The following is a 62,688-nucleotide window of genomic DNA, read 5'->3' on the forward strand; positions in this document are numbered from 1 at the left end:
AAGACAGATAGATGTCTGTTTAGCTGGTGATTTTTTTTTCCTCCTTATCATAAAATGCAGGCATTCTTATAAAAAAAAAAAAAGATAAAATACAAAGGTATGCAGAATCGCCTGTAATTCTACATGCTAGAAACACATTTGTAAAATATTTTGGTTTATTCTTCCAAATTAATATTTGTATCATAAATAGAGTGAATGAAGGGATTAAATCAATAGGTTGAAGTCCAGACCTTTCCTATATTTATGGTCAAACACAAGTAACAGCCCAGCCTCTACCCAACTCACCAGCTTCAGGTACAGCCACTACTGAGGGAACCTGCAATCCTGACTAATACCTGCTTAAAGTGTCTCAGCTCCATTAACTGTGATCCAGGGAGGGCAATCTGTAGTTAGATTGAAAATCCTCTCCCTGAACAGGAATAGTTGCTCTTCTGGGACTTCATGGCGTGACAGCACGAGAAACAAAGCATCAACAGGTTGTAACCACAAGTTTATGGGCACAAAAAACACATTTGCAAAGGAATCCCTTGGAATTTTCCAGTTTCTGCCGTGTGTCCCCAACTTATAAGAAGTTCTTACGCTCGAACTGCCCTATTATTTCTAATTACTCTCTTGCCATCAGATCCGCAGTAATGATATCTGAGGCACCCTGTAATTTCATATCTTGTTACCCAGGATTGTTATTTTCTCCAGTGACTTTGTTCAACAAATAACATTTACTTGATCTAGAAATCAGTTAAGCCATTGAATCATTATTGAAGATTAAACGTGTACTTAGATATGTCTTGTATACTTTAGTCTTTCCTCCAAAAGGCTTATATTCTAGTTGTAGAGATAATAGTAACTGTTTATGAATATGCAAAGAATTAGATGTTAAGTTGTATGTTGCTAGCTTCAGAGCTACAAAGATTCAGAGAAACGAGAAATCGCCTAGTCTTTCTAACTCAATTTCCTTTAGAAAAGAAAGGTTGAAGCTGAGACAATAAAAATTACAAAGTAAAATAGAAACAGATATTATTTGAGGACTCACAGAGAGATTCTATAGTGTGTCTAGACTGAAGAAATAAAGAATTGATGGAAGTTTGACTTTCTTCTAAAAAAACAAAAAGCAGCCCTAACAGCTGTTTGGTGGTGGCTGGTCATGCTGATAGCCACTTAGTGTAAGCAATTTCACAAAACATCAACATCAGAAAAGGTCACTTTGTGTCCATCATAGAGCGAGATGAAAATAAGACCCTCCTATATTTTTTTTATATAATTATGTCTGCCTTAGTCATCTAGTGCTGCTATAACAGAGATACCACAAGTGGATAGCTTTAACAAAGAGAAATTTATTTTCTCACAGTCTAATTGGCTAGAAGTCCAAATTCAGGGTGTCAGCACCAGAGGAAAGCTTTCTCTCTCTGTGGGCTTTGGAGGAAGGTCTTTCTTGTCAATTTTCCCCTGGGCTAGGAGCTTCTCTGCACAGGGACCACAGGTCTAAAGGACGAGCTCTATTCCCGGTGCTTCTTTTTTTGGTGGTATGAGGTCCCCAACTTTCTGCTTGCTTCTCTTTCTTTTTAACTCTTATAAATCAAAAAGTGGTGCAGGCCATACCCCAGGGAAACTACATTGGATCAGTGATATGACCTTAGTAAAGGTATTACAATCCCACTCCAATCCTCTTTAACATAAAATTACAATCACAAAATAAGGGCCACCACAGAATACTGGGAATCATGGCCTAACCAAGTTGATACATACGTTTTTGGGGGGATAATTCAATCCATGACAATGTCCGAACAGAGAAAAAAGAACAAAAATACCAAATGTCTCCTTCTCCCAGCTAGTATGAGTGACTAGAGCTATTTTATTAACCATAAAATATTTATACCCCTCCTGTGATGAGTACACAAAACACATGGAATGTCTGAAAGCTTCGCTCTGCTTTGCGGAGACTATCACTTACGATTTAATCTCTCACCTGTACAGGCCAGAATTAAGCAGATGATATCAGCAAATATCAGCTGTATGCTTGAGGCTTCCTAAATTCTCCAACAAAACTCTACTACTTCCTCTAGCACCAAGCCTCTTTTCCTTTCCTAGAATTGATACATTCTTCCATGTGAAGTGCAGTTGATAGATTCAGCTAATCTCCCCAATATGATCATCTCTCTGTGGAGTTTTTACTCTCTCCTGTTCTTTTTGCTTCAGCAGCTCTCTGCCTCTTTCAAATACAGTAGGTGATATCTAGATTATACGTAGATACCACCTTGTCATAAGTGGGAGCATTACACTGCTGCCAGTTACTCCCTCCCATCTGGAAGTGGAAGTACGAAATCTACATTTAGGATGAGGTTTTATACAATGGCCTTCTACAGCACTGGTATGATTTCGTCAATATTAGATCTACCACTAATTTTCTTGAATTTGATTCTGCCAATGCATTTTTCATTTATATGCACATTGTATTTCAGCCAGCTTTGTGTGAGTCTGTGTCATTACCTTAGCCAGTTCTCTCATGGTTCCTGCTGCTGTTTTACAGAATTCATTGCTATACTATCAGTCAGGATAGGCTAAGTCGTGCTGAGGTAACATGCTCCCACTCCTAAATCTCCGTGTGTTAAAGAATCAAAGGTTTACTTCTTGTTCAGACTATATAACTATGCAGGCTCTTGGGGTGAAGGGAGACTTTATTGCAGTCAATCAGGGGTCTATTCTAAAGAAGGCACTAGCATTTTATGACATGATAGCCTAACAAAAATCTTCAGGGTACAGAAAAGGAGGGAGAGAGAACATGGAGCAGCACTTAATCACTCTTATTTTCTCCCTTAATTGATGCAGGTCACGTCTACAAATATTAGACTTGCCAAAGCAGGTCGTATGGTCAAGTCTAACTGCACAAGACTGGACATTTGTGGTCCTTCCATATTCTTGGAAGAAAAAGAGAACTGGAAATATTGGTAAATGCCAGTAATTACTACCCCAAGTATATTAGGCAGATTTTTCTATTTCTCACCTTCTAATTACAGAAAAACATATTTTTGAGTTGTATGTTCTTCTTTTGAAAAATCTTCAGGAAAATTCTTTTTCTTCCTGTAATTACATTTCCAAAGATTCAACTTGCTATAGATGCCGTTATTAATTTTTGTATTTCTTTATATGTGAAAGGAATAATATTATTTTAGTTTCTTAACGTACAATAGTACCATCGGTTCCTGATCATATGCCACCTCTTGAAATGGTTGAATATTAACGAACTCTTTTTGGTATAATGACTGTGTATTCATTCCATTTTCTTTTGATGCTTCCTGCGTCTTTTAGTATTTCCCCCATGGAATTCTTCACTATTGCAACTCGAGGCTTGAATTTTTTCTTCAGTTCTTTCAGCTTGAGAAACGCCGAGCGTGTTCTCCTCTTTTGTTTTTCCATCTCCAGCTCTTTGCACATGTCATTATAATACTTTATCTTCTTGAGAGGCCCTTTGAAATCTTCTGTTCAGTTCTTTTACTTCATCAATTCTTCCTTTTGTTTTAGCTGCTCAGCGATCAAGAGCAACTTTCAGAGTCTCCTCTGGCATCCATCTTGGTCTTTTCTTTCTTTCCTGTCTTTTCGGTGACCTCTTGCTTTCTTCATCTATGATGTCCTTGATGTCATTCCACAATTCGTCTGGTCTTCAGTCACTAGTGTTCAATGCATCAAATCTGTTCTTGAGATGGTCTCTAAATTCAGGTGGGATATACTCAAGGTCATATTTTGGCTCTCGCGGACATGCTCTGATTTTCTTCAGTTTCAGCTTGAACTTGCATATGAGCAATTGATGGTCTGTTCCACAGTCGGCCCCTGGCCTTGTTCTGACTGATGATATTGAGCTTTCCCATCATCTCTTTCCACAGATGTATTCAATTTGATTTCTGTGTGTTCCATCTGGCCAGGTCCATGTGTATAGTTGCCGTTTATGTTGGTGAAAGAAGGTATTTGCAATGAAGAAGTCGTTGCTCTTGCAAAATTCTATCATTCGATCTCTGACATTGTTTCTATCACCAAGGCCATATTTTCCAACTACTGAGCCTTCTTCGTTTCCAACTTTTGCATTCCAATCGCCAGTAATTATCAATGTATCTTGATTGCATGTTCGATCAATTTCAGACTGAAGCAGATGATAAAATCTTCTATTTCTTCATCTTTGGCCCTAGTGGTTGGTACATAAATTTCAATAAGAGTCGTATTAACTGGTCTTCCTTGTAGGCATATGGATATTATCCTATCACTGACAGCGTTGTACTTCAGGATAGATCTTGAAATGTTCTTTTTGACAATGAATGCAACACCATTCCTCTTCAAGTTGTCATTCCCAGCATGGTATGCTATGTGATTGTCCTATTCAAAATGGCCAATACCAGTCCATTTCAGCTCAGCCTAGGATGTCGATGTTTAAGTGTTCCATTTCATTTTTGACAATTTCCAATTTCCTTAGATTCATACTTCGTAAATTCCAGGTTCTGATTATTAATGGATGTTTGCAGCTGTTTCTTCTCATTTTGAATAGTGCCACATCAGCAAATGAAGGTCCTGAAAGCTTTACACCATCCACATCCTTAAGGTTGACTCTACTTTGAGGAGGCAGCTCTTCCCCAGTAATTATACCAAAAAGAATTAGTCGATATTCAACCATTTCAAGAGGTGGCATATGATCAGAAACCAATGGTACTGAAGGAAGAAGTTCAAGCTGCTCTGAAGGCATTGGTGAAAAGCAAGACTCCAGGAATTGATGGAATATCAATTGAGATGTTTCAACAAACAGATGCAGCGCTGGAGGTGCTCACTCATCTATGAAAAGAAATATGGAAGACAGCTTCCTGGCCAACTGACTGGAAGAGATCCATATTTATGCCTATTCCCAAGAAAGGTGATCCAACCAAATGTGGAAATTATAGAACAATATTATTAATATCACATGCAAGCAAAATTTTGCTGAAGGTTGTTCAAAAATGGCTGCTGCAGTATATCGACAGGGAACTGCTAGAAATCAGGCTGGTTTCAGAAGAGGAAGTGGAACCAGGGATATCACTGCTGATGTCAGATGGATCCTGGCTGAAAGCAGAGAATACCAGAAGGTTGTCTACCTGTGTTTTATTGACTATTCAAAGGCATTCGACTGTGTGGATCATAACAAAATGTGGATGACACTGTGAAGAAGGGGAATTCCCAAACACTTAATTGTGCTAATGAGGAACCTGTACATAGATCAAAAGGCAGCTGTTTAGACAGAACAAGGGGATGCTGATTGGTTTAAAGTCAGGAAAGGTGTGGGTCAGGGTTGTATTCTTTCACCATACCTATTTAATCTGTAAGCCGAACAAATAATACGAGAGGCTGTACTATATGAAGAAGAACGGGGCATGAGGATTGGAGGAAGACTCATTAACAACCTGCATTCTGCAGATGACACAACCTTCCTTGCTGAAAGTGAAGAGGACTTGAAGCACTTACTAATAAAGATCAAAGACCACTGCCTTCGGTATGGATTACACCTCAACATAAAGAAAACAAAAATCCTCACAAGTGGACCAATGAGCAACATCATGAGAAACAGAGAAAAGATTGAAGTTGTCAAGGATTTCATTTTACTTGGATCCACAATCAACAGCCATGGAAGCAGCAGTCAAAAAATCAAAAGATACGTTGCATTGGGCAAATCTGCTGCAAAGGACCTCTTCAAAGTGTTGAAGAGCAAAGATGTCACTCTGAGGACTAAGGTGAGCCTGACCCAAGCCATGGTATTTTCAATCACATCATATGCATGTGAAAGCTGGACAATGAATAAGGAAGACCGAAGAAGAGTTGATGCCTTTGAATTGTGGTGTTGGTGAAGAATATTGAATACACCATTGGACTGCCAAAAGAACGAACAAATCTGTCTTGGAAGAAGTACAACCAGAATGCTCCTTAGAGGCCAGGATGGCAAGACTGCATCTTACATATTTTGGACATGTTGTCAGGAGGGATCAGTCCCTGGAGAAGGACATCATGCTTGGCAGAGTACAGGGTTAGTGGAAAAGAGGAAGACCCTCAACAGGTGGATTGACACAGTGGCTGCAACAATGAGCTCAAGCATAACAATGTAAGGATAGCGCAGGACTGGGCAGTGTTTCGTTCTCTTGTGCATAGGGTCACTATGACTCGGAACTGACTCGACGGCACCTAACAACAACAATGTACAATAGATAAGCTCCTGTTCTGTCTACCTGGGTAAATGTAGCTTTCTTATCTTTTCTAGGTCAGAAGGCTCTGAGTACACAGACTAGTTTGACTTGATTTTTCTTATGTCTGTTTATTCAACTGATCTGGGATAGTCTCTTAATCTATTTTCAAATTTCTAAAAAAAAAAAAAAAAAACTGTACCCTTTGGATATTCTTTTAAAAAATATGGTACATAAATATCTATTTTATCCTGTTTACAATATTTTTGTCAGAATCAACTATGAAATTTAGAAGCACATTCTGTATTTCTCTATGACCTATTTTGGTCATGCAGTAGAAGTTCTATACACATCAATTGATAATGAACCAGTTTTAACTAAAGTAAGAAAGAGACCATAACTCTGGCAGACTCACTTGAATGCATTTTTAAATGACTCCCTCCTTTACAGGTCAATATTTTGCCTTATGTTTATTACAAAAGTGGGAATAAGATGACTTCTTTCCACTCTTTTAATGAAGATATGGCAAAGTATTTTTGTGTGGCTGTCTTTAAAATCTTGTCCCAGCTTCTGGGATATTTATTATATATTATTCCAAAGTGCCTAACCCCCCATATGAATTAATATGTAACCCCTTAGAAACCCTGGTGGTGTAGTGGTTAAGTGCTATGTCTGCTAATCAAAGAGTTGGCAGTTCGAATCTGCCAGGAGCTCCTTGGAAACTCTATGGGGCAGTTCTACTCTGTCCTATAGGGTCGCTATGAGTCAGAATCGGCTCAACGGCACTGGGTTTTTTTTTTTTTTTTTTTTTTAGCATCATATTCTTAGCCTTAACAACCTGTATCACCAACCATGGGTTTCTCAGGACTTAGGGTTCTGTCCTTCCATTTTTCTGTAACTAAATAGCCATATACAACTAGACACATGTAGATGTTCATAAATATTTATTTTTGAAGTCTGGCACAATTACTGTCTGCTTTCTGTATTCCATGGCCTCTTCTCTTCCCCTGGGTTGTACGTTCTAAATTTTGAATCATGATCTGTTATGGGGAGCTTTCTGAATCGAAATTTACTCAAATGAAAATAGAAACAATAATAGTAACTACATCGTAGCATTCTGGTAAGAGATACATGTGTTAATATAAGTTCATTGTTTAGAACAGCAAATACTAAAAAGAGTAATATATTATCATTATTTTATTTCCAAAATCTTGTCTCCAAAACTGACTATAATCTCTGAGCAAATTTCATTCTGTTGTTTCCATATTCCCTCTGATGCCCCAGAAAATGCTACAATTTAAAAACGATCTGGCTTAATTACTTATCTCTGACTAACAGGGAAATTTTGAGATAAGTCGTTTAACAATTCTACATATCCAACTATTCATCTGAAAACTAGAAAAACTAGTCTCTGTAGGGCTACCTAGATGATTAAACAACGCACATGAGAGGATTTTGTAAACATGCAATACTTACAGAATCCAATACAGTAATTAATATCCTTAAACTCAAAGGCTTCACTTGTCATACTCACCTTTGCTCCACTGGCTTTTTCTAGATAGTAAACTCATTCTTATGAGTATATGGAGGAAATATGAATTCTAAGACAGACCCTCCATGATCTTGACTGGTTAGCTTCCTTTCTTGAAGAAAATCCTCAAAACTTGCTCCCTAATTTGCTTGGTCCTGACCCCATAGATTACAGGATTGAGGGCTGGGGGTACAACCACGTACAAATCGGCCAGGAAGATATGGATATATCGGGGGACATTGTGGCCAAAACGGTGTGTCAAAAAAGAGAAGAACGCTGGTGTGAAAAAAGCTAAGATAACACCAATGTGAGAGCCACAAGTGTTGAGAGCTTTGAGTCGGGCCTCCCAGGAGGGCAGGCGGAAAACAGCATGGAGGATCCTGACATAGGACAGAACAATAAGGAGCACATCTGATAATAAAATGGACATATCCCCAAGGCCGAAAGTTATGTTGACTTTGATGCTAGCACAGGCCAGGCGGGCAATGCCCATGTGCTCACAATAGCTATGAGGGATGATATAGTGCTCACAGAAGGGTAGCCTCAGGAGAAGAAACAGCAATGGAACAACCATACACAGGCTCCGCAGGATAGCTATGCCTGCAATGACGCCGATGATTTTGCTTGTGAGGATCATGGTGTAGCGAAGGGGTTTACAAATGGCAATGTAGCGGTCAAAGGCCATGGCCACAAGCACAACGCTCTCCATGGCAGTGAAGAAGTGGATGAAGAACATCTGGGAAAGGCAACATCCAAAAGATATATCCCTGAGGCTAAACCAGAAGATGCCCAGCATTTTGGGGATGGTGGCTGTGGAGAGGCCCAGGTCGATGGAGTCCAACATGGCCAGGAAGTAGTACATGGGCTCATGGAGACTGTTCTCAGTCTGGATCACAAACAGAACAACGGCATTCCCCAGGAGCGCAACAAGATACGCAAATAAAAATGGGAATCCAATCCAGATGTGCACATCTTCTAGCCCTGGGATCCCCACCAGGAGGAATGAAGAAGGATAAAACTGGGTGTCATTAAGCACTGACATTCTTCCTGCCCAAATTAGATGTTCTGGCATGCCAGAGACAGTTCTTGGCTTCCAATTAGTGATTCTTGCTCCACTTCCTTCTTTTTTCCGGATTCCTTTTAAAATGCAAAATAACCTTGTAATATTCCTTTTCTCCCATTCAATTGTTATCCAAACTTTTCTGCCATCTTTACTTGAGCATCGGATTGCTCCAGGAATAGAGCCAGCCTCACTCTTCCCAAGGTCATTTCCACCCATAAAAGGTTGAACAAGAGATGAATGGTAAGGAATCAAGAATAAAACAAATGAGCATAACAAAGGTCTCTGTTCTTTCCATCTGTTGTTGTTATATACAGTGTATTTAACATACATGAAGAATGCATGTAATCCAACCCATTCTCTTAGGGGACTACTTGAGGACCTTTAAAATATATATGTTCAAGTGTGTGTGTATGTGTGTTTGTGTGTGTGTATTCTTTGGACTATCTGATTCTGAACGCAGAGATCACCAATTCCCTTGTGTTTATTCATATACCTAAAATAATTCGTGACATATGCAAGCTCAAATAAAATGTTTGTCAAGTAAATGAGTGATGGAGGGAAGGCAGAAGAACAACCAGTCATGCCCCAGATGATTAGCAGCACAATTTCCATCTTAACTAGGTCTTCCAAAAGTCATCTTCATCTGGAATATTTTGGAACATGAAAAAAAAAAAAAAAAAAAAAGAAGCATTTTAAACAGGACTTTTAAAGTTAGGCTGAATTTGTGTTTATGAACTGTTTTAAATTGAGATGGTAATGGTCCCACAATTCATTGAATCCACAAAATCTCAAATTCATTTAAAAAACTGTCTTTGTAGGTATCAGTTAGGGATACTTAGAAAGTTTCCAAATTTCCTGAGCTACCCCCTGTAACCCCCACGTGTCTGTCAGTTTCTCATACTGTGGGGGCAAGGATGGTGAGACTGCATCTTACATACTTTGGACATGTTGTCAGGAGGGATCAGTCCCTGGAGAAGGGCATCATGCTTGGTAAAGTACAGGGTCAGTGGAAAAGAGGAAGCCCCTCATTGAGATGGATTGAAACAGTGGCTGCCACAATGAGCTCAAGCATAACAACGATTGTAAGCATGGGACAGGCCTGGGAAGTGTTTTGTTCTGTGGTACATAGGGTTGCTATAAGTCAGAACCTAATAACAACAACATACCCTGTTTAAAGCCTACCTAAACTAACGCTACTTATATATGGAAAAGGTGTATCATTTTGAGATTCTTTTAAGATTAGAGTCCAACAAAGTAGCCCTCTCGCCCAGATCTTTGTGTCTTTCTGGATATTCTCTCTTCAACACTAAATACATAGGAATTTATTAAGTGATTTTTTTATATGGCAACTAGCTTGAGTGTCAAATGTTGAATATATTTATTGTGAAGTAATATCTTGAGGCAATCAAGATACAAGTTCATTATTGGGTAGCTACACCTGAGTTGAAATAATTTTGCAAACTGTGTAGAAGTGATAGGCTTTGAAGATGCCTGGAAATTAGGGTAGTTCATATCTGAATGCCACCCATTGGAGATGGATACGTAGAAATGGCATCATACCTTTCTTTAACTCCAGATAAGATCAGCCTCTAGCAAAGAATGTGGTCTATCTGGGGCCTAAGAACCATGGTAGAAACGAGAAATAATTTGGGACAGTGTATCAAAAACAGTGAAGCAGTTGCTGAAGCAGAGAAAGAGATATTACAGGAAAAAGTGATTTCTCTTCTCAGTTCTGTACCAGAAAACTGTCAGATATAAAGGATCAATAAGAGAGGTGGGGAAGGACCATTCACAGTTCATTTTAGCAAGTATTTATTGACTTCCTGATATGTACTAGACCTTGGATTAAGGAATTTGAATAGAAAATTTGAATAAGACTTTGCTCATGCTCTCACAAGGTAATGAGGGAGGAATAAAAGAAACAATGATATTTGAATAAAATATTGTGTTATGATAGAAAAATAAAGAAAAAAATTGTGGGTATGGGTTAGGACAAAAACAAAAATCTTCATGGAGGAGGTAAAATGAATCAAAGATTTAACTATATTTTTTATAGAGAAAGAAGTACGGGAAGTTTATTCAAGGTAGAGAGAAGAGCACGTATGAATGGAGAATAGGAAGAAAAATTATCAGTGGTCCTCTTTTGCAGGGTAAGCTCATTGTTTTGCTGTCTAGGACCTGAACTCTATGGCCCTGTATACAACCTTGTCCAGATTCTGGATATTGAAGAGTATCTAGATCACTCTCAATACCTGCCTAGCACCTGAGGTCTTAGAAATATTATTTTTTCCAAAGTTCCAAAGCAAAGAAGACCATCCTATTCTTCCTGATGATTTTCTAGAAGGGGTCCCCAGAATTGGTTCCCTTCTGAGTATCAAAATAACCATATTTCCCACTTGATCAACAGTGAGCAAAGCAGCCAATCATTTATTCATTCCACAAGTACATACAGATCTATTCTAGCAACATATATTCATATATCCTCCAATCTTTGCCAGGTATAGTGATGAGCCTGAGACCTAGCTTCTTCTCAGTGAGGCCACAACTTCTAATGTTCTAATTTCCTGAAAATAACTTACTCCAAATAGTCATTTTTTTCAATTTTTCATCTTGTTACTCTACCATATTCTGCAGCGTCCCACCACACACACCCTTTGACCTAAGTACATAAACACCATCTTATGTGCTGTAACCGATGAAGATAAGGAGAAGAGACTCTCAACCAGGGCAATTTTCCCCCCAGGGGACATTGGACAATGCCTGGGGATATTTTTAGTTGTCACAAAGGGGGGGAAGTGCTGCTAGAATCTACTGGATAAAGGCCAGGGATGCTGCTAAACGTCCTACAATTCATAGGCTAGCCATCCAGGACAAAGAACTATCTGGCCAAAAATGTCCGTAGTGCCATGCCGAGGATGAAAAACCCTGCTATACACCTTTATATTTGACGTCTTTCTAATTCCTAGTCTCATAATAGATGCTGCTGTGAAACCATCTTAACTATTTGCACATTATTCCATTTCTCAGCTGCCTTCTCACCGGAGTGTTTGCTTCTTTTAAAAACAAGCAAAAACAAAAGCAAAAAAAAAAAACAAACAATACCAACATTCACGGCCGTGCTCCACAATTCATTCATTCATGAATTCCTTTTTTAAAAAACATACTTGTTGATCTCAAATATTAGGCCAGGCAATGTGATAAGTACAGAGAAAACATAGTCTTTGATCTCTTGATAGTCACATTTAGTCTCTAGTATATATAGGGTCACCATGAATCAGAATCGACTCAATGGCAGTGAGTGTGGTATAAGAAGAGAAAAAACAGCTGATTTATACATAATTTGCTTCTGCTCCTCACCTACGGCTGCATGTGTGGGATTATGGATACAAAGAAATACATACATAGCTAGGAACTTGTGTGTAGCTATGGTAGTCTGTGGGTATAAAATTTGCTATGCTCAAATCTTGCCTGGGCTCTTCCTTCCCCTCCCCAAATCTCAATTATACACTTACTTGTCCACCTTAACTCTTTTCTACCTTAATGTGAACTCATTCTCCTTCTCTCAAGCTATTTCCCACCACTCAACCGGAATAACACAGCCTTACCTTGATTTCCAAATTTCTCTGAAAGGATGGACTTTTAAAACATCATCTGAGATCTCTCTGGGATTACACTTTCTTTCTTAATCAAGGAATAGGCATTTATATTGGTCCTGTAGCCCTACAACCACTAGGATGGGGACTGTGTTCTCCCTGGGTTTCTGGCAAAGGCTAAGTGATATTCACTGGAGACTTCTCCTAAGAAACTTCCCTCCATACACTGGAACTAAAGGGCAAGAATCCTCTACTCTTTCCCATCCAAAGAAAGACTGCATTTTCTGCTTTCCAGGTTAAAAACCTAAGATCCTGGGTAACACCTGGACTGTTAAGATAATTCTCTGCCATCTTCTTCAATGGCCCACTCTATCAATCTTCCGTTGCTATTTTTTTTCTAAATCATCTCTATCATAGCTTAAATCTTGATATATCTATAATCCTTTTGCCCTATTCCTTTTGAACTATTTAGGTGAATGACTTGCTCAAGCAACAAAGATGGGAGGAGTCAACCTCCTACAGAGAAGGAAACTCACTAAGAGGAGCCTAACTTTATACTTAGCATTTTTCCTCCAGATATTTAATGATTATAGGAGCAGAGAAAAAAGCTGAGGAAGAGAGCAGTGTTAAATCATTCAGAAGCAAGGAAACTTGCAGCGTTTTGTCAAATTATCAGTGCTAGATGGAAAAAAAATTCATTTAGGGGCTTTTTTAGCCAGTACTTGAAGAACCAAGATCACAGAGTGAAAACAGGCACAAAGAAGTGAAGCCAAATATCTATACCACCTTTCTTCTAGAGCCATTTCCTGATTCCTAATCTGTGTAGGGCAAGTAGAGAAAGCAGACGAAAAGCAGAGCATAGTTATGGCTGTCTTAAGGTGCTAACAAGACAAAGATTAGTGTTCAGGACATACCAAGGAGGATGGAGCATAATAAAAATCCCTGGAAAGTTATGTAACAACAGATTTCTCATCAGAAACTATGGAGGCCAGAAAGGAGTGGGATGATATTTTTAAAGTGCTGGAAGAAAAAGAAAAAAAATCAACCCAGAATGCTATATCCAGCAAAACTATCTTTCAAAAATCAAGGAGAAGTTATGGTATTTCCAAATAAACAAAGGTAGAGAAGGTTCTTTGCTAATAGATATGCCTCTGTAAGAAATGCTAAGAAATGCTAAAGGGAGTAAAACGAGAGGATGAAATGAGAGGACATTACACAGTAACCGTAAGCCATATGAAGAAATAAAAAACTTCAGTAAAAGTGGATATATACATAAATATAAAAGTCAGTATTATTTTATTTTGTTTTCTAACTCTTTTTTCCCCACATAATTCAAAAGATGAATGCATACAACAAAGATTATAAATCTATGTTAATGGGTACACAATGTGTGTGTGTGTGTGTATACTTTGTGACAGGAACAACATAAAGGGGGAAATGGAGCTATGTAGGAGCAGAGATTTTATATGATATTGAAACTAAATTGGTATCAATTCCAACTAAATTGTTGTAGATTTAGGATGTTATTGTGAGTCCCAGGGTAACCACTAAGAAAATATCTTAAAACTGCATACGCAAAAGTTTAACTGTTTCCCCTTCCAGGGTAGAAGCAGACGATAAGTTTCTTTGCATGATGGTGACATATTGGAACCTCATCGTCTTTGGTGCTGGCAGGTAGCAAAACAAAGACCTCGATATTTAATGTCCCCTCTTGTAGGTCTATCCACATGACTCTTCCCCAGACAGCCTTGCCCAGATCTTGACTAATATTTCTCCTTTGAAGACTTTATCAATCAGGCAATTCTTTCCTGCACATGAGTTCATACGTATCATTAAATACACCCATATATCTTTCCACAATTGAAGTTATTCGGTTAGATTTTCAGAAGTCTTCTGTAACTGATCAATATCCGTTTAGACTTTTTAGGGTCAAACTGGTGAATTAAATGGGCATATGACAGGGACCACCATCCCTACAATGTAGTATTGCTTTGGTTTACTACTTTGAATGGGACAGGAGAAGGTGCACTGTCAGAGGCTTCTACCTGGTCTTGCTTAAGACAATCCACCACAATTCAGGAAATCATATGAAGGTTTCACCAGCTACCAATATATTTAACCCAATAATAAATTTGAAATGTCAAATTTGAAAATTATTATCAGACCTGTCCCCAGACCTATTGTATCCTCTCTGAGCTGAATCAGGGCCAGAACTTTGTGTATTTCCTAGGCCCCATCACTATAAATTGGAATCGACTCAATGGCAATGAGTTACATACCCCTAAAGGAGCCCTGGTCGCATAGTGGTTAAAGCACTTGGCTGCTAACCTAAAGTTGAGTGGTTCGAATCCACCAGCCACTCCATAAGAGAATGACGTGGCAGTTTGATCCTGTAAAGATTGCAGCCTCAGAAACTCAATGGGATAATTAATTCTACTCTGTCCTATAGGGTTGCTATGAGTCAGAATCATCTCACTAGCAATGGTTTTTTGATTTTATATACCCCTTGGTTCCTGAGTGGTGCTCTTGATTAGTAATTTTTGGTGGTTTGAACCCACCCAGAGGCACCATGAAAGAAAAGCCTGGAAATCTGCTTCCATAACAACTACAGCCAAGAAAACTCATGATGCAGTTCTTCTCTGTAACACACGGGACCACTATGAGTTGAAAATGGCTCGACAGCAATGAGTTTTGTTTTGTTTTGTTATATACCCTTTACTCTCATGTGGAAGAGAGAGAGTTAATACATTCAGTAGCAACATCAGTTTACACCTTGTGTCCAAAATTCTTCAAAAGTTCTTTCTATTCCTTGTTCCTTAATGCATGATTAACCAAAAAAATGGTGGTAGGTTTCTTTAGAGAAAGACTGGGAAAATCATTACTGAATATACTTGCCGTAGGGTGGCAGGGTCCGTTCACATAAGGATCCGGACTTTTCCTTAACCAATGGGTTTTAAAGCTAAAAACTGGCTTAGATAGAGAAACTGAGCAAGGAATCATGACATTTCATAGAGAGAGCAGAACTCATCTTCCTGATCATCTATCTTTAACAGTTTTATTGAGGTAAAATTCATATACCATAAAATTCAGCTATTTTAATGGTGCAATCCAATGATTTTTAGTAAAATTAAAGGTTTAGGAAATCATTGTCAAAATTGAATTTTAGAACAATTTAATCATCCCAAGGTATCTGTGGTCTCCACCAGCAGTCATTCTTAATTCCATCCACCCCAAGCCTCCGGCAACCACTGATTTACTATCTCTATAGATTTGCGTTTGGAAATATTTTATAAAAAGGAAAAGATACAACATGTGGTCTTTATGTTCAGCATCTTTCACGTGAATAATGCTTCTGGAGCACAATCATTTAGTAGCATGTAACGGTAGTTTATTCTTTTTTATTGCTGTAAATTATTCCATTATATGTCTATTTATTCACCAGTTGATGGACACTTGGATTGATTACACTTTTTGGCTGCTAAAAATAATGCTGTTATGACATTCATGACAAGTCTTTGGGTGGACATATATTTTCATTTCTTATAGGAAAATAGCTAGGAATGGGATTGTTGCCCATACAGTAATTTATGTTTGACTTTTGAAAAACTTCAAAAATGTTTCCAAAGCAGCACTGTATGAGGGTTCCAGATACTTCACATCCACACTAATACTTGTTCTATTTTGGTTATAGTATTCCTGTTGTTGTTGTTGGGTACTGTTGAGTTGATTCAGCACTTTACTGTTGCACTACCAGGGCTTCTAGTGGGTGTAAAAACGTTTCTTGTTGTGATTTTAATATACATTTCCCTAAAGACTAATTATGTGGAGTATAATTTTATGTGTTTTTCGACTAGATGTATATCCTGTTTGACGACATGAATATACAAATATTTTGTCCATTTTTCAGTCAGGTAATGTGTCACTTATAATTGAGTTGTAAGACTTTATATATTATGGATACAAGTCCTTTACCATTTAGAAGACTTGTGAATGTGTTCTCTCAGTCCGAATATTACTTTTTCCATTTTCTTAAAGGAGTGTTTTGAAACACGATAGTTTTTAATTTTGATAAAGTCTATGTTATGATTTCTCTTTAATTTCCTTGCAATTGTTATTGTATCTATGAAATCTTTGCCTGATCAAAGGTTATGAATATTTTTTCCCACGTTTTCCTTCAAAATTTTTTCTTATATTTAGGTCTCTGATACATTTGGAGTTAAATTTTCTATACAGAATGAGGTAAGGATTTAAATTTACCTTTTTAAATGTGGATATCTCACTATGCCAGCTCCCAAAAAGCAAGAAAAAATAATTTTATTAGTCTCAGTATTCTTCAGTGCTTTCCTGTTTTCCTTTGTGTTACAGAGTAGAAAACACCACTTTTAACATGTAGAAAAAAAAATCATGAATTTTAATACAGACCCACCCATGGCCTCTGACTGTTTATCTGTCTTTTTTTAAAAAAAACCCTCAACACTCGCTCTCGAATCTGCTTGGTCCTGACCCCATAGATTACAGGATTGAGGGCTGGGGGTACAACCACATACAAGTTGGCCAAGAAGATATGGATGTATCGGGGGACATTGTGGCCAAAACGGTGTGTCAAAAAAGAGAAAAATGCTGGTGTGAAAAACGCTAAGATAACACCAATGTGGGAGCCACAGGTGTTAAGAGCTTTGAGCCGAGACTCCCAGGATGGCAGGTGGAAAATAGTATGCAGAATCTTGACATAGGACAGAGCAATAAGGAACACATCCAATAATAGGATAGAAATGTTGCCAAGGCCAAATGCAATATTCACTTTGATGCTGGCACAGGCCAGACGGGCAATGCCCATGTGCTCACAGTAGCTGTGAGGGATGATATGGTGCCCACAGAAGGGCAACCTAAGGAGGAGAAACACTATTGGAAGCACCATGTACAGGCTCCTCAGGATAGCAACGCCTGCAATGATGCTGATGATTTTGCTGGTGAGGATCATGGTGTACCGAAGGGGTTTGCAAATGGCAATGTAGCGGTCAAAAGCCATAGCCACAAGAACAACACTCTCCATAACTGTAAAAAAGTGGATGAAGAACATCTGGGAAAGGCAGCCTGTAAAAGATATATCCCTGAGGCTAAACCAGAAGATGCCCAGCATTTTGGGGATGGTGGTCGTGGAAAGGCCCAGGTCGATGGAGTCCAACACGGCCAGGAAGTAGTACATGGGTTCATGAAGACTGTTCTCAGCCTGGATCACGAACAGAACAACGGCATTCCCCAGAAGCGCAACAAGATACACAAATAAAAAGGGGAACCCAATCCAGATGTGCACATCTTCTAGCCCTGGGATGCCCACTAGGATGAATGAAGAAGGATGGAACTGGGTGTCATTAGACATTGACATTCTTCCTGCTAAAATTAGAAGTTTTATGTGCCAGAGATAGTTACTGACTCCTCATTAGTAATTCTTGCTCCATTTTTCCCTTCATCCAGATTCCTGGTAAAATGAGAAATAACATTATAATCTTCCTTTGTTCCCATTCAGAAAAGAGTTAAAATAGTCTCCTTAAGTTCTGCTAGTCTTACCTAAGCTTCAAACGGTACCAGGGATAGAATCAGCCTCCGTCTGGTGTTTTCTCTTCTTGGAAAGATTGTACATGAAAAAAGGAGTGGAGACAAAGGTATGTCTTCCAGATTTAAATTCATAATCAGGAGTGTAACCAGAAATAAATGGGGAAAATAAATGTCTAGAATCTGTGTATCTAGTAACTTTGAAGTCATTTTTGCTAATGTGAATGGTGATATCTTGGACATTTACATTCACCTCTTTGAGTACCTGATAACCTTGAAATGTGATGTGTTTAACACTTTGTGTGTGTGTGCATGTGTGTATATTTTGAGTGTGTGTAACTGAATACTAGATAGTCTGATTCTAAGTGCAAAGATAGCTAAATCTTTGTTTATTCATATGCGTGAAAAGGGTCTACCACATAAATGTTCTCAATTTTTAAAAAGCTCATTAAATTAATATGTAGGAAGAGGCAGGACAGCAATTAATTTCAAAGTCAGGGTTCAGAAAAAAACAAGGCAAAAAAAAGCAAATTTATCAATTAGTTGTGAAAAATAGATAAAGACAAGGAGAATGAGACATTTGACAAAGAATATTTTAAAGTTATGAAGAGACAGGGGTTGAGAAATTAGTTTACTCTATACAAGCCTAGGTTTCAGATGCCCCATAAGGAAACACCTCTAGTAGAGAAATTGTCCAGGGATGGTCCAGCTAAGGAGGAGGGAAGTACTACATTTTCTGAGCTAGACAATTTTTAAATATTATCTCAGCCTCATATGATGGGTAGAAGGCAGAAGCACTTTAGATACTCTACAGTTTAGTTCTTACCAAGATTATTTCCTGGGTCTACTGGCACAGTGGTTAAGAGCTAAGACTGCTAACCAAAAGGTTGGCAGTTCCAATTCACCAGCCACTCCTTGGAAGACCTATGGGGCAGTTCTACTCTGTCCTATAGAGTGGCTATGAATTGAAATTGGTTTGTTGGCAATGGATTTTGAAATGGTATTTATGAATGTCTTTCATTCAGTAACACAGAAATAAGTATTGTTGAGGCGGAGCCAAGATGGCGGACTAGGCAGACGTTACCTCGGATCCCTCTTACAACAAAGACACGGAAAAACAAGTGAATCGATCACATACATAACAATCTACGAACCCTGAACAACAAACACGGATTTAGAGACGGAGAACGAACTAATACGGGGAAGCAGCCATAGTTTCCAGAGCCTGGAGCCAGCGTACCAGTCAGGTACGGCACAAGCACAGAGACCTGCTCCACCCCCCTGAACTAACCCCGGGAGGGGGACCAGCCGGTTCCACGGGCGGCGTGGGACGCAGCCGGTAGGAGAAGTCCCCGGGAGGCAGTGACTGATCTTGGAGCAGAAAGAGCAGCATCCGAGCCGGGGAACCGTCCCGCAGGGATTTGGACTGCTCGCAGGCGGCTTCATTAACATCTGAATAGCCTGAGCCAGAGGGAGAACTCTGATAGGGATCTGACTGCAGTTTTTTTTTAGCGGATTTTCTGGAAAAACTAGTTTCCCAGTGATGGCTCGGAGACAACAATCCATATCAAACCACTTAAAGAAGCAGACCGTGACAGCTTCTCCAACCCCCCAAACAAAAGAATCAAAATCTTTCCCAAATGAAGATACAATCCTGGAATTATCAGATACAGAATATAAAAAACTAATTTACAGAATGCTTAATGATATCACAAATGAAATTAGGATATCTGCAGAAAAAGCCAAGGAACACACTGATAAAACTGTTGAAGAACTCAAAAAGATTATTCAAGAACATAGTGGAAAAATTAATAAGTTGCAAGAATCCATAGAGAGACAACATGTAGAAATCCAAAAGATTAACAATAAAATAACAGAATTAGACAACACACTAGGAAGTCAGAGGAGCAGACTCGGGCAATTAGAATGCAGACTGGGACATCTGGAGGACCAGGGAATCAACACCAACATAGCTGAAAAAAAATCAGATAAAAGAATTAAAAAAAATGAAGAAACCCTAAGAATTATGTGGGACTCTATCAAGAAGGATAACCTGCGGATGATTGGAGTCCCAGAACAGGGAGGGGGGACAGAAAACACAGAGAAAATAGTTGAAGAACTTCTGACAGAAAACTTCCCTGACATCATGAAAGACGAAAGGATAGCTATCCAAGATGCTCATCGAACCCCATTTAAGATTGATACAAAAAGAAAAACACCAAGACATATTATCATCAAACTGGCCAAAACCAAAGATAAACAGAAAATTTTAAAAGCAGCCAGGGAGAAAAGAAAGGTTTCCTTCAAGGGAGAATCAATAAGAATATGTTCTGACTACTCAGCAGAAACCATGCAGGCAAGAAGGGAATGGGACGACATATACAGAACACTGAAGGAGAAAAACTGCCAACCAAGGATCATATATCCAGCAAAACTCTCTCTGAAATATGAAGGCGAAATTAAGATATTTACAGATAAACACAAGTTTAGAGAATTTGCAAAAACCAAACCAAAGCTACAAGAAATACTAAAGGATATTGTTTGGTCAGAGAACCAATAATATCAGATATCAGCACAACACAAGGTCACAAAACAGAACGTCCTGATATCAACTCAAATAGGGAAATCACAAAAACAAACAAATTAAGATTAATTAAAAAAAAAAAATACACATAACAGGGAATTATGGAAGTCAATAGGTAAAAGATCACAATAATCAAAAGAGGGACTAAATACAGGAGGCATTGAACTGCCATATGGAGAGTGATACAAGGCGATATAGAACAATACAAGTTAGGTTTTTACTTAGAAAAATAGGGGTATATAATGAGGTAACCACAAAAAGGCATAACAACTCTATAACTCAAGACAAAAACCAAGAAAAACGTAACGACTCAACTAACATAAAGTCAAACACTATGAAAATGAGGATCTCACAATTTACTAAGAAAAACGCCTCAGCACAAAAAAGTGTGTGGAAAAATGAAATTGTCAACAACACACATAAAAAGGCATCAAAATGACAGCACTAAAAACTTATTTATTTATAATTACCCTGAATGTAAATGGACTAAATGCACCAATAAAGAGACAGAGAGTCACAGACTGGATAAAGAAACACGATCCATCTATATGCTGCCTACAAGAGACACACCTTAGACTTAGAGACACAAACAAACTAAAACTCAAAGGATGGAAAAAAGTATATCAAGCAAACAATAAGCAAAAAAGAAGAGGAGTAGCAATATTAATTTCTGACAAAATAGACTTTAGACTTAAATCCACCACAAAGGATAAAGAAGGACACTATATAATGATAAAAGGGACAATTGATCAGGAAGACATAACCATATTAAATATTTACGCACCCAATGACAGGGCTGCAAGATACATAAATCAAATTTTAACAGAACTGAAAAGCGAGATAGATACCTCCACAATTATAGTAGGAGACTTCAACACACCACTTTTGGAGAAGGACAGGACATCCAGTAAGAAGCTAAACAGAGACACGGAAGATCTAATTACAACAATCAACCAACTTGACCTCATTGACTTATACAGAACTCTCCACCCAACTGCTGCAAAATATACTTTTTTTTCCAGCGCACATGGGACATTCTCTAGAATAGACCACATATTAGGTCATAAAACAAACCTTTGCAGAGTCCAAAACATCGAAATATTACAAAGCATCTTCTCAGACCACAAGGCAATAAAACTAGAGATCAATAACAGAAAAACGAGGGAAAAGAAATCAAATACTTGGAAAATGAACAATACCCTCCTGAAAAAAGACTGGGTTATAGAAGACATCAAGGAGGGAATAAGGAAATTCATAGAAAGCAACGAGAATGAAAATACTTCCTATCAAAACCTCTGGGACACAGCAAAAGCAGTGCTCAGAGGCCAATTTATATCAATAAATGCACACATACAAAAAGAAGAAAGAGCCAAAATCAGAGAACTGTCCCTACAACTTGAACAAATAGAAAGTGAGCAACAAAAGAATCCATCAGTCTCCAGAAGAAAACAAATAATCAAAATTAGAGCTGAACTAAATGAATTAGAGAAAAGAAAAACAATTGAAAGAATTAACAAAGCCAAAAGCTGGTTCTTTGAAAAAATTAACAAAATTGATAAACCATTGGCTAGACTGACTAAAGAAATACAGGAAAGGAAACAAATAACCCGAATAAGAAACGAGAAGGACCACATCACAACAGAACCAAATAAAATTAAAAGAATCATTTCAGATTAGTATGAAAAATTGTACTCTAACAAATTTGAAAACCTAGAAGAAATGGATGAATTCCTGGAAAAACACTACCTACCTAAACTAACACATTCAGAAGTAGAACAACTAAATAGACCCATAACAAAAAAAGAGATTGAAACAGTAATCAAAAAACTCCCAACAAAAAAAAGTCCTGGCCCGGACGGCTTCACTGCAGAGTTCTACCAAATTTTCAGAGAAGAGTTAACACCACTACTACTAAAGGTATTCCAAAGCATAGAAAATGACGGAATACTACCCAACTCATTCTATGAAGCCACCAACCATCTCCCTGATACCAAAACCAGGTAAAGACATTACAAAAAAAGAAAATTATAGACCTATATCCCTCATGAACATTGATGCAAAAATCCTCAACAAAATTCTAGCCAATAGAATCCAACGACACATCAAAAAAATAATTCACCCTGATCAAGTGGGATTTATACCAGGTATGCAAGGCTGGTTTAATATCAGAAAAACCATTAATGTAATCCATCACATAAATAAAACAAAAGACAAAAACCACATGATCTTATCAATTGATGCAGAAAAGGCATTTGACAAAGTCCAACACCCATTCATGATAAAAACTCTTACCAAAATAGGAATTGAAGGAAAATTCCTCAACATAATAAAGGGCATCTATGCAAAGCCAACAGCCAATATCACTCTAAATGGAGAGAACCTGAAAGCATTTCCCTTGAGAACGGGAACCAGACAAGGATGCCCTTTATCACCACTCTTATTCAACATCGTGTTGGAAGTCTTAGCCAGGGCAATCAGGCTAGACAAAGAAATAAAAGGTATCCGGATTGGCAAGGAAGAAGTAAAGTTATCACTATTTGCAGATGACATGATTATATACACAGAAAACCCTAAGGAATCCTCCAGAAAACTACTGAAACTAATAGAAGAGTTTGGCAGAGTCTCAGGTTATAAAATAAACATACAAAAATCACTTGGATTCCTCTACATCAACAAAAAGAACACCGAAGAGGAAATCACCAAATCAATACCATTCACAGTAGCCCCCAAGAAGATAAGATACTTAGGAATAAATCTTACCAAGGATGTAAAAGACCTATACAAAGAAAACTACAAAGCTCTACTACAAGAAATTCAAAAGGACATACTTAAGTGGAAAAACATACCTTGCTCATGGATAGGAAGACTTAACATAGTAAAAATGTCTATTCTACCAAAAGCCATCTATACATTTAACGCACTTCCGATCCAAATTCCAATGTCATATTTTAAGGGGATAGAGAAACAAATCACCAATTTCATATGGAAGGGAAAGAAGCCCCGGATAAGCAAAGCACTACTGAAAAAGAAGAAGAAAGTGGGAGGCCTCACCTTACCTGACTTCAGAACATATTATACAGCCACAGTAGTCAAAACAGCCTGGTATTGGTACAACAACAGACACATAGACCAATGGAACAGAATTGAGAACCCAGACATAGATCCATCCACGTATGAGCAGCTGATATTTGACAAAGGACCAGTGTCAATTAACTGGGGAAAAGACAGCCTTTTTAACAAATGGTGCTGGCATAACTGGATATCCATTTGCAAAAAAATGAAACAGGACCCATACCTCACACCATGCACAAAAACTAACTCCAAGTGGATCAAAGACCTAAACATAAAGACTAAAACGATAAAGATCATGGAAGAAAAAATTGGGACAACCCTAGGAGCCCTAATACAAGGTATAAACAGAATACAAAACATTACCAAAAATGATGAAGAGAAACCCGATAACTGGGAGCTCCTAAAAATCAAACACCTATGCTCATCTAAAGACTTCACCAAAAGAGTAAAAAGATCACCTACAGATTGGGAAAGAATTTTCAGCTATGACATCTCCGACCAGCGCCTGATCTCTAAAATCTACATGATTCTGTCAAAACTCAACCACAAAAAGACAAACAACCCAATCAAGAAGTGGGCAAAGGATATGAACACACGTTTCTCTAAAGAAGATATTCAGGCAGCCAACAGATACATGAGAAAATGCTCTCGATCATTAGCCATTAGAGAAATGCAAATTAAAACTATGATGAGATTCCATCTCACACCAGCAAGGCTGGCATTAATCCAAAAAACACAAAATAATAAATGTTGGAGAGGCTGCGGAGAGATTGGAACTCTCATACACTGCTGGTGGGAATGTAAAATGGTACAACCACTTTGGAAATCTATCTGGCATTATCTTAAACAGTTAGAAATAGAACTACCATACAACCCAGAAATCCCACTCCTAGGAATATACCCTAGAGATACAAGAGCCTTCATAGAAACAGATATATGCACACCCATGTTTATTGCAGCTCTGTTTACAATAGCAAAAAGTTGGAAGCAACCAAGGTGTCCATCAACGGATGAATGGTTAAATAAATTGTGGTATATTCACACAATGGAATACTACGCATCGATAAAGAACAGTGATGAATCTCTGAAACATTTCATAACATGGAGGAACCTGGAAGGCATTATGCTGAGCGAAATTAGTCAGAGGCAAAAGGACAAATATTGTATAAGACCACTATTATAAGATCTTGAGAAATAGTAAACCTGAGAAGAACACATACTTTTGTGGTTACGAGGGGGGGAGGGAGGGAGGGTGGGAGAGGGTTTTTTTATTGATTAATCAGTAGATAAGAACTGCTTTAGGTGAAGGGAAAGACAACACTCAATACATGGAAGGTCAGCTCAATTGGACTGGACCAAAAGCAAAGAAGTTTCCGGGATAAAATGAATGCTTCAAAGGTCAGCGGAGCAAGCGCGAGGGTCTGGGGAGCATGGTTTGCGGGGACTTCTAAGTCAATTGGCAAAATAATTCTATTATGAAATCATTCTGCATCCCACTTTGAAATGTGGCGTCTGGGGTCTTAAATGCTAACAAGCAGCCAGCCATCTAAGATGCAGCAATTGGTCTCAACCCACCTGGAGCAAAGAAAAATGAAGAACACCAAGCCCACATGACAACTAAGAGCCCAAGAGACAGAAAGGGCCACATGAACCAGAGACCTACATCATCCTGAGACCAGAAGAACTAGTTGGTGCCTGGCCACAATTGATGACTGCCCTGACAGGGAGCTCAGCAGAGGACCCCTGAGGGAGCAGGAGATCAGTGGGATGCAGACCCCAAATTCTCATAAGAAGACCAAACTTAATGGTCTGACTGAGACTGGAGGAATCCCGGCGGCCATGCTCCCCAGACCTTCAGTTGACACAGGACAGGAACCATCCCCGAAAACAACTCATCAGAAATGAAAGGGACTGGTCAGCGGGTGGGAGAGAGATGCTGATGAAGAGTGAGCTAATTATATCAGGTGGACACTTGAGATTGTGTTGGCAACTCTTGTCTGGAGGGGGGATGGGAGGATAGAGAGAGAGGGAAGCCGGCAAAATTGTCAAGAAAGGAGAGACTGAAAGGGCTGACTCAAGACGGGGAGAGTAAGTGGGAGTAGGGAGTGTGATGTATGTAAACTTATATGTGACAGACTGATTGGATTTGTAAACGTTCACTTGAAGCTTAATAAAAGTTATTATAAAAAAAAAAAAAAAAAAAGAAGAATCCAGACATAGCTACCAGATTGGAAAAAAAAAAAGAAAAAGAAATAAGTATTGTTAAGTGATTTTATTTTATAGCACTCATCTGAGCTATAGAAATTTCAGAATTTGTTTAGAGTGAATTTATTTACTTATTTTTTTATTACTGGGCAATTTGGGGTAAAACTAATTCTACAGAAAAGGTAGAAGTGATTGAATGTGATCTTTGCAATTGTTCAAAAGCTTTAAATTTAGAAACACTTGGATGTCTCAACAGACTTAGGCGGCACCCATCAGAGACAAATGTATATGAAGGTGAGTATACCTTAAAATCAAGGCAAGTGCCTGGCAAACAACTGTACTCATTTTCGCACTTGGGAGGGTAACAAAAATGAAAGACAATTTGGGACATTGTCTCAGAACGGATAAAAATATATACATATTCATACACATTTATATAACCTATTGGCGTCCCCTTGATTCTGACTCATAGCCACACTGTAGAATAGAGTAGAACTTCCTCACAGGGTTTCCAAAGAGCAGCTGGTAGATTGGAATGGTTGATCTTTTGGTTAGCAGCTGAGCTCTGAACCACTATACCGCCAGGGCTCCATAATTTGGGTTAAATTCTATATAGATCTTTTTGATTAGTGGAGAATACACAAGGCATGTGGAGGTTTCCCTTTCACAATTAATTTTATCGAATATTTAAGAGAAACCCTGGTAGTATAGTGGTTAAGTGCTACGGCTGCTAACCAAAGGATTGGCAGTTTGAATCCTCCAGGCGCTCCTTGGAAACTCTATGGGGCAGTTCTACTCTGTCTATAGGGTCGCTATGAGTTGGAATTGACTTGACGGCACTGGGTTTGGTTTTTTTTTGTTTGTTTCTATGTAAGAAGTCCCTAGGTAGTGCAAACAACTAAGTGGTTGGCTACTAACCAAAAGGTTGGTGGTCCAAACCCATCCAGAGGTAGTTTGGAAGAAAGGCCTTGCAATCTGCTTATAAAAGGTCACAGCCTCAAAAACCCTATGGAACAGGGTTCTATTGTGCACACATGGGTTTGCTAGGAGTCAGAATCCACTCAACAGCTACTGGTTTGGTTGTTCATGTGACAGCCGTGATTAGGCAATCTGAATACAAATTTGCATAAGACCTGTCCTATCCTCAAGAAGACCACTGTGTAGTGAGGGAGATGAAGTTGCAAAGAAGAAATCTGAATACTACCTTGCATGAAATTATGTAAGGGTAGGGATGGGTCAAGATAAATTCCATGGAGGAGGTTAGACAAGGAATTATTTAGAAAAAGAAGAAAAGGAATTTTATTCCAGGTGGAGAGAGGAGCAAGGCAAAAGTGAGAAAAGGAACCACACTGGGCAGCCAGGACAGAATTCTGGAACTGTTGTCTGTTCTGTGACCTTTTCCAGTGTCAATAGGTTCATGAACAGATTCATAAGTGTCTGGTATTTCAGTCACTCTTAGCGGTTGCATACAACATAAAGTCAGAAAAAGAACACATGTCTACATCACAAGAAAATCAATTTCTCCCTCTTATCCTTGAGAATTTACCAGGAGGGTTTTCAAAAGTGGGATTTTCCTCCTCTCTAGAACAACATAATTTCGAGTCCATACACACTGCTCAAAGCAACCAGCCACTCAGTCATTCTGCATGTCTGTACCATTACCGCCATCAGTTGTCATCAAGTCAATTCTGACTTACCAAAACCCCATGTGTATCAAAGTAGAGCTGTGCTCCATAAGGTTTTTAATAGTTGGATTTTTCAGAAATGGATTGCCAGGCCTTTCTTCTGAGGTGCCTCTGGGTGGACTTGAAGCTCCAATGTTTCGGGTTAGCAGCCGAGTTCATTAACCATTTGCACCACCCAGGGACTTGTATATGTATCCCGTTGCCTTCCAGTCAATTCTGACTCCTAGCAACCCTATAGGACAGATTAGAACTGTCCCACAGTGTTTCCAAGGCTGTAGAATTTTCCAGAAACAAATTGTGTATATTTCTCCTGTGAGATAGATCCTCTGTCTTTAGTTATCAGCCCAGTGATTAATCATATATTACCAAGGGTAGTCTAAATATGTGTTTAAAAAAACCAAACCCATTGTCATCAAGTGGATTCCAAATCACAGCTACTCTATAGTAGGACTGCACCACAGGGTTTCCAAGACTGTAATCTTTACAGACACAGACTGCCACATTTTTCTCCCACAGAGCGGCTGATGGGTTAGAACCCATGATCTATGGTTAGCAGACAAGCACTTATTGCAACATGTATTCATATGTCCTCCAGCATGTGCTGCATTTGGAGATATGGCTGAGTCCCAGCTCCTTCCAGCCCATAAATAAGCCCTAAACAGACATATCCAGCAGCTATTTTCTCAAATTGGCATTCTCTGTCTCTACTTAAGTCCAGCAGCTATTTTCTCAAATTGGTATTCTCTGTCTCTACTTAAGTCTGACCACTTCAGCAGAACATACATACACACCTCATCCCATATCCTGTATCTGATGAAGATAAGGAGAAAATATAATATGCCCCTTCTCATCTCACCTTTGCCTAATCCCCAATCTCATGGCCATTCTGTTATTCTCACTTCCTTTGTTAGCTGCTTCATCACCCTAGTCCTGGGTCCTATTTTTACAAAAGCCTATCCCTCCAGGCTATTTTCCATGATTCATTTATTGACAAATTTATTCATTTAAAAACATATTTATTGATCATCTTTACTGTACCTGGTACAGTTCTAGAAAATTGGAGAAGGCAGTCATTTTGCTATTCACCCATTTACAAGGTTTAGAAATATGTATACAGGTTTAGAAAAGTATCTTAACTGATTGATAGAGGATCAGTTGGTTCATCTCCTTCCTCTCTCTTCATACTTTGAATTGTCCTCTCTTTTTCTTCATACTAGCTTGCCATAAGTCCCTTCCCAATCACTCCTGCTGTTTTCCACAGCTTACCCTCAATATGACTTACGTTGATCTCTAAACCTCTGGAAAGCAGTGCTTTGAAAACATGGCTTAGCTTCTGTCTCCAGCACACCATTTAATATGCTGAAGAGAATGTATTTATACTTTTGCTAAAGCCTTACTTCCCCTGGGGTGGGAGACAATAATGTCTGAGACCTTGACATAGTTTCATTAATTGGCACTGGAGAATTCTCTTTAGAAATCTCTCTCTCTACATTGAGACTACTGGGCAAGAATATTTTATTGATTATTTTGTACACATAATCCATTCCTTTATCAACACTAATAGAATTTTTTGATTTCTCTTTTCCAAGTGAAATTTCAAAGTTTCTGGTGAACACCTGATGTATTGGCTTTGATCCTATTCTATCCCATCTTCTTCATTACCTTTATCCAAGCAATGTCCCTCTTTCTTTCCCCCCCACCCCCACAATCTTTCTCTTTCTCCCTCTTTCCCTCCCTCTCTCACTTTCAGTCCCATATCTTAAAGTATTTATCTACTTTTATAGACCATTACAGACCCTTTTCTTAATCCTTGCAAATATGTAGGACATTCAAGTTCACAATTTAAACAGAATCTCTAATACAGTTACTCAGTGGACTCAATTTCCACTCATGTATTTACCCCTTTCACTTAATCTGCACATTATCCAGTCCAAACTTCTTAAGATGGTTTGCTTGCCCTTGAAGTAGTCTTCAAAAATATTTCTTGCCACTTACTTCATCATTTATTCCACTCCAGGCACATGATATTTGGGGTTCTTTTTCAAATATTTTAAACTCATTCTTGTCCCAGGGATTATGCTTTTGCCAGTCACACACCTAGAACACAATTGTCCAATTCATGCTAAAGCCTTGCTCCCTGACTTTATTCAGGTCCTCCTCAAATTCCTCTGCTGCAAAGAAACCTTCCCTGACCTCTCCATTTAAAATGGTCATCCTCCCAACTCTCTTCCCTTAGCCAGCTTTATTTTGCTTCATAACATTCCCACCTACCTAAAATTATATCTGTATTCATCTCTTTTTTCTCTCATTTCTATGTGCATATTAGGTCCATGGGAGCAGGGACTGTGACTACCTTTTTCAAGGTTGTATTCCCAGTCGTTAGAACAGTCTGAAAAATAACAATTGCATGATTAATATTTCTTTAATGAATAAATAATAAAATAAATCCAGAGGAAGGGATCTAACCACAATAGAAAATATTTCTTACCACCTGCTCTCTCCTCAATACCTATTTATGGGCCATATGTTTTCATAACTCAATGCACACTGACTCTTTAAAGAACTTTTTTTCACTTTTTCTTGGACATCACAATATTAATCACTATCCCCTTCTTAACATGGTGTCCTCATCAGGTTTATGTGAAAGAAAAGTTTACTTATACCTCACTGGTGAGAGTTCAAGTATAAGGTATTCAGAAAGTATTTGTTCCAAAATCTTGTGTGATACAGCCACAGCTATTCATATATTAAAAAAAAAAAAAAAAGTATACCTTCCAGTGCAAACATTAGGATAGAAAAAATGATGAAAATAAGTTATCTAAGTAGCCATTCTAGCTAATAGGAAAAAACAGTAAACTAAAACACAAAAGGTAGTAAGAATAACAAAGAGAATCAAATTGCTTAATGAAGTAAAGAGCAAACGTAATAGAAATACTCAATGAGACACAATACTGGGTTCCAGAAAAACTAATAAAATTTTTAAAACTTAGCAATATCAATCCTGAAGAAAAGAGATGAATAATTAATGCTATCATACATTAAAAAATAGTAAGTTTCTACAAATCACTGATTTTAAGTGTATTTGCAATTTGACATAAAACAACTAATTTGTGGGGAAGTGAGCTCAACCAAATGACACAGAAAGAAACAGAAAACCTGTGTAGGAGCAATGCCCCTAACACAGCTACAGCAAGCATCATGGCTGCTAATTCTTTGAAATATTCTCTCTGAAGAGGAGAAACAAGATATGGATAGTAATTACAACCATTTGTATTATTAATTGTACTAGAGATCATAGCTCTTTTTAAAGACAATACGAATAAATCAAAAAGTAAGAGGAATAAAAATTTGAAAGGAAGAAATAAAACTGTCATTTTTCACATAAGAGAGAGTTAATATATATAATCAGCAGATAAATTATTAGAATTTGTAAGGTTCCTAGATATAAGGTCAAAATACAAGAATCCATTGAATTTCTATGTAGAAATAACAAAAAATTAGAATATAAACATTTTCAAATGATACAATTTAGAATAAAGAGAAAAACATCAAATATCTAAAGGAAATATGCAAGAGCTCCAAGTAACATCAAAACTCTACTACACTGCATTTTTTCTTTGCCTTTAAAAAATGTGTATGTGTATATATATACTTTTTTCTTTTTAAATAATAGCCTCATTTTTTAGAACAGTTTTGGTTTACAGAAAAACTGAGGAGAAAGTATAGAGAGTTCCCATATACCCTTTCGCCCACTACAGTTTCCCCTGTACATCTTGGGTCAGTGTGGTTAATTTTATAAATAGATGAACCAGTGCTGAGAAATTCTTATTAACTAAAGTCTATAGTTTACATTAGTGTTCACTCTGTTGTACAGTCCTATGGATTTTGACAGGTGCATAATCATACAGAACAGTTTCGCTGTCTTAAAATCCCTTGTGCTCCACCTATTTGTTTTTCCTCCCTCCCCCAGAACCCCCTGGAAACCACTGATCTTTTTACTCTCTGTATATTTTTGCCTTTTCCAAGATGTCATATAGTTGGAATCATAACAGTATGTAGCCTTCTCAACTGGCTTTTTTCACTTAGCAATAAAGGTATTCATCTGTTTTTGATGCTTGATGTCTCATCTCTTATTTATCACTGAATGGTATTCCATTGAATGGGTGTACCACAGTGTGTTTATTCATTTACCTATTGAAGGGCATCTTAGTTGCTTACAATTTTTGGCAATTATGAATAAAGCTTGCATATACATTCATGAACCAACTTTTTTCAACTTGTTGAGGGTAAATACCTAGTAGCACAATTGTTGCATGTATGGTAAGCCTATGTTTAGTTTTGTAAGAAATTGCCAGGCTGCCTTCCAAGTGGCTGTACCATTTTGCAATCTCACCAACAATGAATGAGACTTCCTATTCCTCCACATCCTCACCAGCATTTGGTGTTATCAGCATTTTGGATTTTAGCCATTAGTTGGAATCGATTCAATGGCAATGGGTTTGGATTTTTGTTATTGTTATTATTTTGGTAATAGATGTGTAGTGGTATCTCATCGTTGTTTTAATTCACAATCCCCAAGGACTTATGGGAAACCCTGGTGGAGTAGTAGTTAAAAGCTATGGCTGCTAGCCAAAAGGTCGGCAGTTCCAATCCACCAGGAGCTCCTTGGAAACTCTATGGGGCAGTTCTACCCTTTCCTATAGGGTCCCTATGAGTCGGAATTGTCTCTACGGTAATGGGTTTGTTTTTTTCTTGTTTGTTTGTTTTTGGTTTAAGGACTTATGATGGTGAGCGTCTTTTGATATGTTTATTTACCATCTATATACCTTCTTTTAACATGTTTATTTACGCTCTATAGATCTGCCTATTCAGATCTTTTGCCCACTTTTTAATTGTTTAAGAGCTTATACATACCTATTTTTTTCTTGTTCTTCTTTTGGATACAAGTCCTTTATCAGATATGTGTCTTGCAAATATTTTCTCTCAGTCTGTGATTTGTTTTTTCACTCTCATAACAGTGCCTTTTACAGAACAGAAGGTTTTAATTTTAATGAAGTACAACTTATCATTATTTTTATTCTTCTCATGAATTGTGCTTTAGGGTTGTATCTTAAAAGTTATCATCAAACCAAGATCACTCAGATTTTGTCCTATCTTCTAGAAGTTGCATAGTTTTGCATTTTACATTTACATCATAATCCATTTTGAATTAATTTTTGTGAGAGGTATAAAAGTCAGTGTCTAGATTTAGTTTTCATGCATGTTGATGTCCAGTTTTTTCAAAACCATTTGTTGAAAAGACTATCCTTGCTCCATTGGATTATCTTTGCTCCCTTTTCAAATATCAGGTGGTTCATCAATCCTTTTTAAAGGAGACTTAATGAAATAAAGATTTTCCTTATTTAGGGATTTGAAAGCTGAACATAGTATGAAGGTTAATTATATCAACAGGTTCAAACTAACCCTATCAAAATATCAGCAAGCTGTGTGCATGTGTGTGTATAGGCACTATGTATGCCTTGTCGAGCTGACTCTATAATTTGTACTTAGAAAATCAAAGAACTAAGAAGATCCAGTAAAGATAATATTGAAAAAGAAAAGAAAGATTGTGGGACTTACATGACCATATGTCAACACATATTGTGAAGGTACACAATTTCTAATTGTATAGTATTGCTGAGTAGACAAATAACATAAACGACTAGAGAATCAAGGAACAGACCTTTTCATAAAAGGTCAGTTGACTTATTATGAAAGTGCCACAGCAGTGCATTTGTATAAGGAAGCTCTTTCCAATAAATGCTGGGATAATTTAATATTTAAATCATGACTTCTACTGTCCACCTTATCCAAAATATCTATTACAGATATATTGTATATGTGTATTGGAAATAGGCACAGATTTCTTAAACAGGATGAAAAAGCAATTAAACAAAAAATAAATAAATGTTAAAATAACACACTACTGTTCATGAAAAGACAGCACAAAGAGAGTAAAAAGTCAAGTTTTAGTGGGGGAATACATACATATTGTGTGTGTGTATCCATACATCTATTCAAATAAACATATATATACAACTTTCAAATTCCTAAAAATCAACAGAAAAAACACAAGTATTGAATAAGCCCTTCAAAAGGAAAAAAAAGAACAATCCCATTGCCAATAGGCATATGAAATGGTATTAAATTTCTTTGTTTATCAGGAAAATGCAAATTAAAACCATGAGCTACTACTACTACTATACACATACCCACACATGCACACACTCCAAGACTTTCCAAATTAAATAGAATAATAATACAAGTGTTGGTGAGATTAGGAAGCAACTAGAACTGTCACACCTGCTGATGGCAGTGTAAACTGAGATAAACAAGTTGGAACACCATTTGACAGTATCTACCAAAGACGAGCTCATGCTTAGTATATGACTTAATTTCCACTTTAGGGAATCTACTCATTTAGAAACTCATATATGTGTACACACACATAACAGCAAAGAAATTTAATATTTGGCTTAAATTTCTCTTTCTTACTAATAATGGAATTTGAAGAAATAATTTAACTTGTCTAAATATGAATATATATAGACATACAAAAACAGTGTATACTTCATAGAACTACAGTGCTTGTAAAAAATAGTGTTTTTTTTTTAAGATAAATTATAAAATCAACACTAACCAGCCCAGGGGAAGAGGACAAGAAGGCAGAAAGGCACAGAAAACTGGTAGTGGGGAACTGAAGGTAGAGAAGAGGACGGTGTTGACATGTCGCAGGGTTGTCAACCCTTGTCACAAAAAAGATGTTTATTAATTGTTAATGAGACGCTAGTTTGCTCTGTAAATATTCATCTAAAATACAGTATAAAAAAGAAAAAATCAGCACTAATATTCTTGTTATTAAACTTAAAGACAAAAGTTTCAATTGATGGATAAATAATATTATTAGTCCCATTATTCCCCTTTGTCTTCCTACTTTTTAATACGTTCCAAAACAAAAAACCAAACCTGTTGCCATCGCATGAATTCTGACTCAGTGACCCCCATAGGAGAGAGCAGAACTGCCCCATAGAGTTTCCAAGGAGCACCTGGTGGATTCGAAATGCCGACCTTTTTTTGGGTTAGCAGCCACAGCTTATGCAGTAGATAATTCTACCTTTAATAATGGAAGAAATATGAGTTCTAAGATAGACCCTCCATTGCGTTGTCTGGTTAGCTCTCTTTCTTGAAGAAAATCCGGAGCACTCGCTTCCTAATCTGTTTAGTCCTGACCCCATAGATTACGGGGTTGAGGGCTGGAGGCACAACCACATACAAACTGGCTGAGAAGATGTGGATATATTGGGGAACATTGTGGCCAAAACGATGTGTTAAAAAAGAGAAAAATGCTGGCATAAAAAAGGCTAAGATAACAACAATATGCGAGCCACAGGTATTAAGAGCTTTAAGCCTGGCTTCCCAAGCAGACAAGTGGAAAACAGCATAGAGGATCCTGACATAGGACAGGACAATAAGAAGCACATCCAATATTAAGAGGGTAATGTTGCTTAGGCCAAACATAATGTTCATTTTGATGCTGGCACAGGCCAGACGGGCAATGCCCATGTGCTCACAGTAGCTATGAGGTATGATATGGTGCCCACAGAAGGGCAGCCTAAGGAGGAGAAACACTAGTGGAAGCACCATGTACAGGCTCCTCAGGATAGCAACGCCTGCAATGATGCTGATGATTTTGCTGGTGAGGATCATGGTGTACTGAAGAGGTTTACAAATGGCAATGTAGCGGTCAAAGGCCATAGCTACAAGCACAATGCTTTCCATAGCTGTGAAGAAGTGGATGAAGAACATCTGGGAAAGGCAACATCCAAAAGATATATCCCTGAGGCTAAACCAGAAGATGCCCAGCATTTTGGGGATGGTGGCTGTGGAGAGGCCAAGGTCAATGGAATCCAGCATGGCCAGGAAATAGTACATGGGCTCATGGAGACTGTTCTCAGTCTGGATCACAAACAGAACAACGGCATTCCCCAGGAGCGCAACAAGATACACAAATAAAAATGGGAATCCAATCCAGATGTGCACATCTTCTAGCCCTGGGATCCCCACCAGGAGGAATGAAGAAGGATAAAACTGGGTGTCATTAAGCACTGACATTCTTCCTGCCCAAATTAGATGTTCTGGCATGCCAGAGACAGTTCTTGGCTTCCAGTTCATGATTCTTGCTCCACTTCCTTCTTTTTTCCAGATTCCTTTTAAAATACAAAATAACATGGTCACCTTCCATCATTCCCATTCAAAAAGGAGTTAAAATACTCTTGTTATGCTAGCCCCACCTGATCATTACTCAGCACCAAGAATAGAGTCAGTCTCACTCTACTGCCACTTTCCCTACTAGCAAGATTGGGCATGAAGAGACCAGAGAAGAATATCTATCAGCCAGATGGAAATTTACAGTCAGGAGTGTAGCCAGAAATAAATGGGAAATAAAGATACAGAGTCTGTATTTTTGGTATTTTTAAACACAATTTTGGTTAATAAGCATGATAATTTCTTGGGTATTTATAATGCCAATGATCCCTTTATTTGAGAATGTAAAATCCTAAAAATTTAATGTGTTTAACACTTTCTGTGTGTGTTTATTGTGTGAGTGTTATTGAATACTAGATGGTCTGCCACATAAATGTTCTCAATTTTAAAAGTTCCATAAATACATGATTTCAGCAAGAGAAGGCAAGACAACAATTAATTTCAAAGTTGTGTTTCAGACATTAAACAATTTGGGTCTCATCATAACTGGTTTTTGAAAAAAAAAATCATATCCATTAAAAAAAATTAGATTTGAAAAATGGTTAAAGACAAGGAAAGTGAGCTGCTTGACAAAGAGTATTTTGCTGTTATGATGAAACATATGTTGAGAGATTATTTTAATCTAGATAAGTCTATGTCTTAGACACGCCACATGAAACACATCTAGTAAAGACAGTGTCCAAAGAAGGACAAGCTACAGAGGGAGGGGTTAAATTTTCTGAGCTAGATAATTTTCAAATAGTATGTTAGCCTTGTATGATGAGAGGAGGAAGCACTTTAGATACCCTACAATTTACTTCCTACAAAGACTCTATCCCAGATCTTAGTGTCTTTACGGATGCTCCCTCTTTAGCAACACAGAAAGAACTATTAAGTGATTTTGTTTTACAGCACTTATCCAGACTCTGTGGAAATTCTGAATTTACAGTAAATTAGAAACAAACTTAGGAGAAATCATTACTGGGAAACTTTGTGGGTAAAACTAGTTCTACAGAAAATATAAAAGTAGTCAAATGTGATGTGTGCAGCTGCACAGAGAGTTTGATTCAAATTTGATGGAATGCTTGGAGGTTGGAGTAAGTCAGAGTTGAGAGGCAAGCATAAGAGATAAATGAAGATTAGTACACACTGCTTTAAATCCACGAAAAGTGCCTGGCAAAAAGAAAAAAAAAAAAAAAAACTGAGCTGATTTGAAGCATATGAAAAAATAGAAGAAATGATAGATAATTTGGGAAATTTTCTCTGGAAGGATATATACATAGGACTTAGAAAATATATATGAGCGCTGGTGGTGCAGAGGCTAAAGCACTTGGCTGTTAACCGAAAGGTGGGCTGTTCGAACCCACCAGCTGCGTTAGGGGAAAAAGACGTGGCTGTATGCTTCCATAAAGATTTACAGCCTTGGAAACATGATGGGGCAGTTCTACTCTATCCTATAGTGTTGGTATGAGTAGGAATCTATTGGACTATTTGAGGTCAAGGGGTTTTCTTTGGATATATATATAAACTTCAGTTACTGGATTGTTACTGGGGCTTAGAAGGGGATAGCTGAAGTTTTTAGTGCTTTTTTAGTTGTAAAAATACAGAGAACACATTTGCCAATTCAACATTTTTTGTGTGTACAATTCATTAAAACCAATTACATCAATTATGTTGCTCAGTCAACTGCCAGAGATAAGGGTACGATCCTCCTACTTCTCTTTAGTAGAAAAACAATGGAAGTGGAGGGGTATCTGTCATAATGTTTTCCATCAAATGTTAATGAACTCTTCTATGTGCCAGTCTTCATGGGCAAAGGATACAAATTTGAATAAGATCCACCATGTACCCTCAAGAGGATTACTTGTAGTGAGGAAGATGACATTCCAAAGATGAAATTTGAAAACTGGATTTCAAGCGTTATGGTCAGAGTATGCATAGAATGTTATAGAGTTGGGTTAATAAAAATTACATGGAAGAGGTTAGGCTTATACTAAGACTTTTTTAAATTATGAAAAAGAAGAAAAGAAATTTCATGCCACTTGGAGAGAATAACAAGGAAAAGAAAGCAAAACGACCAGTAAGAATATAAAAAAGGAATTTGTTGTCATTTCTATGATCTTGTCCAAAGATTCAGTAGATTAATGACCAAACTCTTAAGGGCTCAGGGCCTAATCAGCCATAGGAGCCATATACAGCAGAGACTCAGGAAAAAAAAAAAAAAAAAGTATATATGTATCCCAAAAAACTAAACTACTCACTTATCTCTGTGGAATTTCCAGGAAGGTTCTCAAAACTGATGCTTTCCTTCTCTCTGTGAAAACACTATTTCAAAAGTCAATAGTCTTTGCTCTTGCTTAATCGTTACATAAATGTATACTGATATTTCAAAATATATCCATATACCATTCCATCTGTGTTGGATTTGGCAATAAGACTGTCCTAGCTCCTCCCAGCCCCTAAAAAATAAATAAATAGATGATTAAAAAAAAAAAAAAAAGCACCCAGAGGGCTTTTGGGGAAAATGAGACTAGAACATAACTCTGAAACACTTTGTCAGGAGGGATCAGTCCCTGGAGAAGGACATCATGGTCGGCAGAGTACAGGGTCAGCGGAAAAGAGGAAGACCCTCAATGAGGGGGATTGACACAGTGGCTGCAACAATGAGCTCAAGCATAACAACGATCGTAAGGATTGCGCAGGACCGGGAACTGTTTCATTCTGTTGTGCATAGGGTCGCTATGAGTCAGAACCGACTCAATGGCACCTAACTACAACATATATGTATATATCACTTCTATACCTGGTACAATTCTAGAAATTAGGGAAACAATGGCCAAACATACAGGATATAGAGGTGCATCTCTGTCATCAGTTCACTGTCCCTGTGGCTGTGTGTGTGTGTGAAAACTTTCCAGAGGTATAAAACCCACCACCCACTGCCAGAGGTATATGCATATATAAAAAAACAAGAGTAGACTTGAGGGGTTATCAGTAAAAGAATGTGCTTTCTTTCTTCATATTTTCACTCATCTAATCCTCCATTTCTCCATGCTGGCTTGGCATAAAACCTTCCTCATCTCTCTTGCTATTTTTCACAGCCCAACCATAAGATGACTTACCTTGATCACCAAATCTCTAAGAGCAGAACTTTGAACAAAACCCTTGACACCTTTCTGGGGCACCCAATTTCCAATGCTTAAGAGAAGTACCTATATACATTGTTATTGCAGCCCTAGTTCCCTTGGGATGGGAACTATAGTATCTTTGAGAACTGGACATTTAATTATAGGCACTGGAGAATTCCCTTTGCAATCTCCTTCTCCCTACATTAAGCCTGTTGGTGTTGTTGTCACGTGCCTTTGAGTAGATTCTGACTACTAATGACCCTACAGGACAGAGTAGAACTGCCCCAAAGGGTTTCCTAGGCTGTAATCATTATGGGAACAGATCTCCAGGTGTTTCTCCTCACAGACCCAGTGCTGTGTTCAAACAGCTGACTTTCAATTAACAGTCGAGGGCTTTAACCATCGCATTGTGGTCCTAATACTAAGGCTTGTTGTTGTCGTTAGGTGCTGTGGAGTTGGTTCTGATTTATAACAGCCTTCTGTACAACAGAAGGAAACACTGCCTGGTGCTGCGCCATCCTCACAATCATTGATATGTTTGAGCTCATTGTTGTAGCCATTGTGTCTTTCTACCTAGTTGAAAGTATTCCTCCTTTTCCCTGACCCTCTAATTTACCTAGCTAAGACTAATTTTTTTTTTCTAAGACTAAAAGGCAAAATTTTTCATTACTTCTTTACTTTTACCAAATAATCCATTCCTTTACCAACACTGATAGAATTTGTGATATGATTTCTCCTTTCAAGATTAAATTTTAAAGTTCTTGCTTTTTTGGCCCTAGCTCTATCATATCCTCATTACCTTATCCATTAATTGTCTCTCTCTCATTTATCTGGAAACTCTTTTCCCTAATCATAATAAAATATTCAAGTTGCCTGGACTAAACCAAAAGCAAAGAAGTTTCCAGAATAAAGTGAATGCTTTGAAGGCCAGCTTGATATAAGAACTATATCCAAAATCAACTATATTTCTTTAGAGCAAAAATAAACAAGAAAAACTCTTTAAATTATAAAATCTAAAATAACACAAAATATCACTTACTTTGGGCTAAATCTAGCAAACAATTTGCAATATTTCTATAATAAAATTATAAAAATTATTGAGAGTAATTTTTTAAAAATAAATGCCTAAGACATACACTATGTACATGGTTTGCAAAAACAGATAATTTTTTTAATAATCCTCTATACTGAGCTATGTATACAAGGTACTTAGTATTCTTGAGGGCTTGTTTGTCCATTTGTTTTCAAACTGTAATATATATTAAAAAGCAGTAGGTCTCATGGTCTCGGGGAACATCTATCTCAATTGGCATAACATAGTTCATAAAGAAAATGTTCTACATTCTACTTTGGTGAGTAGCATCTGGGGTCTCAAAAGCTTGTGAGCAGCCATCTAAGATTCTCCACTGGTCTTGCCCCTTTGGGAGCAAGGGAGAAAGAAGAAAACTAAAGATAAAAGGGAAAGATTAGCCCAAAGGACTAATGGACCATGTCTACTACGGCTCCACCAGACTGAGTACAGTACAACTGGATGGTGCCCAGCTAGCACCCCTGACTGCTCTGCTGGGGATCACAATAGAGGGTCATGGACAGAGCTGAAGAAAAACATAGAACAAAAATCTAGCTCACAAAAAAAGATCAGAGAAACCCCAAGAGTATGGCCCCCGGACACCCTTTTAACTCAATAATGAAGTCACTCCCAAAGTTCACCCTTCAGCCAAAGATTAGACAGGCCCATAAAACAAAATGAGACTAAAGGGGCACACCAGCCCAGGGGTAAGGACTAGAAGGCTGGAGGGGAAAGGAAAGCTGGTAACAGGGAACCCAAGGTCAAGAAGGGAGAGTGTTGACATGTCATGGGTTTGTTACACAACGTCATAAAACAATGTGTGTACTAACTGTTTAATGAGAAACTAGTTTGTTCTGTAAACTTTCATCTAAAGTACAATTAAAAAAAGAATTGAAATAAACAAAAAGTAATAGGTCACAAATTACCAGACAATCTTGACGAATTTAGCTTCATTAATTAAAATTGTTGGATATTGGTTCAAGAATAGGTAAATGGGCAGCACAATAGTCTAGAAACAGAACCACATATACATGAATGCATGATTTATAACAAAGATAGCACTGAAGAACAGTGAAGAAGGAATAGACTTTTAGACAAATGGGAAGAGTCAATTTAATAGCCAATATGAATCAACTGGATATTTAAACATAATAAAACGACCTCACTTCCTTCCATAAAGAAAATTTAATTTGAAATGGAACGTTGATAAAAAGATGAAATATATAGAAATAAAGTTTCTAGAATAAACCATAGAAGAATGTCTTTATGATCTCAGTGTAGGTGAATATTTCCTAAAAGGTGTACAAGTTGTAAAAACGACCTTAAATTCTTGCTTCCCTAAGGAGTGCCCTTTCAATATGATGTTTAATATCCTCTCATCAAGAGTTGGAGCCATTATTCCTGCCTCTTTGTTTGGGTATGTGATGTGTCCTTTGCTGTTAGTAAACACAGTGAAACTAGAACATTCTGGATAAGATTGTGAGGGAAGAAGGCCTGTTGGCTTTGGACTATACTGTCAGAGATTAGCACCCTCTGCCACTCCCCTGGAAAACTCCCCTCCAAAATGGTGGTGGTTGAACAATTTGATGAACATAATTCATGTCATCGAACTGTAAATGTGAAGTCAAATGCTTGGTTACATTTATATTTACATCAATAAAAAAAATGTTTCCAGAAGACACAGTAGAAGAATTTTGAATAGCATAAGTACAGAATATAGGATCAGATTAGAGAACATAATGACAGCCTAGCAGAAATGTAATTTTCATGTCCCAAAATAATGTAATTTGGCAATGCCTGAGCACCTCCTACATTCAAGTCATTTTGCTTGGTGAGAATCAAAGGATAGAACTGAGTTAAACTTCATTATAATATCAGTCTATTAAAAGAATGGGAATGTATATGACAACTATTCCTAAAAAGATACGCATATAACCAGTTGTTGTCAATTCCAACTCATGGTGGCCCATGTGTTGCAGACTATAATAGAGCTCCACAGGGTATTCAAGACTGTGACTTTTCAGAATAGATTAGCAGGCCTTTCTTCTGAGACACCTCCAGGTGGGTTCGAATAGCCAACCTTTTATTTAGTAGTTAGGCACTTAACCATTTGTGCCATGCAAGACTTCCTCTCTGTATGTATATATACTGTTTCCGTTTTTTTGTTTGCGTGTGTGTGTGTGTGTGTGTGTGTGTGTGTAGCCACGTTTGTCAAGTTGACTTCAACTCACAGCGACTTTATAGGACAGAGTAGAACTGCCCCATAGGGTTTCAAAGTAGTGGCTGGTGGACTCAAACTGCTGATCTTTTCATTTGTAGCCCAGCTCTTAACCACTATGCCCACAGGGATCTCTTTTCTATATGTACATATACACATGCATATATGTACACACACACATGCACACTGATGTCCTATGTCCTAGCATTCACAACTTGTCTGTTAGATTAATGCAGAGCCTACTCCCTTGTCTCCAGTCTGTCCCTCATGGTACTCATCCTCCCCATCATCCTCAAATTTATGTTCCCAAATCAAGTCAGATTCTATGCAATCTCTGCTTAAAAATCTTTCCAAAGATTCCCCTTTTCTGCATAGTATACTGTATGTAGGCATTATATGATAAAAATACAAACACCAAAATAATCGAAGTCCTTCACTTATTGCCCAATCAACTTTTTAACCTTTACTTGCACTTCATGGCTCCTCAATCCATATCCTAGTCTTTGGTAACCAAGTGACCTCCATAAAAGTTATCACCTCTCATTTCAACTTGCCTTCAACTCTTCCCTCAATTACTGCTTTCTCCATGATAATTTTCCATGTGAACCAACCAGGTATGATCTCTCTGTCCTTTGTATCTTCATAAGAGTTGTTACCACTATTTTAACATTATAACAGTGTATGTGTGAATACATACATATATATATATACACACATATGTATATACACACACACATACACACACACACACACACATATATATATATATGGAAACCCTGATGGCTTAGTGGTTAAGTGCTATGGCTGCTAACCAAGATGTCGGCAGTTCAAATCCGCCAGACTCTCCTTGGAAACTCTATCAGGCAGTTCTACTCTGTCTTATAGGGTCACTATGAGTTGGAATCCACTCAATGGCAGTGGGTTTGGTTTGGGTATATATATATAATACAAAACACAAAACAGAAAGATTTGCTAATGACATTTTCTTAAGTCACACCATGATGACTTCATGGCATAAATTAATGCTTTAATGGCTCTTGAGGAAGACGCAATCAATATCATCCCCCATCCAGGCTTCAACTCCCTAAAGGATAGTCCCCTTTCTAGCAGCTAACCTTACACTTTCTCATGAGCTAAAGAGTTATATTTGGCATGGTGTTTCTCTGCAGCCATATTTATCCCCAGAGGACTCTGAAGACTAAGCTCGGGGATTCTGGGGCATACCCACACTTAGGAACACCATCACTGGCTATAAAGTTTTTCTCCATGTGACTGGATAGACACTTGGGGCCCAGCAACTTGAAAGTGTTCCCCATCATCATTTTTAAGCATCTGCTCCCATGCTCATGATTCAGCTTCAGGTGAGAACAAGGAATAGAAGTATTACAGGGGTAAATCTCTCTCTCTCTGTCACACACACACACATACAGGTTCACTCACTCACACACGCACACATGCATGTGTACACACATACTCACACAGCACACTGCTCACAACTAAAAAAAAGAAAAAATTTTTTTTTTTTTTCTAAACCACGACAAATACAGTCTCGTAGTAGCATGAGTCTACTTGCTGTCACACAATAGTTTAGATTTTTCTGGCCAGCAAATTAATTGTTGGCAGGGAACCAGTTCCTTTAACTGGACTTCTTGTGGTTCATCTGAAGGAGAAGAATGTTTGTTGCAGACCACTGTTGTATGTCTGTGTTTGCGGAGGGGACTAGAGGTTTGACCAGTGTCGATATTCAAAGAAAATGATCTAGGTGTTATCCATGTGGTCTTCACTATTTTCCTCTTTCCTCTCCCTCACAACCTTAGTGAATTTAGAGATTGTCAATTGTGGCTTGGACCCTGAGTGCCTATATTGTTTTATGAAAACCTATCCAAGCCTTTTTATTGTAAGACCAATATACCTACTAGATCACACAGAACTCAGGGATTCTGGGACATCCCTACATTTAGGAACACCATCTCTGGCTATAAAGTTTTCTCCATGTGACCACTCGAGCAGACTTGGGCCCTAGCAAATTGAAAATTCTGACTCTGCTTCATGGCCCAATCATGAAAGTACCTGAATGGAGGTTGTTATTTACTCCTACAATTGCCGCTGCAGCAGCATATTGACAGGGAACTGCCAGAAATTCAGGCAGGATTCAGAAGAGAACATGGAACCAGGAACATCATTGCTGATGTCAGATGGATCCTGGCTAAAAGCAGAGAATACTGGAAGGATGTTTACCTGTGTTTTATTGACTATGCAAGGGCTTTCGACTTTGTGTATCTTAACAAATTATGGATAATATTGTGAAGGATGGGAATTCCAGAACCCTTAACTGTGCTCATGAGGAACCTTTACATAGATCAAGAGGTAGTTGTTCGGACAGAAGAAGGGGATACTGAGTGACTTAAAGTCAGGAAAAGTGTGCATCAGAGTTGAATCCATTCACCATACCTATTCAATCTGTATGCTGAGCAAATAATCTGAGAAGCTAGATTATATGAAGAAGAATGGAGCATCAGGATCGGAGGAAGACTCATTAACAACCTGCATTATGCAGATGACACAACCTTGCTTGCTGAAAGTGAAGAGTGCTTGAAGCACTTACTAACAAATATCAAAGACCACAGCCTTCAGTATGGATTGTACCTCAACATAAAAAAAACACAAATCCTCACAACTGGACCAATAAGCAACATCATGATAAATGGAGAAAAGATTGAAGTTGTCAAGGATTTCATTTTACTTGGATCCACAATCCACACCCATGGAAGCAGCAGTCAAGAAATCAAAAGATGCATTGCATTGGGCAAATCTGCTGCAAAGGACCTCTTTACAGTGTTGAACAGCAAAGATGTCACCTTGAAGACTAAGGTGTGCCTGACCCAAGCCATGGTATTTTCAATAGCATCATATGCATGTGAAAGCTGGACCAAAAAAGAATTGATGCCTTTGAATTGTGCTGTTGGTGAAGAATATTGAATATACCAGCTACTGCCAAAAGAATGAACAAATCTGTCTTAAAAGAAGTACAGCCAGAATGCTCTTTAGAAGCAAGGATTGCGAGACTGGGTCTTACATCCTTTGGAAGTGTTGTCAGGAAGGATCAATCCCTGCGTTGCCGATGCCTATGCCTTTAATTGAAGAAGGTTCTTGCCTCTCACTGGTTAAGAATGAGCAGGAAAGGCTCTGAGAATTTTTCCACACAAGCAAAGCTTTATTAAAAGAGGCTTGCAAGCAGAGACAAGGAGGGCCTAGGGAACACTTTCCCCCATCTCCCAGAACAAAGAGCTTACATGGGTTTTTAAAGGTTTTTGAGGGAAAAGATTTATGTTTATTCATAAATAAAGGCAGGGTTTTCCAGAAAGTGGCTCTTGTGGGCAGGGATGTGTTAAGTATGGTGGTTGAGCAGCAGTTTTCTAGGATGGCTTCAAGATAGCTCCAGTCCTGGGGGCTTCTGGGATTCATAGGAGGACTTATTTTGGGGTGCTGGACCTGAACAATCTTTTGGTCCCTGAGTTCGATTCCGGAGATCCGACTGTAGCTCTCTGTTCCCTTGGTGGAGGGTTACATAGCGGTCAGAGGTGGATGTCCTGTTCATGTCCCTGGGACTGGTTCCATCCGTTTGCTCCTGAAAAAAGAAAAAAATAGCTTTGAGGAAACCTGTGAGTGTTATCATTAGGTCTCCTTGACTCCTTCCAGGATGTGTTTGGTCTGTTGGTGATTGTCCCTTATCATCTATTTGCAACTCTGGTTACATACAAGGCTAGAATCGACCTCAGGAGCCTCCAGATTCCCTCTTACCTGGAGAAAGACATCATGCTTGGTAAAGTACAGCGTCAGTGGAAAAGAGGAAGACCCTCAATGAGATGGATTGACACAGTGGCTGCAACAATGGGCTCAAGCAAAACAACGATTGTAAGGATGGTGCAGGACCATGCAGTGTTTCGTTCTGTTATGCATGGGGTCACTATGAGTTGGAACCAACTTGACAGCACCTAATGACAACAAGAATTGCTCTGGTGCCACCAAGCTTGAGAAACCTGTGAAGAAAGAAGGGAATAAATTGTTTCTTTTCAAACCAAGAAGCATTAGGTTATATACGTGTTCTTAGGAATCTAGATACATAGATCTGAGTGGCTCTGTGCTACTCCTTCACTCTGACTTCTTCTGTGCCATCCCTCCCTCTACACCTCCTTCTCCTCACTTGATGGTTCACTGAATATAAAGCGCGGACTCTTTGTAGTGAAGTGATATTTCATCCATTAGATGAATGAGTTTTAGCTATCTGCAGCTAAAATAAAAATAAAATATTGGAGAGCATTAGTAATTTAAATAACTAGCTTTTATTGAGGCTATGCTATGAGCCAGTCTCTTTACATATATTGGTTTTATTTTTGTTTAAAACAAAACACGTTAGTTAGCATTTATTATCCTAATTTTACAAGAGAAGAAACTGATGCAGTCAGTTAAGGGCTTTTTCCAAAATCTCCATCTAGTAAATGGCATCACAAAATTTCAAGCCATGTCTTACTCCCAAGTCCACATAAACCACCTGTAATATATTGCCATTAGAGTAAACAGGAAAAATGGTCAGAGGGTAAAAACAAATCGCAAGCTCATAGAATTGAGAGATGTTGGGCACTAAAGGGGGAGGATCTTATAATGTATATATATAACTAAAGCTGTTATCATTTAGCTTTGGAAATGAACTTTCAGGCTGGGCTCTTTGTCAGTGTGAACATCTAGGAAAGGGTGGCCTTATTACTTTGCCTGCCAGGAGTGATCTTTGGGCTTATTAGTCACACAGGGTCTGCCATTGTCTATGGCACACAGCCGTGGAGAAACATTCTTGTCAAAATTCTGAGAGGGTGGAAGTCTCGTTGGTTTTGAACTCTACTGTAACGGATTGGTCCCTCTGACACTAGTCTGAATACTTTTCTTGATGTGGGAAAGTGTCACATTGAGAAAAAGCAGCACTGAAGAAAGGACTGACTCTAGACTGTAAATCTCATGATGTGTCATCCTCCATAATTTCTGAGGAAACATACACATACTGTATCATTGTATAGTGATAATAAAAGAAATTGCAAATGTACAGCAAATGTTGGGACTGGTTACACTGCAAATGAGCTAGTCAGAGTGAGCCCTTTGGATAACAGGACTTGTAAGGGGAGAGTTGACTGAAGTATAAGAGTGAGTCATACTGATATCAGGAACATTTCACACTGAGCAAAGAGCAAACGTAAAAGCCCTGAGGCATCAGTGGATTCGGTTCTTTTAACATTGAAGATGTGTCTTGGGCATGGGAAATAAAGACATGATAGATGATGGACCACACAAGGATCTCACAAGTTTGTTCTTATGCCCAATAGGTATAAAGGAAAATAATCCTTAGCACAGATAAGGATGGAAATTATTATGTGACATGAAGTAAGAATAAGGTGTTTGAAATTATTATTGAAAGCTTTTTTTGCCAGGTGATTGAACTTTCCTGTTTCTCTCCCTCTTCTTTTTTGTCCTTCAGTATTTCAGTCTTCTTGGGCTGTCCTCGATTTCTGCACAGGTTCCTTTTTTTTTTTCCCCCTATATTTCTATGAATTTGTTGAGCAGCCTAAGAGTCTGAGCAAGAAGAGTCTCAGAAGTCAGGACAGGAAGAATCCAGGGGAGCAGTGCAATGGCTTCAAAAATCCTGGTGAACCTAGAGGAGGAAGCAACCTGCCCCATTTCCTTGGAGCTCCTGATGGAACCCATAAGCCTAGATTGTGGCCACAGCTTCTGCCAAGCCTGTATCACTGTGGATAACAAGAAGTCCATGGTTAGCCAAGAAAAGGAGAGCAGCTGTCCTGTCTGCCGGATCAAATACCAGCCTGGAAACCTACGGTCTAATCGGCATCTAGCCAGCATGGTAGACAGACTTAAGGAGGTGAAGATGAGTCTAGAAAAAGAAGAGAAGGAAAATTACTGTGTCCACCGTGGAGAGAAACTCAGGCTTTTTTGTAAACTGGATGGGAAGTTCATTTGCTGGCTTTGTGAGAGGTCTCAGGAGCACCATGGTCACCCCACATTCCTTGTGGAGGAGGTTGTCCCAGAGTACCAGGTGAGACCAGGGTGGAGGAAAACAAGGTAGAAAATAGAACCTCATGGAAATCACCACTTTCCATTGTACTTTAATTACTTTGTCACCATAGACCTGAGGTCTGTTACTTATTTCCATACCCTACACTCCGAGGCCTGAAGGACATTCCTGCGTATTTCACCCTTTTAAATAATACACCTTGAATACAGACTCTTGGCCAGGGGTAGATAATGTTGTACCTTCTGCTAGTTGGGTGGATATTTGGTGGCCAAATGAAACTCTCATTGCCCCAGCTAGAGGGCAGCTGCGGAACTTGATAGGTCAAAAGGAAAGGACTTCTCAGGTTCTTTTTCTAGGACGAGATAGAATAATGCTATTCTTGATGAGGTAAAAATGACTTCTGTCATCTGAGATGTAAAGAGTACATTCATCTTCTTAGATTTTTTTTTTCCAAGTCATAGATACTGATGCCAGTCTCACAGCTTTTGTAAACTCTTGTCTCTTCTCTGATTAGCCTGATTTCTCCCTCAATTTAACCTCTATCCAGGTGCTAAGAAAGCTCATAGTTTGATTGTTATGTGATTCAATTTTCCCAGAAGAATCTTCAGGCAGCCTTTGAGAGTCTTAGCAAGGAGCAGGAGAAAGTTGAGAAGTGGAAAGCTGACCTCAGAGAAGAGAGGGACTCCTGGAAGGTAGGAAAAGTCTCTTCCTGAGGAAGTTCTGAGAGGTTCATTGGCAGGGTCCTAGTCACAAGAACACCTTGACCTCTTTGTTCGCTGATAGTTAACGAGTTCATTAAACACTTAATTAGTGCTGTTCTCTGTCCCTTCCCTGATGGAAGGTTAGAGGGTGGAGAGTGAATCTGTGAAATGAATGCAAATATTTACAGCCAAAGATACAGAGGTTACTTTCTGGTGAGGAAGGCTGGTGAATCTTGTGTCCCAGTCCTGTCATAGTATCTAATGCTGTGACTCCTCTGATGGAAGACATTTGACATGGCCCAGGGTTTTGACCTCAGTGTTAAACATTGAGCTGGTGGTGGGGGTGTGGGGAAGTGGTGAGTCATGCAAGGAGACATGAGTGCCCTGGGAAGCTCTGTGAAAGGTAAGCTTCATCTTGGTATTTCACTTTGGCTCAGGATAGGCTTTGATATGGCTGACTTGTAGCCATTGTTTTGGGAAGTGAGGGAGGGAAAATAATAGGAAAAAAATAACAGCTTTCCCCCAGTTGCTTTCCTGATTCTATATTCCACTCCTTTGAGAATTTACCAAAGAAAATAGTTCCCTTCCCGGGTTCTAGCCAATTGCAAAATAAGCCCTCTGCTAATATAGACTACACACCTCCCCCCCTCCCCTTCTCATCTCTGAAGAAATACATACAGACTGAGAGACAGAGTGTCCGGGAAAACTTCAGTCAGCTGAGAAGTATCCTGGACAATGAGGAGCAGAAGGAGCTGCAGGAGCTGAAGAGCAAGGAGGAGAGTGTTATGCAGAACCTGTCAGAGGCTGAAAATGAGCTGGGCCAGCAGAGTGATGATGTGAAAAAACTCATGTCAGATCTGCAGCATCGGCTACAAGGGACAACAATGGAGATGCTGCAGGTACGACTTGGGAGAGAACCTCTGTATTTCAGATTTGAGAAAATTAAGACTAAATGTCTTCTTTTCTGCGTCACTGAACTTTTTCTTGTGGTGCCGCTAAAGTTCATTTGGTCCTATAGTACCAGTTCCCAGCATGTATTCCAGAGATTATAGGAGTAATTGACTGCATGAATACCAAAGGAAAATCTCCTTTTTATTGATTTATGAAGTGCAGTGAAAAAATTTGGAGAAATTGGAGAAAAGATCCGTTGTATCCAGTGACGTTCTCTGAGCCCCTGTTATCTGTGATCTAATGTTGAACATTTGTCCAACACCTGTTCACTCAGTTTAATCGCAGGCAAACGAATACTCTTTGGATTCCAAAGATATTTTTTCCCCTTCTGTCCTTGTAGGATAAGTTGGGATCTGTCCCTTCCTCTGTTTTCTGAAATAAAATTTGTGAAGGGTTGGTATTATTTCTCCTTCAAATATTCAACAGAATTTGTCAGTGAATCTATATTAGTCCAAGCTTTCCTTTTTGGAAAGATTTAAAATTTCTATACCTGTAAAGGTTTATTTCAATTTTTTTTTCCTCTCTTTATTTCTTCTTATATCAGCTTTTGGTAATGCATGTCTTTCTAGGAGTTTTCCATTTCATCTAAGTTGTCTAATTTGTTGACATAATATTGGGCACAGTATTTCCTTATATTCCTTTTCATTTCTGTAACTCCCTTAGTGATGTCCTCTCTTTCATTACTGATTTTAGTAATTTTTTTCTTGCTCAGTTTTTTTGTCAATTTTGTTGATCTTATCAAAGAACTTTTTTTATTTCATTGATTTTGTCTATTTTTTAACCTTTGTGTATATAAAAATGGCATGACTGGCAGATCTTACTTCCTCTAACTTCACAAGGAAAGGAAGAAGGCAGGATCAAGATCAGCAGCCCCAGGCTGGTTCCTGTGAGGCAGAGGTCAGACATGTCTCCATCTTCCAACTTTTTAACCAAATTCTGACACCAGCCATCAGTCCCTCCCACAGTACTCTCTCCTTCTCTGCTGGGCTAGATAATTTGTTGCAGTGACCACACAGAACCTAACAGACAATACAGTTACGGGGTTTAGTAGGGAAGTAACAGGCTACATTTCAGGATCAGGCATGACTCAGGATACAGTTCTTCAGTCAGGACAGCTTCTTTTCAGCCATGCCTGCAGGCAAGCTTCTCTGTGGCCCTTGGCCTCTCCGACCCTTGACCCCTTAGCCCCCAGCTTGGCCTCTGCCCTGCTTGGGCAAGTATTACACAGCTCTTTAGCTCTGCCAATAAATGCCAAAAAGGACCCCAGTCTGCTAGTAAGCCTCAGCCTGAGAGAGCTCATCTTTCTCGCTCTGTGGGCCGGAAAGCCCACCGTGCTGTCTCCTCCTGATCTTCTGGTCCTGCTGCCTGTTTCCCTGCCACTGTTTTTCACCATCTTACGCTGCCTCCAGTGTTACAGCTTTCTGTCTCCTGGGTCTAGAACGTTCTCAGTGCAGGGATCCCGGGTCCAGAGGACACGCTTCACTACTAGTTCTTCTTTCTTGGTGGTAGTGAGATCCCCTCTCTGCTCTCAAATTGGCTCTTTTTTAAGCCTAAACCCCCCGCCAAAAAACCAAGCTCATTGCCGTTGAGTCAATTCTGACTCATATTGACCCTACGGGACAGTGTAGAAGTTGAGCATCTTTTCAAGTGTTTGATAGTCATTCGAATATCCTTGGTGAAATGTCTGTTCAAATCCTCTGCCTATATTTTGATTGGGCTGTTTTTTTGTTGTTAAGTTGTAAGAGCTTATATATTGTAGCTATTAAACCCTTATCTGATATAAGGTTCCCAAAAGTTTTACCTCAGTCTGTAGGTTGTTTTCTTCATTTTGTTGATGAAATAAATCCTTTGATATACAAAAGTTTTCAGTTTTGAAGAGATCATGTTTATCTATTTTGCCTTTTGTTGCTTGTGCTTTCAGTGTCATATCTGAGGATCCATTGTTGAAGACTAGGTCCCTATGTTTTCTTTTAAGAGTTTTATGTCTTACTTTTAGATCTTTGATCCATTTTGAGTTAGTTTTCATATGTGGCATGAGGTATAGATCCAGGCTTATTCTTTTGCCTGTGGAAATGTAATTGTCCTGGCACAGTTTATTAAGGGAGACTATTTTTTACCATTGGATGGATTTTTAGCCCCCTTGTCTAAGATCAGTTGACCATAGTTGGATGTGGTTATATCTGGACTCTCAATTCTATTCCATTTGCTTATATGTCTATCGTGATACCAGTATTAGACTATTTTGATTACTGTAGCTTTATATTTTCAGATTGAGAAGTATGAGTCCTCCTACTCTGTTTTTTTTTTTTTTCTTTCAGGGTTGCTTTGGCTGTTTGGGGTCCTTTGCTGTTTCTGAGGATTGGCTTTTCCGTTTCTGCAAAGGAGGCACTTGGGGAGGGGATGCTGGAGCTGTGGGTATGTGGCACTAGGAAGGGAAAGTGTAAGGACCATGTAGGAAATGCTTCTCTTACCTCTTTGTTCTCATCTTTGGCATACGCCTCTCTGGATGTCTTTGAAGCAGTTCCCTGCTCACCTGTACAGGGTTCTGCTGATTCAGACACAAAGTTTATATTTCTTGATATTCTTGTGGAAAGATCAGGAACTTACTTCTGCTCTTATTTCCGTCTTCCTGGAAGTTTCTTCCCTTTCTCTTTAGCTGGTTTCCTTTATATTAAATATATATATTTTTTAATGGTACTATTATGATTTCTCTGATTTTTAAACTCTGTTTCTTTGAGTTGTTTTCCTAGTGATTGCTCTAGTAATTGCAGTATGCATCTTATCCTATCACAGTATAGTTCAGATCAATAAAGTTAATTCCAATAAAATATAGAGACTTGACTCCAATATTGTTTCATTTCCTCCCTGTTCTTTGTGACATTATTATCATATATATATGTCATGTAAACTCGGTGCCATTGAGTTGATTCCGACCCATAGCAGCCCTATAGGGCAGAGTAGGACTGCCCCATAGGATTTCCAAGGAACGGTGAGTTCGAACTGCCAACCTTTTGGTTGGCAGCTACTCTGCCACCAAGGATCCATATATTACATGTATATGTACAATTATCAATTGTATTTTTAATTATTGCTTTAATAATCTTAGGTTTTTTTTGAAGTGGCTAACAAAAGAAATGAGAAAAATATTTATAGTCTTTTTTATTGTTGTAAAAACAGAGGTAACACAACATTTACCAATTCAACACTTCTCATGTACAATTCAAATGCAGCCGTTACCAACATCCATTGACATTTTCCATCCCCATAAACGGAAACTCATTGCTATCATCTTTTATATTAATCTAGATTTTTTAGCATTTCTTCTAGTCTTCAATTCTCCTTATGGATTTGAGTAGGAATTTTCTTTCTGGCTGAAGGACTTTCTTTAACGTCTTCTATAATGCTGCTCTGCCAACAATAGACTCTCTCTGTCTTTATCAGGGAATGTGTTTATCCTTCTTCATTTTTGAAGCAAATTTTGCTTTATATAGAATTCTCTATTGTTGGTTTTTTAATTTTTTTTCAGCACTTTGAATCTGCCAATCTAGTGTCTTCTAGCCTCCATTGCTTTCAGATGATGACTCAGGAAGCAATCATATTGTTGGTGTCCTGTGTGTGGTAAGTTTTTTTTTTTTTTACTTCTTTCTGTATTAAATGTTTCCCCTATGTCATTGTTTTCAATGATGCGCATAGGTGTAGATTTCATTGTATATATCTAGTTTGTGGTCATTGAGCTTCTTACTTAGATGAGTATATTATATTTATAGAATTTGAATTTATCCTATTACTTCTTCAATTTTTTTTTTTTTCCTCTTCTCTCCTTTTGGGACTCCATTTATAAAAATGTTGGTACATTTATCGCTGTACTGCAGTTCTCTGAGGCTTTTTTCTTTTTTCTCCCTGTGCTTTAGATTCTAAGGCTGCTAACCAAAAGGTTGGCAGTTTAAATCCACCAGCTGCTCCTTGGAAAGCCTGTGGGGCAGTTCTATTCAGTTCTATAGGATCGCTATGAGTCGGAATCGACTCAAAAGCAATTTTTATTTTTGCGGGGGCTTTTTAGATTCGAAAATTTCTATTGGTGGACCTTCAGGTTCAGTGATATTCTTCTGCCATCTTAATCTGCTGTTGAGCTTCTCAAGTAAATATTTCATTTTTGTCATTTGATTTACAAATTACAGAATTTACATGTTTAAATATAACTTTATGTCCCTCTTGGGAATCTCTGTCAATTCATTTTTATCCTACTTTAATTCTTCAAGCATTGACTCCTTTAATTTTAAATCTTTTTACAATAGCTGCTTTGAAGTGTGTTGTCACCTAACTCTCACATCTGGGGTCATTCAGAGGCATTTTATATTGACTGGTATTTTTCCCCATGAGTATGGGTCGTATTTACTTGTTTCTTTGTGTAGTTCATAAATCTTATTGAAAAATAGACATTTTAATAATATGTCATTGAATTGCTGGATTCTGAACCCCTCCCCGAAGGCTGTTTTTGTTTCTTTCTTTTAGTTACTTGCCTGGGACAAATTTATAAAACCTGTCCTCCCTTTGGTGCATCGCTGCTGATGTCTCAGTTTCAGAGAAAAAAAAAAAAGTATAACCTATCATCCAAGGGTTGCCCTGTGTGCCAGTGCTTGTCTGATCACTAAGCATGAACAGAGAAGTTAGGTCCAGCCACTTGAGGCAATAAAGTTGCTGTTCTCATCTAATGGATCTATGTTTTGTTAGGGGAGCGTGTTCAAAGTTCAGGCCATTTTATGATCTGGTATGTTTTTTAGTTTCTGTTAGGTAATTTCATACCTCCTATGCATAAGTCTGCATCATTCAGATTGGCCAGGATTTTGTGGTTGGCTTGACCCTTCTCTGTTCTCCACTGTGGATACATCCAACTTTAGACAAGAATATAGTTTCCGCAATCACGACTGCAACCTTAGGCTAGTAGAGTTACTGGCCTGTCTCAATCACCTGTCTCTGAGAATGCCACCTCTGCCAACAATGTCACTGTGTGAGTATTACCCAGTGCTCCAAATCTAGTGAGCCCCCTTCAGCTATGACAGCAAAGTGGTGCAAACTCATCGCATGCCCCATTCTCAGAGAATCTATGTATCATCTCATTTGCAAAAGTGGTGATGGGAGCAGCCTCAAGCCAAAATGCCAGATATGCCCACTATTCTTAGCTAAAGAAAGATTTGTTTTACCTTCCTTTACTCCTTCTCTAACTCTCTTCCTATCTTTACGTAGATACAGGTTTCTGACATACATCATTTCCTTCTATCTGAAGAACTTATCCTAACATTTCTTGCAGTGCAGGTCTACTGGTAACAAATTCTCTCAGTTTTTGTCTGAAAAAGTCTTTATTTCTCCTTCATTTTTCAAAGCCAGTTGTACGGGGTACAAAATCTAATGTTGGTGATTTTTTTTTTTCTTTCAATGCTTTAAATATTTTGCTCCACTGTCTTCTTGCTTGTATAGCTCTGAATAAAATTCCATTGTAGTATATGTCCTTGTTCTTCTGTAGGTAAGGTGTTTCCCCTTTACCCTTGGCTTCTTTCGAGATTTTCACTGTGTTTTTTTTTTTTTTTTTTCTGTAGTTTGAATATGATATGCCTTGGTGTAAATTTGTTGGGATTTGTTTTGTTTGGTGTTCTCTGAGCTTTCTGAGTCTGTAGTTTGGTGTCTGTCTTTAATTCTAGAAAATTCTCAGCTGTTATTACTTCAAATATTTCATTTGCTTCTTTTCTCCTCCCTTCTTTTTGTGCAGCCATTACACATGTGTTGTACCTTTTGTTATTGCCTCACAGTTCTTGGAATTCTGTTCCATTTTTGTTTTATTTTGTTTTCTCTTTGCATTTCAGTTTTAGAAATGTTGGAAGTTTCTAGTAACATACCTTCAAAATTAATGGTTATTTCCTTAGCCCTGTCCAGCCTAAGATTGAGCCTATTAAAGGCTTTCATCATTTATTTCTGTTATAGTGTTTTTTATTTCTAGTATTTCTTTTGATCCTAATTAGAGTTTCCATCTCTCTACTTACAGTACCTCTTCCCCTTTTAAGTTTTCTATTAGAGAGCTTAGTATATTAAGCATGTTGTCCTTTGGCGCCATCAAATTGGCTCCTACTTATAGTGGCCTTTTGTATAATAATATTAAGCATAAGCCAAAACCAAACCAGTTGCCATCAAATCAATTCTGAATCTTAGGACCAAGTAGAACACCCCCTTAGGGTGTCCAACACTGTAATTTTTATGGAAGCTGACTGCCGTGTCTTTCTCCCGTGAAGCAGCTGGTGAGTTTGAACCACTGACCTTTCAGTTAGCAGCCGAGTGCTTTAACCACTATATCACCAGGGCTCCTATATTTTAAATTAGGGGCCTGATAATTCTGAAATTTCTGTCATATCTGATTCTGGTTCTGATGTTTGCCTTGTCTCTTCAGGCTGTGCTATTCTTTACCTTTTAGCATGCCTTTTCATTTTGTTGCTGTTGTTATTGAAAGCTGGAATATGCCAGGGTGGGGGGAATAACCATTTTGAAATATACCCAGAGTATTTCATTCTTGGGACTGCCTTCAAGGAAAACTACTTTTCCAGAGCTTTATCTGGTCTAGGGGAAAGGTAATTATATAAGTCTAGAATCCACCAGGTGCCCCTCGGAAACCCTGTGGGGCAGTTCTACTCTGTCCTATAGGGTCGCTATGAGTCAGAATCAACTGGACGGCAAGGGGTTTGGTTTTTTGGGTTTTTTTTTTTTTTTTTAAACCAACTTTAGCCTTCCAGTCTCATATAAGGGGAGGAAAAAAAAAAAAAAAAAAAAGACCAGGAAACTATTCTGAATGTTATAACCCAGGCACTCAGGCTCACTGAAAACAGAATAAAGCTGAGATTTAATTATAAGAATATGAAACTCTTCTCCTCCCCAATACCTAACCACTGTGTAAACAGGGCTCCAGTATAGTAACAGTGAATTACAATTGAGAGAGCTGCAAGAAACAGACTGTTTAAGAAAGAATTTCTAAGGGGAAAAAAAACAAAACAAAAAACAGGAGAGACAAAAGCAAGAACACTAGAGGAAATGTAAGCCTCTAACTTGTAGTTATAGTAAACATTAAACTCAGTCTAGCTGCTAAGCAGATAAATTAAAAACTTCACACTAAAGATGGATTTGCCCTAATTCCTACTGAGGCACAATATGTCCAGCTTTTTGTTTGTTTTTGATGTTTCTGTGGGGGGAACAGTAGCATGGAGCTGCTTATACCACCAGCTAACTGACATCCCTACTCCTGGAATACCCTTTGAAGAACCACACACATCTCACTTCAGTGCATGTGGATGGTTTGGGCTAATAAAATCAGTAGCATCAAGGATGGGTGTGTCGCTCAGTTCTAGTTAAATTAGTTTATGCACATCCAGTGTTAATCATCATCAACAGTGTGATTGTTTTAAGTTAGGTGCCTGATCCAATTCAGTTTGATGCTACATTTTATTGCAAATATAACATCAGAATCTTATTGGAACTTGGAAAAGAAGTTCTCTTTTCTGCTGGAATTTATATCAGGAGATTCATGCTCCCTCATATACTGTCTGAGAATAAAGTCAATGTAGAGGAATCAGTGAAATTTGGAGAAGAATATAGACCAGACCCTTATGACAAAGTTTGAACTTCAAAATTCAACTCTGACTAAAGTTACAACTGTCCGCAAATCCTTTTTTCCCCTTGAAGCAGTTTTTATTGAATTCATGTCATATACAATAAAAAGCCCTACTACAGGAAGAAAAAAAATTGTGTGTGTGTGTGTGTGCATGTGCATGTGTGTGTATATGTATGTCTAGACCTAACCATTGCCCTAGTCTTGGTGACATGGAATGGTAAGTCAGAGTAAAGGAGAGCAAACATTTTTGTAATTATCTATTCAAACAAATAAAGTGGTACCTGCAACAAAAAAAAAGAAGAGAATATGGATAAAAGAAATGAAGAATATGAACTAACCTGGCTTGGTAGAGTCTGGAGTTTAGGGTAAAATATTGTAGTTTTTTACAACAGTGACTGAGTGGATATTGGTAAATTATGGTCAGTGGGGTAAAAGAGGGAGACAGAGTAGGTCTGGTGAAGAGTAATTTAACACTTAGACATCTTGAGTTGCTGATTCCTGTGGTTTCTTCACTACTGAATATATTTTATTCTTCATTTTAGACAAAGTCTGAGAAAAGTAGAGAATTGGAGATCAACAGTACATGCATGTGTGTTGAATTAAGGGAATGGATGAGGCCACTTATAGTTAATGTATAGAATAAGAAGAAATAGATTTGAGAAACACCTACATTAATATACGCACTTGTTTGCTTGTATCCTCAGCAAAAAACATGTAAACTTCTTGAGGACTGTTATTACTAATAATTCACCTTTGCTTATGCAAAGCCTGGCATGATAATAGTATATCACTTTACATATCTTTTGAAGAAATTAAAGATCCATGAATTATTCAAATCATTTCATGGGAAGCCAAATACATTTGGGAGAAGTATCATGAGCCTCTTCTTTCCCTCATAAATAAATCTCTTCTCCAGTTACTGGAAGTCTCTTGCTGTACTTCTACAAATGTCAAAGCTGTTTCAACCTTTTAGGGAATGTGAAAATATCACATGAAACCTCAGGGATGGTCAGCCTGGGTCTTATATTTCCTTTTGTCCCTCACTTTGGGACTATTATTCCTACCACGTCTGGGAGTGGTAGGGATGTGATAAGCTTTGTAAGTGGGAATGGCCTATCACTCCTTGATTCTTGTTTTCTCCCTTCTCACTAGGACGTGAATGACGTCATTCAACGGTATGTGCAAGAAACCAGGGGTGGTCCTTTTGTGCTGTGAAAAGAGGTTTGTAGCCGTGAGAGTTGTCTGATGGTCAGTCAAAATGAAAATCTCCAAGGAAAGGAATACTGTATGTAGTTTTATTTTAAAATTCTGATCACAAATCAGCATTTGTGTATTCCATAACTATTGAGAATAGACCAGATTCTTTGGTACTGATGGTGGGGGTGGTGGTAGGCCATAGAGTTAGGGCCTGTAGGAAGATTAGAGATCAGAATCCTGTGAATTCATGGATTTTGTTCACCACATGTGACTGCATCCAGCTCTGCTTGTTGTGTTTCATAGGTATTTGCCTTATTGCAGGAGGGTCCCGTCGTCTTCATCTGTCAAGTAGCCAGAATATCTTATGAGGATAAATCCTTTATATTTATGTTTCTCCCCTGGGAATAAAAGAAATGATGTCTTTCTATGCAGTTCTATTTCCAAAGAGAACTTGAGTCTTTGGGAATAATATTTTCACTCTAATCCACAGGGTTGATAATTAGGTCCCACACATTAGAAGCCTGTATGAAAATGTGCTGTCCTTATGGCTAAAATTATACCTTTACCTGACAGCATCAAGTCCTTTAGAAACACGTGAAATTCAGACCACTATTACTTTAGTATTCATAACTTCTTGTTGGAAAATGTTAGTAATTTTTATCACAGAGAACCCAAAACCTTAGATGTTCTGAAAGCCTCCCTTGGGTCAACTGTCTTTGAATACCCTTGGGTCTCTCCACACAGAATTCCCATACTTAATATCTGTCAAGTCCCAGCAGCCAGGTTCCACAACCTTTCTGCCTGGGAAGCCACATCCATGGCAGTGATTTTACTCTCAATTTTTTATAAGTACTGATTTTTAAAAAAATTCATTATTTTATATTATTGCATATGATTTCCAGGAGGTAGAGAGTAAAAGGTGATTTCCTTTTACAAGGAAGAAACTGTGTTTCTGAGAGGTCAAGACCTTTCCCCGGTCCCCTAGAGGGAAAGTGGGGAGGTGTATAAAAACCAAAAACCTGTTGCCATCAAGTTCATTCTGACTCAACTATAGGACAGAATAGGGTTTCCAAGGAGCAGCCGATGGATTCAAACTGCCAACCTTTTGGTTAGGAGCCAAGCTCTTAACCACTTTGCCACTAGGGCTCCAGGGAGGTGTATATGAGCACATCATCCTCTGGCTTCAATGTCAGGACTCTCCCTTCTCTCTCTCAGGCTCTCAGAGGGTCTGTGGTCGATGTTGCATCAGTGTGGTGAAAAGGAAAAAAATCAGTGGTGTTGGAGGGAAATAAGGTCAGAAGTGTGGAGTCAATTTTTATCTCTAGGAGTAAGAACACGATCCTGGAGAAGCCAAAAACATTGCCCCAGAAACCAAGGAGAATATTCCAAGTTCCAGATATGAGTTTGATTTTGCGTGTGATGAGAGGTAAGACCCGAGGAAGTGTGTGATTCTGGGATTTTTGTGAGGGGGGGCTAAATAGGGGAGAGAGTAGAGATGAGGGTATTGGATTACTATGTGCTGATGATGTCATGTTAAGAGGAAATGGTCGGGTATCTGTTCCTCTCATTCACCTGTTCACTGTTTGTCATAGATTCCCCTTCTTCCCCTAATCAGAAGAGAAAACAGATACCAGTACAGATACCAGTGCTGACTCTCTTGCTTGTATTCAATATCATGGAATCTTTTATCATTTCAGAACTGGAAGATGTCCAACGCTACTGGCGTAAGGAGAAATCACAGTATCCTCAAGCCATACTGTTCTCATCACCTTTCACAATTTTCTGTTCTCTAGTAGGTCTCACTCTTTGAGCCCTATGTGTCACCTTCCAACACACACCTGCATATTCAAGTTCCCAGTGTTTTGCCTCTCCCTGTGACTCCCGAGCAAAATTATTCCCAGTTCCCTCTCAGGTTCTTCTCATGATTCCTCTCTTAATGTCACAGATAAATCTACCTCATATCCCTCTACCCTGTAATTGCTTTACAGTAAACATGACACTGAATCCAATCAACCCTATTTCAAATGTCGTCATTTCTGAAGGTGGAAGACAAGCAAGAATTGTGCCCAATTCAAAGTCAAGAAACTTTTGTTGGAGTGGCAGTAATGATGATGATGGTATCGTGGGCTGCCTGTATATTGCATCAGGGAAACATTACTGGGAGGTGGATGTATCTGGGAAAACTTCTTGGATCCTGGGGGTATGCTCTGACCGATGCCCTGAATTCAGTATGTTAGGTGCTAAACAAGGTGTGTATCTTCAAAATGATTACTTCAGATATCAACCCAAGTATGGCTACTGGGTTATAGGGTTAGAGAATCAATCTGGGTATAAAGTTTTTGAGAACCTTTGCCTTGGATCCCAGAATTTGATCTTTTCTCTAGCTGTACCTCCCTGTCGTGTTGGAATTTTCTTAGACTATTAGTATGGCACTGTCTCATTTTTCAATGTCACAAACTATGGGTTCCTCATCTACAAATTCTCTAACTGTTGCTTTTCTGGGACTGTCTATCCTTATTTCAATCCAATGAAATGTGAAGTTCCCATGTCCCCGTGCTTACCAAGCTTCTGAACTATCTCACAGCCTCACCACTTCTGGATTGTGCCCCTTTTCCTGTGCTAATTTCCTGCACCTGAGCTCTTTGCCACCATTCTGACCATCTCCTCGCTGTCTCCCTTCTTCCCTTTTAAATGTCCTTTATTCATCAATGGGATGTCCAATTTGCCTTGTGCCTTATTCTTCCCCATATCTTGTTTGATTAGGAAAGAATCCTAATCACATTTCATATTCACAAGCAAAAATGATGAATCCTTCCTAAGGTAAGACCAGGATTGGGTAATACCTCTGCCAACTCTAAAGTCCCTCATTTCCTCTATCACTGACCTGAGATGAGGCAAAACTTGTCAACCATCCTTCTATGTGTATAAAAGTCATTCCCTAAAGAAAGACTCCTTAGGACTGTGTCAGTTTACCCATGATGCTCATATTCACCAAAGAGTTAAGGAGAAAAGAGCATAAATAATATATTTACCAAGAGTGGAAGTTTTTTGTTCATACTGTCTGAGTTCAAACTCTTTCTGCATATTAGCTGTGTAACCTTGAATACCCAGTGCCGTCAAGTCGTTAAGATGCTTAAATGGCCATGCTTATTTTCTAAAACCATTTTATAATAAAAGCTGTACCTAATACTTAAAATTGTTGTGCAAATCTAAATATCATTAAATGTAAAACACCTGTCTATCTCAATGTCGTAATAAATATTTGCTGTACTTACTACTGAAAAATTTTGTTTTGTTTTGTTTGTCTTACTACTGAAAAATATAATCTGTGTCAGTGTCCCCTGCAACTGGTGCATGCCTACAAGAGGACTATAGATGACTAATGAAGTCTCATTTTTTTGTGGTCCCAGACACCATTTTCAATACTCCAGCTCTGTTTTACACTTCCTATATATGTATGTATGTCAGGGGTTCGAACCCACCAGCCACTCCCTGCTCCCGGGGAGAAAGATGTCGCATTCTGCTTCCATAAAGGTTACTGTCTTGGAAACCCTATGGCGGGCAGTTCTACTCTGTCTTATAGGGTTGCTATGAGTGCGAATTGACTCAATGTGAAACTTCAGCAACCAAATGCTCCTCAGTCTCCAGGAGTCATTTTGGAGGGGGCTCCCCAAGCCACTCCCTCTGCAGCCTCCATCCTCAGCTCCCTTGTCTCCAGGCTGTGTTGTGATTTAAATACTTTGGGCAGGAAAGTGTCCTTTCAAGCCACAGGCAGAGCTGATTGGCTCAGGATCTGCAGCCAGAAGGGAGTTCCTGCTGTCAACTGAAACACCCACCCACCTGGGACTGCTGCCTGCTGGCCCCAGTGCCCCAAGTGCACAAAACCACTGCACACACTGTCTGTACCCCTTTGCTGTGTTTTTGCAGACTCGCTCCCAAAGCAGACAGC

The 62,688-nt window shown here is 38.5% G+C and overlaps 4 protein-coding genes across 4 annotated transcripts; 1 reads left to right on the forward strand and 3 right to left on the reverse strand.

The window, feature by feature from the left end:
• Positions 1-7,813: 7,813 nt before the first annotated feature.
• On the reverse strand, positions 7,814-8,980 carry LOC100672408 (olfactory receptor 52E8-like). Its single transcript, XM_064289225.1, has one exon. The coding sequence runs from the start codon at positions 8,783-8,785 to the stop codon at positions 7,814-7,816; it is 972 nt and encodes a 323-aa protein (XP_064145295.1). The 5' UTR covers positions 8,786-8,980.
• A 7,535-nt stretch (positions 8,981-16,515) lies between these two features.
• Positions 16,516-17,965, reverse strand: LOC100672697 (olfactory receptor 52E8). The gene has a single exon (XM_023542511.2). The coding sequence runs from the start codon at positions 17,753-17,755 to the stop codon at positions 16,781-16,783; it is 975 nt and encodes a 324-aa protein (XP_023398279.2). The 5' UTR covers positions 17,756-17,965; the 3' UTR covers positions 16,516-16,780.
• Positions 17,966-34,677: 16,712 nt separating this feature from the next.
• Positions 34,678-35,786, reverse strand: LOC100672981 (olfactory receptor 52E8-like). Its single transcript, XM_003423407.4, has one exon. The coding sequence runs from the start codon at positions 35,734-35,736 to the stop codon at positions 34,678-34,680; it is 1,059 nt and encodes a 352-aa protein (XP_003423455.4). The 5' UTR covers positions 35,737-35,786.
• A 12,054-nt stretch (positions 35,787-47,840) lies between these two features.
• LOC135231981 (tripartite motif-containing protein 5-like) lies at positions 47,841-60,565 on the forward strand. The gene is made up of 5 exons (XM_064289226.1): positions 47,841-48,263; positions 48,839-48,934; positions 49,612-49,842; positions 58,695-58,717; positions 60,065-60,565. The coding sequence occupies exons 1-5, from the start codon at positions 47,841-47,843 to the stop codon at positions 60,186-60,188; spliced, it is 897 nt and encodes a 298-aa protein (XP_064145296.1). The 3' UTR covers positions 60,189-60,565.
• The last annotated feature ends 2,123 nt before the right edge of the window (positions 60,566-62,688 follow it).

Source organism: Loxodonta africana, chromosome 7, assembly GCF_030014295.1.
Source record: "Loxodonta africana isolate mLoxAfr1 chromosome 7, mLoxAfr1.hap2, whole genome shotgun sequence".
NCBI classification, from domain to species: Eukaryota; Metazoa; Chordata; class Mammalia; order Proboscidea; family Elephantidae; genus Loxodonta; species Loxodonta africana.

What these genes read in the sequence shown, in the direction of transcription:
- LOC100672697 (XM_023542511.2), bottom strand. Translation starts at nt 17,755, where the DNA reads ATGTCAATGTCTAATGACACCCAGTTCCATCCTTCTTCATTCATCCTA.
- LOC135231981 (XM_064289226.1), top strand. Translation starts at nt 47,841, where the DNA reads ATGGCTTCAAAAATCCTGGTGAACCTAGAGGAGGAAGCAACCTGCCCC. An exon ending in AAGAGAGGGACTCCTGGAAG is followed by an intron (nt 48,935 to 49,611) that starts GTAGGAAAAGTC and finishes TCATCTCTGAAG; the next exon opens with AAATACATACAGACTGAGAG. An exon ending in GTGAATGACGTCATTCAACG is followed by an intron (nt 58,718 to 60,064) that starts GTATGTGCAAGA and finishes TTTTATCTCTAG; the next exon opens with GAGTAAGAACACGATCCTGG.
- LOC100672408 (XM_064289225.1), bottom strand. Translation starts at nt 8,785, where the DNA reads ATGCCAGAACATCTAATTTGGGCAGGAAGAATGTCAGTGCTTAATGAC.
- LOC100672981 (XM_003423407.4), bottom strand. Translation starts at nt 35,736, where the DNA reads ATGTTATTTTGTATTTTAAAAGGAATCTGGAAAAAAGAAGGAAGTGGA.